Genomic DNA, 72,089 nt, shown 5'->3' on the forward strand with positions numbered 1-72,089 from the left:
CAACCAGTTCGTTCGCCAGCGTGGTGATGGTCACTCAAGCGCTTTGGTCACGGGCCCGTCCGGTGCTATATTGTTGGAGATGAAAGTACAGCACATATATCCAAACAGAACACAAACCCCGTCCCGCTCAGCCAAAAGCATATCTAAAGCTATTCTATTCTGCCATGTCATTAAGCTAGTTGCCGCTGTCTGCTCAGCTAATCCCTTTATTGCATCACGAGTGTGGTTAATAAATCTTTTGCTGGTTATATTAAATATAATTTATCCAATCTACATTTTTATTAATTGTTTGACCACCAGAAAATACTTGATTCAAACCCAGCTGCGATCTGATTGTGGATCCCATCAATATATATCCTTTCATCAAAGGATCCCGGGAGGAGGTCCTACTTTCTATGTGACAACTCACCAATCTCTGACACGTTTGATTGTTTGCGTATGTAGGTGAGTTCACAATCAGTTATCACCACACATCCATCAGATGTCAGCACGGGCCTGGTTTTGGCTCCTATAATCCTCTTGCTGCAACAAAGAGGAGAGATTTAGTCATGGTCTCTTTAGGTGTGACATTCTCTGTGTGGGAGCAGGAGCTAAGATGCCCTACCCTGTATCCTATCCTTACTAGTCCTAGAAAAACAATAATAAGAATCCCCTGTGACTTCAAACTGAGGCAACCCAGGTCGGGATGACTTTGTTATCGGGGGAAACAGATAGTGCAAGTTACCATAAGACTCTTTCACCACATTCCCAGGTGGCTTGCATGGAGGAAAAACCTGACAGAGAGTTAAAGCCTGTCAAGGGGAACGGAGTAGTTGTTATCCCTGGTTTGGCTGTCCTACAGGCAAAACAGTCCTCTTTAGACATAGTTTTTTTCCGTATACTGAATCCATTCCAACCACAGGTTAAGATTTCTATACCCCGTTTCCACCTGTACTACTTCCTCCAGGTCCATAGTTTTGCACTATCTTTATCACAGCCCCGGTCTCACTACCTCCCTCAGAGAGGTTTACTCTAGAATTTCCCCTTTCCCTACGTCTAGCTGTCTCCTATGCCTTTTCAACTTGTGTTAGGTTAACTACCACTTCTGGCTGAAACAGGAGGGTCCGTGTGTGTTAGGAATATGGCCCCCACAATCAGACAGCTACCTACCGTCGGGAGACCTGTGAATCCCCACCCTTGCCCTGAGAACATGTCAGATGCCAGAGGCCAACCCATTGCTTTACCTTCTATCGAACTCACACAGGGATGATCAGACAGGGTAAGGGAATCTTCGTTAAGGAGGCAACCCCCGAACCATAGTGGTGATCGGATCTTTCTCCTAACTCTGTGTTTGTTCGTCAGGTGTAGCTGGTTTTGTACAGTGTGTGACATGCACCCAGATGGATCTCTCAGCTATTCTGCTGGCAAAGGCAGTACTTGGTAGGGCCCTTCCCGCCAGGCCTGATTCAGTCTCCTGGTTAGATAGAGTGGGTCACCTTCTCCTTTAGTTCACCTGTGGGGCACAAAACCTCTGACATACAGGTGTGGTTAATAAACTATCATACATGTTTTTTTTTTTTAAGTATTTTGTCCTCTCCTTCGTATATATTTAATAAAGTATTTTGTCCTCTCCTTCGTATATATTTAATATTTAATCCAACCATCCCCCTCTTTGACACATGATTTGGCCATGTGTCAATATTACCACCTACCTAAACAATCACTTTAGTTAATATTGGTATTTCATTATCCAATTGCCATTCCTCCACTCTCTCTTCTGTTATTTATGGTTCAAATCAAATATATTATTACCAAATTATAATCTTCTTCACAATTTTCACAGTACTATAAATTACCCTCAACTTAGTAAAATAAACTATCTTAAAGTCTTCCTCTCATGCCTTTAGAATGTACTAGTGTGGATGATTAATTAACACCAGAATGTTAAAACAGAGTTCAGAAGCCATTGAAATCATTTAACGAACTGTTTAATCCCATAGTATACTAAACAATTACCATTATTCTAAATATTTCATAAATGTTAGTTATCCCAAGTGTTCATTAAGTCCTCATGACATTCATTCTCATAAGAAATCATATATACCCCAAACTCAGCCAAAACCTAAAAAATCCATAAAATTCACTGTGTGCACCTTTAAGACCTATAACCCTTGACCTGCTGAAAACCCCCCAAAATTGAAACAAGGCTTTATAAACATCATACTAGGTGTGTTGTTTTTTATTTGAAAAACCCAATTTGAAAAACAACCACAAATAGCCAGGCCTTAATTTGGTAGCTCACTTTCATGACCTAAATACGGCCCTAACTTCACTACTGCTCCCCTAGCCCTTGGCAACATTCCAACGAGATGAGCTAATCTCTTTCTCCTGGTTATCCCCAGTCTTAACCCATCAATAATTGTTTGTATCAATCTAATTCCTCATAACTAATCTATAAAACCACTCAAAATTCCTCGCGTATACAATTATTATTTAATTGATTACCCTAACTCTGCTACATGTACCAAACATTTATATTTTCCCGCTAAACCATTTCAGTTCGCTATTCAATTTATTTAACTGTTCTCTCTGATTATGCCCTAATTAATAAAACAAATACTTGCTATCGTTGATTAGCATACATTTAATAATGTTCCTACCATCTGAACTGTACTGTCTCTCACCCTCCCCTTGCTCCTTCGGGGAGAGCGCATGGTAACCTTATAACATATTTTCATAGACTTTTCTAGAATACTTCTATTTAAGCTATCTAATTCAACCTTTCACATCCACATAGTAATCTAGGTATATAGCCCCACTGCGAAAGCTTTGTCTACTGTCCCTACCTGTGTTCGAACCAGGGACATCGCCAGTCACTCCACACCATCTACGATTCTCACAAAGTAAATACTTTCACGTCGCACATCCAGCCACGTCATCACCCCCGTCTAGCCAGCCCTTCCGTCTCAAACACCCTAGTAGCCTAAATAAAACACACTCTAACAGCGTTCTGCATTTTCCTCTATCATCAATCAATTTTTTTATTTTTTTATTTTATATAGCCCTTCTTACATCAGCTAATATCTCGAAGTGCTGTACAGAAACCCAGCCTAAAACCCCAAACAGCTAGTAATGCAGGTGTAGAAGCACGGTGGCTAGGAAAAACTCCCTAGAAAGGCGAAAGCCTAGGAAGAAACCTAGAGAGGAACCAGGCTATGAGGGGTGGCCAGTCCTCTTCTGGCTGTGCCGGGTGGAGATTATAACAGAACCATGCCAAGATGTTCAAAAATGTTCATAAGTGACAAGCATGGTCAAATAATAATCAGGAATAAATCTCAGTTGGCTTTTCATAGCCGATCATTAAGAGTTGAAAACAGCAGGTCTGGGACAGGTAGGGGTTCCATAACCGCAGGCAGAACAGTTGAAACTGGAATAGCAGCAAGGCCAGGCGGACTGGGGACAGCAAGGAGTCACCACGGCCGGTAGTCCCGACGTATGGTCCTAGGGCTCAGGTCTCTCAGTTGGCTTTTCATAGCCGATCATTAAAGAGTTGAAAACAGCAGGTCTGGGACAGGTAGGGGGTTTCGTAGCCGCAGGCAGAACAGTTGAAACTGGAATAGCAGCAAGGCCAGGCGGACTGGGGACAGCAAGGTGTCATCATGCCCGGTAGTCCTGACGTATGGTCCTAGGGCTCAGGTTCTCAGAGAGAAAGAGAGAACGAGAGAATTAGAGAGAGCATACTTAAATTCACACAGGACACTGGATAAGACAGGAGAAGTACTCCAGGTATAACCAACTAACCCCAGCCCCCGACACATAAACTACTGCAGCATAAATACTGGAGGCTGAGACAGGAGCGGTCCGGAGACACTGTGGCCCCATCCGAAGAAACCCCCGGACAGGGCCAAACAGGAAGGATATAACCCCACCCACTCCGCCAAAGCACAGCCCCCGCACCACTAGAGGGATATCCCCAACCACCAACTTACAATCCTGAGACAAGGCCGAGTATAGCCCACAGAGGTCTCCACCACAGCACAAACCAAGGGGGGGCGCCAACCCAGACAGGAAGATCACGTCAGTAACTCAACCCACTCAAGTGACGCACCCCTCCCAGGGACGGCATGAAAGAGCACCAGCAAGTCAGTGACTCAGCCCCTGCAACAGGGTTAGAGGCAGAGAACCCCAGTGGAGAGGGGAACCGGCCCGGCAGAGACAGCAAGGGCTGTTCGTTGCTCCAGCCTTTCCGTTCACCTTCACACTCCTGGGCCAGACTACACTCAATCATATGACCTACTGAAGAGATAAGTCTTCAGTAAAGACTTAAAGGTTGAGACCGAGTCTGCGTCTCTCACATGGGTAGGCAAACTGTTCCATAAAAATGGAGATCTATAGGAGAAAGCCCTGCCTCCCGCTGTTTGCTTAGAAATTCTAGGGACAATTAGGAGGCCTGCGTCTTGTGACCGTAGCGTACGTATTGGTATGTACGGCAGGACCAACTCGGAAAGATAGGTAGGAGCAAGCCCATGTAACGCTTTATAGGTTAACAGTAAAACCTTGAAATCAGCCCTTGCCTTAACAGGAAGCCAGTGTAGGGAAGCTAGCACTGGAGTAATATGATCAAATTTCTTGGTTCTAGTCAGGATTCTAGCAGCCGTATTTAGCACTAACTGAAGTTTATTTAGTGCTTTATCCGGGTAGCCGGAAAATAGAGCATTGCAGTAGTCTAACCTAGAAGTAACAAATGCATGGATTAATTTTTCTGCATCATTTTTGGACAGAATAGTTAATGTTGAACTAACGTAACAACATTAACTATTCTCTATTGCTGTAGTAACGTCTTGTTTGGTTCAGTTTATTTATTACGGAGTGTCCATAATACTATAATAATACATAATCGAATTCCCCTCATGCATACAGATTTCACCTTATGCCATTGAAATGCCAAATAAACCATAATAGTTCAATGGAGCCCCCTATTGGCTCTCCCCTACCTTTACATTACTTCTACAACCACTTTAGTTATGGTCCGATTACAAATTAAACCTTATCACATGATCAAACAACGCCACAACCTTAAACTCATATGGGGCGGCAGGCAGCTTAGTGATCAGTAGCGCCGCGCCAAGAACCGAGAGGTCGCCGGTTCCAATCCCCGAGCCGACCAGGCGAAAAATCTGCCGATGTGCCCTCGAGCAAGGCACTCAACCCCAATCGCTCCCTGCAAGTCGCTCTGGACAAGAGCGTCTGCCAAATCACCAAAAATGCAAATGTAAATATTCTCTACTTTCTCACCCATCTCATCCCTCGTCAGAAACCCACAGGCACCTCTCAAATAATCACCCCGTGGTGTTCCCAGCCAACTCCAGTCTTTCCTCGCTCCAAAAGCCACACTTTCGCTCTCTCCAGCCCCTCCCCTCGCAACTCTCTCTTTCTCTCTCACTGCTCATTTCTCCTTTACACACCTTATGTATCTGTTTTAAGCATGGATTCGAGTTTATCTGCGTCCAGACGTCCCTCAAAACCATACCTCTCCCTCCACCTAATGTCTAGAACTCTGCCACAGTTAAACTTCTACCTCCTCGCAACCTATAGGGTAGGACCTCCCCCTAATAGGATTTATGCAAAAGGTCTCAGTTCAAACTGGGTCCCTTTAGGAATCTAGTTGTGGGTCAAATCTTATCCACCAATGCGTCAATCCGTAGTTCGACACATTCTGGATACGTTTATCTTTATTCCTTATTCCTTATTCCTTATTCCTTAATTCCTTAGTATAAAACACAGTACCAGATATCTCATGTATGCCTTAATTCATTAGGATGGAAAATTATTTAACAAGTATTCATACTCACGCTCAGTACTACTGATCATAATTTGGTATTGGTCTATAATACAATATGCAAGATTTCGTTTTAACAGGCTCTGCATACCTTTTTAGAAGAGCGCGCTCTGATCAGGTTTCCTGAGCCAAGACGAATAGTTGATTTCTCCAGGATTTTCAGGTCACTCTTCCGTCTGTTTTTAGATCGATGATTTGCCTTTTCCTCTCGCACCAACTTTTAGATCGAATTAAAAAACCATTCGGCACCACTCCCGCTCTATCCTGTATTTTTGATCTAGATATTCATTAAACTTGAGTTTTGGGACGGTAGTGGTTGCCATGGTTATACAGTTTTTTTAGACTATCTTGGTGCTCTTAGCCCGTCACTGGCCGAATCCAGCAATGTATTCTTGGCGCTGACTGAGATTTATCTCTGATGTCCCACCCTCGTACACAAAAAATGTTCAATACTTTATTATTAGGAATTATTTTGCAAAAGGTATTATTGTTTTTCAATTATTCGAATTATTATATATTTTCCCAAAAGGTATCAGAACCGCCCTTTTTGGAACAATATATTAACAAACTCAAGCGCTCCCAAAATAATTATCAATTTAATTTTAGGAATTATTTAGCAAAAGTTATTATTGTTTTTCAGTTATTCGAGTTATTATATATTTTCCCAAAAGGTATCAGAACCGCCCTTTGGAACAATATATTAACAAACTCAAGCGCTCCCAAAATAATTATCAATTTAATTTTAGGAATTATTTAGCAAAAGTTATTATTGTTTTTCAGTTATTCAAGTTATTATATATTTTCCCAAAAGGTATCAGAATCGCCCTTTTGGAACAATATATTAACAAACTCGAGCGCTTCCAAAATAATTATCAATCTAATTTTAGGAATTATGAAAATACCAACACCACAAGAGGGAAAAAGTTCAAGTCAGCTTTTAGCGCAGCGGCTACATAACAGGCAAAATAGGACTCGGTGGTCCTCTTAAAAGTTATCCACTAGTTAGTCTCATGAAACGGCCAATCTTACACAACATTCAGGTTATCATTTCAACAATTACATTTTCATTACATATCAGCATCAACACACGAATTCAGTTTAAGTTCCTCACAGTACATATAGTTGAGTGCCACGTCAACCAATTGCCCGACTATCTGAACTTGTATTTTTATTTTTATTTTTTTTGATTCTCCTCAAGGAGACTCCCAGTCGTTTAAACCATTCAACTGGCGTCTAGTCGGGAGAACCTTTTCTGGACTTGGATTCTCACGGAATTAACTCAACCCGACTATCTGAATCTTTTTATCAAGTCACCAGATCCTTCTCTTGTGGATCAAATAAAAGGGGTCCATCGCTTGTGGACCAAAACCTCTGTAATAGGCTCCTCACTAGAAAGCCGCATTTCAACAGAAAATAAAACCACTGTAACTAGACTTCTTCTCTTAGAGTCACATTTCAACAGTAAAAACCTAAGCAACACAGGAATTCAGTTTAAGTTCCTCACAGTACATATAGTTGAGTGCCACGTCAACCAATTGCCCGACTATCTGAACTTGTATTTTTATTTTTATTTTTTTGATTCTCCTCAAGGAGACTCCCAGTCGTTTAAACCATTCAACTGGCGTCTAGTCGGGAGAACCTTTTCTGGACTTGGATTCTCACGGAATTAACTCAACCCGACTATCTGAATCTTTTTATCAAGTCACCAGATCCTTCTCTTGTGGATCAAATAAAAGGGGTCCATCGCTTGTGGACCAAAACCTCTGTAATAGGCTCCTCACTAGAAAGCCGCATTTCAACAGAAAATAAAACCACTGTAACTAGACTTCTTCTCTTAGAGTCACATTTCAACAGTAAAAACCTAAGATTTCAGATATCAACAGTAAAAAATAAAAGGGTCCGTCTCTCGTGAACCACAACCTCTGTAACTAGACTCCTCCCCTAGAGAGTCACATTTCAACAGTAAAAACCTAAAGAATTCAGATATCTTTACATATGTGCCTTTTGAGTCATAATAGATATGTTATAAATTTTACAGTAATCCATACTCACGCCCAGTACTTACTGATCATAATTTAGTTTATCCTACAATACAATATGCAGATTTTGTTTTAACAGGTTCTGCTTACCTTTGTATTGACGGCCGTCTAGATCAGTTTCCTGAGGCGAGCTGGATTCCCGGCTGCTCCTGCGGACAGGTCACCCGTCCTTTCAGATCCGTCTCTTACTTGTCTCCTGTCTCTATCAACTTTTATGGACCGAATTCAGAGTTAGAAAACCATCCTCTGCTACCAAGTTTTGTTGATAAAACAAGTTTACTGGAGAACGGAGACCAAGTAGAGACTTTTGGACAAGGTGGATAATTGTATAATATAAGGCAGTTTATTCAGAGGTAAAGATATCTGAGAATAGCGTGCACGGACCCGTTCGTCAATCTCGTAGGGAGATATCTGAGAGAGAGCCCCTAAACATTGTGTGCTGACATTTTATACAATAAAATAAAGTAGGTTGATTCTAGTAGTTCTGATCTTCTGATTGGTCCTGATGAGTTGGTCGAGGTCACCTCCATTGCATTGGCTCTGAGTCGGGTTCTCTGTCTTCAGATGTTCAGCCTAAGAGAAGGGGGTTTTTTGTGTGTGTGTGCTTAACAATGATGATGTGTGTGTGTGTGCTTAACAATGATGATGTGTGTGTGTGTGTGTGTGCGTGTGTGTATGTGTGTGTGTGTGTGTGTGTATGTGTGTGTATGTTTAACAATGATGATGTGTGTGTGTGTGTGCGTGTGTGTATGTGTGTGTGTGTGTGTGTGTGTGTGTATGTGTGTGTATGTTTAACAATGATGATGTGTGTGTGTGTGTGTGTGTGTGTATATGTGTGTGTGTGTGGGGGTGTGTGTGTGTATGTCCTCAGAGCAAGAAGTCGTGAGTTGGGAGAACTGAGAGACCTATGGCGTGGGTGTTGTCCATAGCCACCTGCTGATAAGGCCGACAAGATAGAAGTCTCTTGTGTATTGTATTAAATACAAAGGCCCAACACAAGATGGGTCATGCACAAGATTTTAGTCAGACCAAGCTATAACATTATATATATTTACTACGACATTTGCTCAATTTCACATTTGCCAGCTCAACCAGGATTGTTAGAACCTGTGTATTTTATTAGTTAGTCCTGAGGACCCAGACCTAAAAGGAAACTAAAAGGTGATGTAGGTTGAGGGAGTCAACTAACTGAGTAACTGTCAAATAAATTATGCGCAAATATTGATATAATAACCGTCATATTGAAGTAAACTAGAAGTCACGCGATGCATCCACTACGAGTCGTCGGGAAAGAATGCAGTTTTGTAGGCTACAGATTAAATTGCAAGCAAGTACAAATAATCTCGCTCTTCTGTCCATAATAATCTCATCATGTAGGCTATACACGTACTGTATCTGCGAGCTGTTGGCTAGACTAGAGCGCACGTGCCAATACAAGAGTAGGCACAATCGCTATATAACGCCATTTTTTTGTGAGAAAACCATTAGTGGAGTTGAAAATGCGATGGACATTTAACTTGTCTTTTTTATTCGGTACATGGGAATTTAACTGCAAACGTTATTTTTATGTGCACTAGGTCATCACGCCAAGCCATTTATCAGCAGAAAGTCAGTTTGAAAATGCGCATATTGTTTTATGCAGATTTTACAATATTCGGATGGAAACCTAGCTAGTGTTAATTGCGTTTGATGTTGTGAGTTGGGTTTGCATCATTCTGTTGGTTTTGGCTAGGCGAGATACAGTTTATGTCAGAATTAACCAGAATTGTCTTTTCGTAGCAGGTTAGGAGAATTTATGCAGCAGGTTAGGCGAATTAACGTAGCATGCTAGTAGAATTAGGTTAAGGTTGGGAAAAGAGTTAGGGTTAGCTAAAATGCAAAAAAACTCAAACACTTTATGTCATTTTGACATAGGCTGTATACCATTTAGCCATGACCCATCATGTCTTGACTCACAGCGAAACTTCCTGTCACCTAAACTCTGGCCAATAATGTAATGTAATGTAATTTTTGTGAATTTTTATGAATTTCTTTGGTCTTACGTTTTACATTAGAAAGGACATGCTTTAACTCAGGTGCCCCAGAAAAACAGGAATAGGCTACACAAATCACAAATAACTTTCTATTTACTATCTTTAGTGTCAGAACTAGCTCTTCACCAAACATTGGCCAAGAATAGTGCCCTATAAACATGTTTTTCCTTAAATAAAAATAATGGCGGTGATATTTTAGCAAAGAATTGACTTGAAAATAATGCGGAATAGTCTTTAGTCCTATTCTTATAATGCAGCATTTCCAAGAGTGGACCTGCAAGTAAGCATTTCATTGTACTGTGTACCATGATGTGTATTCTCTGTGTAATGACGCTCCAGGAGAGTGAGGATCCATTTGCAGTTTTATTACAATCTGGGTCGTACAAACAGGGTCAATCGCCAGCAGACACAACAGTAGGGATAAGGCAACTCGTAATCCAGGTACAGGCATAAGGTCAGGGCAGGCAGCAAGCTTACCAAAATCAGTCCAGTAAAGAATATAGTCCAGGGCAGGCAGCAAAGAATCAAGGAGGGAAAAACAGTCCAGAGTAAATCCACGGGCAGACAGACACAGGCGAAAACGCACAGAAATGATCACCAGGGTAAACAAGACTTCGCAAGGGGAGAGAGTTTGAGAGCACCTAAATAGTCTACTGATGGGAGTCAGGTGCAACGGTAATCAGAGCCAGGTATGTGGGAAATGTAGTTCAGGGTTTAATACTCAGGAGAGGGTTCCCTCTGGTGGTGAGCAGGAGGAACAGCGGGAGTCTCGTTTGTGACAGAGCCCCCCCCCTGCGAGCGGCTCCTGACGCGAAGAGGCGAACGACGCCGGGGTCTTCCTCGAGGTCGGGGGCCCGGTTTCTCCGGGTGCGTCCTATGGAACTCAGTCATGAGTGCGGGGTCGAGTATGTCCTCTGTATTAACCCAGGATCGCTCCTCCGGTCCGTACCCCTCCCAATCCACCAGATATTGGAGGAGCCTGCCCCGGCGTCTGGAATCGAGTAGATCTCGAACCTGATATGCCTCCTCGCCGTCCACCAAGATGGGTGGGGGCCCTGATCACTGGTCTGCTCCTCCTCCTCCGCTCTCGGACCACCAGCGGGTTTGAGAAGTGATACATGAAAAGTGGGAGAGATACGATAATTAGAGGGTAATGCCAAACGGAAGGAAACTGGTGTAATCTGTTTAACAATTTGGAAGGGACCTACATACCTGGGACTGAGTTTCTTGCAAGGAAGTCTGAGGCGTAGGGTCTCGAGTGGATAGCCAGACCCATTGACCTGGAGTATATTCGGGATTGGGGCGACGGTGACGATTGGCCTGCAACTTCTGTCTCCTGACAGCACGTAGCAAGTGGGTGTGAGCCTGACTCCAGATGTCCTCGCTTCTCTGGAGCCAGTCGTTGACAGAGGGTACCTCGGTGGGTTCCCCTGACCATGGAAATAGGGGAGGTTGGAAGCCCATTACACATTGGAATGGAGTTAGACCGGTGGAGGGTTTCTGGAGTGAGTTCTGTGCATACTCCGCCCACATGAGGAATCGACTCCAGTCTGCTTGGTTCTGATGACAGTAGGCTCTGAGAAACCGGGTGATCTCCTGATTGAGGCGTTCTGTCTGACCATTAGATTGTGGGTGATATCCTGAAGTGAGGCTAATGTTGATGTTGAGTTGTTGGAAGAATGCTGACCATACTCTGGATGTGAATTGGGGCCCCGGTCCGACACGATGTCCTCAGGCAGGCCATAGAAGCGAAACACAAGGTTGCACATGAGTTCGGCTGTTTCCAATGCTGTGGGCAGTTTGGGAAGTGGAATCAACCGGCAGGCCTTGGAGAAGCGATCTATGACAGTGAGTATTGTGGTGTTCCCATTGGACTTGGGAAGATCGGTAATAAAGTCTATGGCAAGATGGGACCATGGTCGGTGGGGAACTGGCAGTGGTTGCAGTAGGCCCGATGGTAGTTGTCTGAGATGTTTGCTTGTGTTACAGGTGGTGCATTCGTTAATGAATTTTATTGTGTCTGCCCGCAAGGTTGGCCACCAAAAGCTGTTCTGAAGCAGGTGAACAGTGGCAGCGATTCCAGGATGACCGGAGCTGAGTACGGAGTGAACTTGCTGTAGCACTTTCTGACAGAGATCCTGAGGTACAAAAGTTTTGTTAGGGGGCATTCGGGAGGAGGGGTCTTTTGTGAATTGGCCTGGGTGAGCTCTGTCATGATGTCCCACTGAATAGGGGCCACAATTAATGACTCAGGAAGCAGGGTTTCCTTGGATTCAGTGGGAACTACACCGTCGTGTTGGCGTGATAATGCGTCTGCTTTGGTGTTCTTTGAACCGGGACGATAGGTAACGGTGAAGTCAAATCGTGTAAAGAAGAGAGCCCACCTCGCTTGTCTGGGATTCAGTCTCTTGGCAGATCGCAAGTATTCCAGATTCTTGTGGTCAGTTAGAATCACAAACGGGTGTTTAGCTCCCTCCAGCCAATGACGCCACTCCTCCATAGCTGCTTTCATGGCCAACAGTTCTCGGTTCCCGACGTCGTAGTTCTGTTCGGCTGGACTAAGTTTGCGGGAGTAATAGGCGCACGGATAGAGCTTGAGTGGGGATCCGTGCCGCTGTGAGAGGATGGCTCCAATGCCCGTATTAGAAGCGTCCACCTCAACTGTAAACGGGATTTCAGGATTAGGGTGGTGGAGGATGGGGGCAGATGTGAAACGTGACTTGAGCTCTGCGAAAGCCTCCTGTGCTGTAGTTGACCAGGTGAGGTGTGGTGCATTTCTCTTAGTCATAGAGGTTAAGGGAGAGGCTACCGAGCTGAAATTCCTGATGAAGCGTCGGTAGAAGTTCGCAAATCCCAAGAAGCGTTGTAACTCCTTTAAGGTTACTGGCAGTGGCCAGTCTAGAACGGCCTTGACCTTCTTCTCGTCCATGGCGACTCCCTCCTGGTTGATGATGTAGCCCAAGAAAGACGTGGAAGTCTGGTGAAATTCGCACTTCTCTGATTTGGCGTATAATTGGTGATCAATGAGTCGTTGTAATACTGTTCTCACGTGTTGCACGTGTTCCTCATAGGTGTTGGAATAGACGAGAATGTCATCGATGTAAACAATTACCCAACGATTAAGCATGTCCCGAAAGACGTCATTGATAAACGACTGAAATACGGACGGACTATTGGACAGCCCGAAAGGCATCACCAAATACTCATAGTGCCCAGTGCTGGTAGAGAAGGCTGTCTTCCATTCATCACCGTCCCGGATGCGAATGAGATTGTAGGCGCTGCGGAGGTCCAGTTTGGAGAAGTACTTGGCTTTGCGGAGTTGTTCTAGGGCAGCTGGTACCAGCGGTAAAGGATATCGAAACTTGACGGTGATGTCGTTGAGACCCCGGTAGTCGATACAAGGGCGTAGGCCACCGTCTTTTTTCTTAACAAAGAAGAAGCCAGAGGCTGCAGGTGATGTCGACGTTCTAATGAACCCCTTCGAAAGTTCCTCCTCGATGTAGTTGTTCATGGCTTCTGATTCGGGTTGTGATAGGGGGAAGATTCGGCACTTAGGTGGTGTTGTGCCTGGTAATAGTTCGATGGAACAGTCGCTTGATCGGTGGGGGGGGGAGTTCCATCGCCTTGGTCTTGCTAAAAGCTTCGATGAGGTCAGAGTATTCAATGGGAAGAGTGGGGAAAAGGACCGGCTCGTCCTTTAGCGTGACGGTCTGAATGGAGAGTGAAGGGCTGCCAGTTAAGCAGTTGGAGTGACATGACGGGTCCCATTTGATGATACGACCCTCCCTCCATGAGATGAGGGGATTATGTTGACGTAGCCAGGGGAGTCCAAGAATAACCGGGTTATGAGGTGATGAGATGACGTAGAAACGAATTACCTCAGTGTGAAGGGTACCGGTCTGTAGTTGAAGGTCCACGGTGGTGTGCAGGACCCTCCCATCGCCGAGAGGCCGTCCATCTAGCGCCTCCACTGCCAATTGAGAGTTACAGGAGATTAATGGGAGTTGTTGTTGTTGGGCAAACTCGTGAGACATAAAGTTCCCGGCTGCTCCTGAGTCTAATAGAGCTGATGTGGATATATGATTGCCCTCTAGAGATAATACTATAGGTACTTTGATGCAAGAACTGGAATGATGTGCTTGAACACAAGGACTCACCGAAGAGGGATTACGAGGAGGTGGTCTTGTGGGGCAAAACGCCCTCAGATGGCCCGGTTGACCACAATAGAGGCAGAGATGTTGACGTATGCGGCGTTCTCGTTCTTCCGGAGTCAGGTGAGTATATCCGAGCTGCATGGGTTCAGTTTGAGACAGAGTGACCGGGTATTGTGTGCTGGTGGGTACCGTTCTGAGTGGACGACGTGAACGAATCAGATTGTCAATCTGAATGGTTAGTTCGATGAATTGATTCAGCGATTTCCCTTCATCTCGGCAGGCCAGTTCGGATTGCAACTCCAAGCTGAGTCCCTTGCGAAAGAGCAGTTTAAGTGTGCTCTCCACCCAGTCGGTTTGAGCTGCTAGAGTGCGAAATGTCAAAGCATATTCTGCTGCGGTATTCCTGCCCTGGCTCAACGCAAGTAGTCGGTCATCAGCTCTCATACCTCCCTCCGGGTGTTCAAATATTTCCCGGAAGCGTTGAAGAAAGGTACCAAAGCGATGGAAAAGCAGTGCCATCCTCTCTCCAAACCGCCGTCACCCACTCTAACGCCTTGTCAGCGAGGGAGTGAGCATACCAAGGAAATCTTGCTGGCATCGGTGACATACATAGCTGGTTGTTGATCAATGAATAATGAACATTGCAGTAGAAATCCCTTACTTTTAGTTGGGTTGCCATCGAACTTATCAGGGAGAGCCAGACGTGGGTTAACTGTGAGTGACGGTGGTGGAGAAGCGCCCACACTCGCGTTCGGTGGAGGAGGGGCTGGGTTTGTTAGCGACACCGGCAACCTCTGTAGCGTCCTGACGAGTTCCTCTGTTACTGTAGTTAAATGGGTTAGCTGCTGTTGATGAATGGCGAGTTGGTGAGCTTGAGTGGAGATCTCCGTGGACATCTGAACCAGAGCTGCTGGATCGTGTGTTGGCGAAGTCTTCTGTAATGACGCTCCAGGAGAGTGAGGATCCATTTGCAGTTTTATTACAATCTGGGTCGTACAAACAGGGTCAATCGCCAGCAGACACAACAGTAGGGATAAGGCAACTCGTAATCCAGGTACAGGCATAAGGTCAGGGCAGGCAGCAAGCTTACCAAAATCAGTCCAGTAAAGAATATAGTCCAGGGCAGGCAGCAAAGAATCAAGGAGGGAAAAACAGTCCAGAGTAAATCCACGGGCAGACAGACACAGGCGAAAACGCACAGAAATGATCACCAGGGTAAACAAGACTTCGCAAGGGGAGAGAGTTTGAGAGCACCTAAATAGTCTACTGATGGGAGTCAGGTGCAACGGTAATCAGAGCCAGGTATGTGGGAAATGTAGTTCAGGGGTTTAATACTCAGGAGAGGGTTCCCTCTGGTGGTGAGCAGGAGGAACAGCGGGAGTCTCGTTTGTGACACTCTGCATATGACAAATAAACTTGACTTGACTTAAAGCCCCCATGCAGTCTTTATATTTTGTATTTTTAAATCATCACTAATATTCGTCTAATATTTTATGAAAATAACTCCTCCTTTGGCCCTTGAAATGCTCGGTTTGAACGTGTGGGTGTCTAAGGGTGCGTTCGTAAATTCACTCTGGCTATCTACTCCGATTTCAGAGCACTCTCGTCTGAGTGTGCCAGAGCGCAGAATAACTGATTAATTTACGAATGCACAACACCCGTTGAATATGACCAGTGTACATAAACGTAGGCAAATTTTTTTAAATTCAATTGTTTCCAGCAGCACAGTTACAGTCACCAATGCTCTAGATAACATGAAAACAGCCTAATCACCTCTGCTAGGGTGAGTAAAGTGGTCAGAGTGAGGTGTTCTCTCATTTGTGTCTGGAAGTAGCTAGCAAGCTAGCTTGAGTGCTTGACTGCAGTTCACAATGCTTGGTTCAACCCTACTCCTCCACCAGAGCGTCCAGTGTGCCTCTGAACGCTCCGAGAGTGAAACGCTCTGACTTTACGAAAGGACAATCTGACAACGACCTGAATTTACTAATAACCCAGAGCGCACTCTGACACACTGGATGCAATTTACGAACGCACCCTAGGATGAAGATGACAAAGGTTAACACAAGGGGATTATAATATCCCATCATTCTTTGCAACAATGGGACCAGCTATGCTAGTTAGCAATGGCGCTGGTAGTTAGCAACAGCGCTGGTCCCAAGACATTGTCTTAACCTGTATATTTTCGACCTAGGTGGGCATTAGGAAACAAATGTGAAGATATTTACATACACAGCCTTGATTGGCTGATAGGTTGGTCTAGAACCCACCCTCTTACCCAGATGAGCAGCCATTTGTCTATTAATAATCAGATCACATTGTGACATCATGATGTGGGCCAAAAGTTCCATCCCACCTGAACAGGCTGAAATCCCAGGCTTCTTTTTTCAAACAGTTCTTTCACAAAAGTGGCATTATCATCATTTTCACAATTTTAGAGTGTTACCTCATAGTATGGTTATATCATTAAAAAAAAAAAAAAAATCTTGTTTTTAACTGCACTGCCCATTTAAAGTAAACATTGGTATGAACTGATCATACACATCTTGTACTTAAATCTATGTATACAGTATCTCTGTTATGACAGCAACTATCTCCTCCTTAGCAGCTTTTGAAAGTAAGTGAATAACGGTAGAGGCAATCTAATTTGTCTATCCAACTAGCTAAACTGAACTGTCACATGACAATGTAACATCCCTGTCAAGTAAGGTTGTGTTGAGTCATTTCATAAACTGCCGTCAGCTTATGAGAAACTAATCAAATTAAATTAAATTGTATTTGTCACATGCACCGAATACAACAGGTGTAGACCTTACCGTGAAATGCTTACTTACAAGCCCTTAACCAACAATTCAGTTCAAGAAATAGAGTTAAGAAAATATTTACTAAATAAACTAAAGTAAAAAGTAAAATGGGGCCCCTCAGCAGGGTGACTAGCAGGGTGACTAGCGGGAAGGGTGGGTGACTAGCAGGGTGACTAGCGGGCAGGGTGACTATCAGGGTGACTAGCAGGTTAGTTACAAGACCCTTTTACCTTTAAAATATAACTCTCTAGTCTTTACAAACTAACAGATGTACCACTGTGCAGATATAAGCCATTGCATTTGAGTTTCATCACCTCTTCCACTGAATGGTCTAAGGCCCTCAAACTCAACTCCGGACCTCGAAGCCAGATCCACTGTGTTTTTTCATTGTAGCCTTCTCATCAGAGACTGGTTTAGACCTGAGACACCAGGTGGGTGCAATTAATTATCAGGTAGAACAGAAAACCAGCAGGCTCCGGACCTCGTAGGGTAAGAGTTGAATAGCCCTGGTCTAAGGGCTCAGGCCTATAGGGATGGAAGAGGGCAACCTACTGAAGTTTCTCTGAATGCATTAAAACTATGAATGGTTTGGGAGTGGATCCATTTCCCCTGCTTATCAGGATGTAATGCTAATGAATAAAATCAATCAGCACATAATACATATTACAGGTAGTCCCTAGGACTAGTTGAGCCTGCTTTATGTCTAGATACATATCACAGCCAGTGGCATATTGGAATGGGAACAGTGCCATCTGCAGCCCAAAACTGTAGGTTCGTCGTCTCTCACTAGTCTCTCACTAGATGGCATGTTTGCCAGTCTGCTCCAATCTTTTGTCTACTCCTTGAAGTGAGGCTTCTCAGTAAAGACAATCTAAGTTGACCCTTTATCTATCTCCACCTAATCAGTTATGTTCTAACATAACCATGATCAATACATTGATAGCTCATTTTTTTATTTTGCTGCAATTGTACAGACACTACAGAATATATTTCAGAGAACCATCAGATCAATTTACTGTCAATATAATGTCATAAATCAACTAACAACATTGCCCATGATATTCAGGCACACATTTCAGGGTTCATTATAACATGGGAAGCCTAGTAGGCCTATTTCAAAGATATGGTCACATAAAAATGGGGATGATAATTCTATATATTATTATTTTTCTGTGAACATCACCTCAGAATTAAATGTGTCATGTGCTCAGTCATATATATAAAGCCTATATGTGTTCTAAATGTATGTGCTCAGCTCAGTCATGTGAGAATAAATCAACAATAACCTTTTTTCACTAACTTCCAGAACTTCAAGACCTTTTTTGTTGTAGAAAGAAAATGGACAAAACAATATACAAATCATGCGAGAATACATATTACAAAACCCACGATACACATAAATAAACTAAATAATAGAAAAGGGGAAAAAAAAGAGATGACAGATCACATTTTATCATCAACATTTGCATTATAATATTCTACTATACAGATACTTTTACTGTTACTGTGTAATTTGAGGGAATTTAATAAAGCTAAACATTCACGCACACTATAATTAATTATTTTTATTACATTAAGGCTTGAAATCTGGGGGTCTTCTTTGAAAATGTACATTTATGAAATTACTCATTAGTATTAAGACATTAACAATGAAATCTGACTTCTTAATCTTAGCATTTGGATATTACATTACATTCATAAAAAAGGTAACACAATGACTCAGATTCACTACCACAAAAAGAGCCATTCTCATCCACATCTGTGAACTTCGAAATAAAGGCATTTGTTGGAGATATATATATTAATATGAAATCCCTTCAGAATGATGCCTTTGCCCTTGTTTGGTATACAAAACCTTTAATGTCTTAACCATGCTTTTTTCCAATCTACTGTATGTCCTCAATTAGTGAATCCCAATAAAACGTCCATCTTGGGGCGACTCTCTTATCAATGAAACACCTCTCTTATGTATATATTTCATTTATTTATATTTATTATTACATTTATCGTTTTTATTTCACTTTGACCTGTATTGTTGGAGCTGAGAGCTTACGATTTTCACTGTACCCTGTAATTACACCTGCAACCCTGTACATGTGACTACTAAACTTCTAATCTAAATCTTATTTGTTAGTTACCGCATTTTGGATCATTAATATCCATCCCACCAACGAAACATTTATGATAATCTCAGAATCACACTAAATCCTATATGGTTTCTCATTAATGGGATCAGACACACCAATAGCGTTTGCTGGCGTTTATCCCAAAACCCTATTCTTTCCTCGTTCATGTTCCCCATAGGGATGGCTGAACGAACTATTAGTACATAAAAACACTGTGCCAATTTCTACATATAGTACATCATTAATGAGAGACTGGGTTGAGCGGTAACTCAATTTCAGGTTTTAGGACTACAAGCAGTATTTGCCTATTTTCATACTGTACTGTCTTTGAAGACACTGTTGCAGAGACGGAAGAGGAAGCGAGACACCACACTCGCAGTTTTTTCTGGTTCAATGAAAGTAGACCAGACCCAGCTGCTATTGCATTGGTGTCTATTGGAGACCCACCCCGTTAAGTAAACCGGAATTGAACATTTTTTCAATGGTAAACGACCTGAGTGAACTATCTTTGGTTATCCACCATCTTTGACTGGAATGGTGGGTGTTTGCTTCCGGTGTGAATGAGCGAAACATTGTAGCAGCCGCGCTAACGACGAGGAGCTGTTTAAAGCTAACTAACCAGCGAACACATGATAAGGGCAATGATGCAAATCTGTACAAACTGCCAGTTTCTCTTAACCAACAAATATATATTCACTGTGTCTTTCAAAAGAAGAAAGACCATCATCATCTGAAAACAATATTGATAGCCAACTGTTGTAAGCTAGCTTGCTAGCAACCCGCGGTGGTAAGGAAAAAGCATAGATTCTTTAGCGAACGTATACACTACTGCTCAACACGGAAGAGAAGAGGCAAATCTGGGCAGCGTTGATTTAGCTAAGGGAATCGTTTACAAACAATGTAATATAGCTATCACGATAGGTTACCAACTTATTTTAACTCGCTATCTAGCCAAACACGCAGTCTCAATTCTGATAGATGGCGTTGGCTGTTTTATTTTTATGTGGCCTAGCTAGCATGCTAATCGAGCGTTCCTGTTTGCAAACTGAAATACTAGTAGCTCGTTTCTGTTCGTAGTGGGGATCTTTCATGATGTGATTGCTGCCAAAACTCGTATGTCAGCGATTTGGTTTAATCCAACACATTATAATGCATTGTTTATAAATATTATCTCGAAATTACAAGTTGATGTCTTGTTTTGGAAGCATGACGTTAGTAACTAGCTAGCTAGTTAACGTTAGTTAAGTAGCAATGGTTCGTGCAGATAGCCAACTAGCTATAGCTAACTAGTTGATTATAAGATACAAACGGGCAAGTTTTTTCTGTTGACAAATCAGCTAGCTAAGTAGTTTGCTAATTTATGTCTGCTGGTGAAGTGCATTGGTTGGCAAATTACGTCTGAATGAAATTGTGATGGCCAGCTAGAATAACATGTAGGCAACTGCTAGCTAGCATTACCTAGCCAGCCAGCTAACTATATGGACAACAGTAACGTTACGTTAGATTGTCTATCAATCACTAACTAGGTGACATGATAGTGGGAGTAGTGTTGACCTTGAAACTATACAGAGGGATTCATGAAAAATAGGATTCCTAGGTAGCTGGCTTATAAACAAGTTAATAGACCTAACTAATAGGTAGCTAGCTGTCTGCATTGGCGGATTCAGATGGATTATGTTAGTAGCTAGCATACATATCTATGGAGTGTCTTTGCAGATGTTTATTCTGATAGTCTCTCAGGATTCACAAAGATTCAGATCTCATGAGGTTGAGCACCCCAAATACATGTATGAAGAATTTACACTTGGTCACTGAAGTTGAAACAGTCCAACCCAGTTACAGCTCCATCTGAGTAGAAGATGAGCATTATTAAGATTCTCTGTGACATTAGACAGGTGTACTACAGTGTCTCGCTCTGAATGATGTTATCAGAAACGACTTTAAAGTTACTGAAGTGTGACTCGAAATGTGTGAAGAAACCAACCAAAGCAGTTGTGATTTTTCTTCCAAATGAATGTTATTTAGGCAGTGGGTCATCACCAGTGTGCCAAAAAGTCAATCTCCAGATAACAAAGCAAGGATTACTTTTTTGCAAGAACTACACCGCAAAGCAGCCCAGTCCTGAAAAAGAGCATGCACGGACTCCCTTGAGATACACTAAGGATTATAAACCAGAAAGTGAAGAGAACTGTCTCGTTAACTTGTCATCCTCAATGGAAGTGCCATTGTAGACACGTGACAGCGTGGCTACAACTGTGCCATTAGGAGGTCCAGCCTTAGAGGAAGCCTTGCAACCCTGGGTTGGCTGCTCTTAGGGGGACGATGGGTTCCCAAGCTCTTCAGATACTGCGGCAGGGGGTGTGGGCTTCACTCACAGGAGGCTGGTATGTGGACCCCCACCAGAGCACGTTCTCCAACTGCTTCCACCTGTACCTCTGGATCTTTCTCCTGGCCGTCCCTTTCCTGCTTTACATGGTGAGGATTCATGGAGGGGACCATTTTGTTATTTCTGTAGATAAAGGGTGGAAGAATTCCTTTTCTCTAGGAATTCTCTTTTAACTGGATCTAAAGTTAGTCAGGCACTTTTTACATGCTGCACTAATAAACATATATCAGACGGCCACTATTCATATAAAATGAGAACTGGTTTTATCATAGAACAGAGGAGCAGAACCATGTTGGGAACAGAGTAGGAGATTACCATTTTCCCTTGGTATTAATTCAATACAGTATTTTCTTCCACACTTGACGTCCTATTGCTTCTCTTTACCTTAATGTTTGAGCTTTTGTTTACACATGTTAGTATTTGCTCTAGTGAAGAGTGCTGCCTGTAAACCAGGCTTGTTATCTCCTCTCAAGCTGTAATGTCTGTCATCTTTGTGGTCCTTCCTTGTCTGTAATATGATGTCCAATATTTCCATGTGCCTGCCTATCTAGGTGAAGCGTTTGTGTTCTGGTTCTTTTACTGGCATTGAGTTAAGGGTGTTGTTTCAGTACCCTTATCATGGGCTAGCCTACTTTTATTCCTAGCTCTGCTCACTATTTATTCTCCCCTCTGGTCATCCCGTCCAGTCTCTCCCCCCCAGCCTGGTTGTGGCAGCTGTGTACTGTGCTGTGGTGGTGGCCTTCTTCACAGCCATAAAGGCAGTGAACTTCCACCTCCATGCCATGTTCGACCTGGGGGAGATAGTGGAGAAGAGGCAGGCGTCGCTCATAACCGACGTCCCACGGCTACAAGAGGGGGATGATGGGTCAGGAGGCCACGACGGGAACCAGCATTGGTACTGAAGGAGATTTCCATATCCTAATGGATAATTTCTTGTCAATCTTTGTAAAAAAAAACAAGATGTTATTCTATGTACATCCGAGTGAAGAGGCTCTTTTGTGTTGATACTTTGAGGGCTGTTATTTCACATGATTGGGGACAGATTTTAGTATTATGTTTTTTCATGCTGGTATGTGTGCTCCCATCTCAGGGACAGTAATGTTGGTGTGGAGATGACTGTGTTCAGAAAGGTCAACTCAACACCTCCAGTTCGCTGCAGCTCCCAGCACACTCTGTTTGGACTCAACCAGGTGTCGGTGAGGACTGCCTTGCATTTACACAGCACACAGACATATTCTCTTAAGCCTTAGCCTACCATTTCCGTGCCCCTGCGGAAATCTAATTAACATAATAATAAAAAAATCCCCATCAAAATCGGTCTGTTAAAGCTAGAGATATGTTTTTTTGCATGGGCTGTCTCAATCCACCGATATCGCCCTTCAGCATCTGCGGTGAAAGGTGGCAGAGCTAGAGCGGGGTTTGTCAGACCATGAGACATCCCGAAAATCTGTCTTTGAACAGTTTGGCCACTCTATTGAAAGATGAGACTCTCATGAACATGATGGTGTTCTCCGTTTTGCTCTAGAATGCTCACAAGACTGGTCTGAAGTCGGTACAACCTCTTCTGCCAACTTCTGTCTGTAGCGTCCCAACTGTTTGGGCTACACGCGATTTTGCTCTAGGACACTCACAAGACTCGTCTGAAGGTCCCTGGTACCAGTAAAATAAATAAATAATGGAAGTGTATATGGAGATAATTTAGTGCCTAAATTAACTTATTTCCATGCAGTAAACTGCACACTTCATGCAGGAACATTACATTATTGGGTTGTTTAATCGATTGTATTCCCATGCAAATTATTTATATTCCTATGATATTCATTCTTAATCTAACAAATGTTTTGTTTTTTTCCTCAGGAGTTTTTGCCCCAGCTTGATGACAGTGGAGTCTCCAAGGGTATAGTATATATAATCTAACCCCACTCTAACCTCAGTGTTGTGGTTGGTAAAGCTGTTCTGACTGAGGGATGAGTAGATTTTTGTCCAACATGGTTAGCAGTCTAATTTAGGGACTACTTCTTCTGTTCTCAGATATCAAGGATCTGATGCGAGAGGAAGGCAGCAATAACTTGATTGTCACGTCAGCTCGCAGGGAGATCTTCTGCCACAGCTCCCAGGACCCCATCCGTAAGCATAGCATTACACTGCAAATAGGCATCTCATCTTTTGTCCATGTTGGTCTTTGCTTTGGTATGTGTGTACTAAGTTTGGTCTTTCACTTACAGATGTTGCCAACATGGACCCGTCCTGCTTGGCTGCTGCTGTTGGGGGAGAGTTCCCTGGTCTAAGGGGAGTGGGAACAGGGATAGCAGGGGTATTTGGTAGCTTACAACCTGGGATGTGCATCTCCATCCCCCCCTCCCCCTCCAGTCAGGAAGACGGAGGAGAGAAAGGCCAGTTGGAGGAGATTGAGGGGATGCTGGAGCAGCTTTCCCAGCATAGTCCTGACGAGACCTACTCCCCCCTGGGCCCCTCTGCTGAGTCAGGGAGCCTGGGGGACGCTCCCATCAGCCCCCTCATAAAGAGCAGTCTGAGTGAGGAGCTGAGTGAGAACCTGCTTGGGCTGGGCCTTGACCCCGTGGCCTTCGCCCCAGGAACAGAGCACCCAGGCAGCCGCAGTGGGGTGGCCATGACTGGCGGCTCCACAGACAGCTGCTTCAGCGGGGGCGGAGCGACCACGGACCGCGAGACCCGCAGCACAGTCAGCAGCTACCGCAGTGAGAAGACTGACTCCACCCAGCTGGAGAGCCCTTCACTCAGCCTGCCACGGAACATAGACTCAGGGACCCCAACCTCTGCCCAAGCCCTGGGCACCAGTACCCTAGAGCCAGCAGAGGAGTCAGTACTGCAGGGGGGCAGTGATACTGACGACCTGTCGGACAGCGAACTACTGCGCTCCCCTGCCAAAGAGCTCTCTCTGGGCCAGGGGCTTGATAAGACACTAGTGGAAGGGGAGGATTTGCCACCTGTCCCCTCAGATATTCAACATCCCCACTCCCTCCAGGACTTGTCTCCCTCCAGTAGTGGGCACTCAGAGGCATGTGATCTGAACAGGACAGTCCCCGTTCCCCCCCTCCCCCCTCCGCGGCAGGCTAGCTCGGTGCCGTCAGGGCTGGCCCTGGGTCTAGTGTCTTCTGAACCTGCTCTTCCTGTTTCCTCTATCCCCTTCCTGCACTCTGAGCAGCCCTCTCTGCAGGTCCAGCAGGTGGTGCGCCCCAAAGACTTGAAGCTGCTGCGGACCGGTGGCAGTAGTGTGGGCCACCGGCCTGGCCGCAGGAAAGCCCCTCGCAAGCGAGGTGGAGCGGGAAGCAGCAGCTTTGACTGTGGCTCCTACAGGAGGCACCACAACCACGGACAGCACAGAGACTACATCCCAGTGCGCAGCCGGCTGGGGGCTAAGACCTACAGCGAGAGCCTGTTTGAGGACTCCAGTGACGAGGACGACGGCAGTGACATGAGCGCCGGGTCCAGTCTGGGCTCCCAGAGACACTACAGCTCTGACGATGATGATTCAAGCTCCTCTACCTCCTGCTACTCCCCCGACCTAGCTAACGCTGGTGTTACGAACACGCCCCCCTCCTCCACCCAGCTGCCCATCCCCAGGGAAGGAGAGTTGTCTGAGACGTCTGGCCCCACCCTCTCCCAGAGGCCACAGAGGTCAGCCAGCACGGCTAGTGCTAAGACTCATGCCAGGGTTCTCAGTATGGATGGTGCTGGTGGGGGCCACACTAACACTGTGGTCCTGCCCTCCACCATGCTGACCTCCTCCACCCCCGCCCCACGACCCCTCACCATTTCCAAGTCAGACCTGGAGGCCCAGACCAGCCACACAGACGGCTTCCCTGGAACTCACCACCACCACCTGGACTCTCTGGGAGGCTCCTGGGCTGGCAACCAGACGGGCTGGAGGGCTGGGGAACTGGTGGAGGAGGGAGCTGTGGGGGGAGGTGAGACATATTATTCACTCGAACTCTGGCCCTGTATTCATAAAGTGTGCTGATCTAGGGTCAGGTCCCCCCTGTCCATTCATTATAATCTAAAAGGCAAAACTGATTCTAGATTAGCACTCCTACTCTGATAGTCCCATTCAAGATGGAAAGCTCTGAAATGTGAAACTGTAAAATAATTACACTCAAACTTTTATTTTCCTACTAGTACTGGCTTTGCTGATAACTACCTTATTGAGGAAAAATGTACTTACTACGACTGTTACAGTGAGGGAAAAAAGTATTTGATCCCCTGCTGATTTTGAACGTTTGCCCACTGACAAAGAAATTATCAGTCTATAATTTTAATGGCAGGTTTATTTGAACAGTGAGAGACAGAATAACAACAGAAGAATCCAGAAAAACGCATGTCAAAAATGTTATAAATTGATTTGCATTTTAATGAGGGAAATAAGTATTTGACCCCTCTGCAAAACATGACTTAGTACTTGGTGGCAAAACCCTTGTTGGCAATCACAGAGGTCAGACGTTTCTTGTAGTTGGCCACCAGGTTTGCACATATCTCAGGAGGGATTTTGTCCCACTCCTCTTTGCAGATCTTCTCCCATCTTCTCTTCAGACCCATTTTCAATGCCCTGGCTGAGGGAAGGAGGTTCTCACCCAAGATTTGACGGTACATGGCCCCGTCCATCGTCCCTTTGATGCGGTGAAGTTGTCCTGTCCCCTTAGCAGAAAAACACCCCCAAAGCATTATGTCAAACATGGAGGTGGAAACGGTGGGAATGGTGTCTTGGGGTCATAGGCAGCATTGCTCCTCCTCCAAACACGGCGAGTTGAGTTGATGCCAGAGCTCCATTTTGGTCTCATCAGACCACAACACTTTCACCCAGTTCTCCTCTGAATCATTCAGATGTTCATTGGCAAACTTCAGACGGCCCTGTATATGTGCTTTCTTGAGCAGGGGGACCTTGCGGGCGCTGCAGGACTTCAGTCCTTCATGGCGTAGTGTGTTACCAATTGTTTTCTTGGTGACTATGGTCCCAGCTGCCTTGAGATCATTGACAAGATCCTCCCGTGTAGTTCTGGGCTGATTCCTCACCGTTCTCATGATCATTGCAACTCCACGAGGTGAGATCTTGCATGGAGCCCCAGGCCGAGGGAGATTGACAGTTATTTTGTGTTTCTTCCATTTGGAAATAATCGCGCCTGGGAAAAAGACTTGCTGGCACAAAAATAGGCATGAATGATCAGTTCCCGAGGGAGATTGTAGAAAGGCGCAAAGTTCTGTATCCAATCTTCAAGGAAAACAGATTAAAAGGGAAACGTGTTGCATTAGTGGTGGATAAATTATATATTGACAACCAAATGTTCAGAGACACAAAGACTACTCCATGGCTATTCTAAGTGGTAATAGAGGAGTCAAATATTGGAGCACCTGATAGGGATTGTAATATTAAATGACATTTATAGTAAGTATAGTATTGTATAAAACGATATAACAAGCAGAATAATACATATTTAAATACAAATAATTAGAACATGGCTTTTTTTTTTGTTGTTTTGGCGGATGGTTGTTGTGGTTGGTCCTGTGTTCTCTCTGGCGTCCTTTCCCCCTTGCGGCAGATGTGGATGCGGAGTGCGTTTGCACGCTCGGCCCATTTCTTCCCCAGTCAACCATGTGGTATGCATTTTTGTGTTTGAAAAGGTGCGGCGTTAAATGAGTGAGAGGGGAAATGGTTGCATATCCCGGAGCCGACCGGGGGTCTGGGAGCAGGGGTACAGAGAGAGAGCTGTCAATTTTGTGTGGATGAGGGATATACATTTTTAAATATAGTATACATCTAATCTAATTTTCCATTGTCCTATCATGATGGAAAGATCCCTAACCCTATAACCTTGACACCCACCTGAGCGACCTATACACCAAAGAGAAGTTCCCATCTGTTTTATGGACCTGCTGTGAATTGCCTATATGCAGCCTAAACAGAGAAATAAATACGGTCAGAGACCTACTTGAGCAGCACCGCCCCCTCAAGATTCTGAGCCTGCCTGGCAGGGTTGGTCATACAAAGCCAGAGCCCCCTGATGGGAGAGCATAATAAACAAGGAAATTCTCAAAGCTGCTAATGAGAACCTTGACGACCTTTTACCTAGCCGGTGGGGATTCCGGTGGGGTACGCCCACCCAGGTAGTGGCAGTGCTGGCAACACTGGCTGCAGTAACCCATGGGGAGGGGGTCACACTCGGACAATCAGAGAGGGGGTTTATCATTGTAGCCCAGGTGGCACAAAATAATCAAAGGTCTGATCGCATGGAGATGCTTGGGAAAATGGTTAAAACAGGGGATCAGAGTGTTTGTGTCTCAGGTGAAGAGGGTGATCTGATCTCCATCACCTAGGACTGGACATAGATTAAGTAGATTAATCAAATCTCACATTGTTATCAATTTCTACTCAATCTGCATGCTTTCTCAGTCAGCTTTAACTGTATCTGCACTCGTAGATCAAGTTATTTCTCGAGTTGGGCTCTGGGATATAACAGCTGTTGAGTATCTGTTTTTATGGTGGACTGTGGAGGGGAGGGGTTGAGTGTGTTGGAGTATGTGAGTATGTGCGTGTGTGCTTGTCTGACGTCTGTTGTGGGGGGTGGGGATGTTGGGGGGAGGGTATGGGATGGACCGCGGGAATTATTTGCTGGGATAATAATTACTTGTCAATGAATTAAATGTAATACAATGGCAATCCGGGTTATATGTTAGAATCCTACGCGTGAACTGCCGACATTATTACGCATATTAATTGATAATGATGAAAAATAGGATATGCATAATTAAAAAATAAATAAATAGATATATATATATATAGAGGTGAAAGCATTGGAAATGCTTTTGGCGGTTGACCTGCTTTTGTTTTGTGGGTGGCACTATGTGCTGTTTTCGATGGATGGGTCCTGGCCTCTCGGGGCCTTAGGGATACGGAGGGACGTGGGTGGGATGCTGATCACGGCGATGACGGCTCAACTTGGGATGGGAAGGGGCTTTAGCGGGGGAATTAGTGGAGAACAATTGAAGGGCTACTCCGTAGCAATGCAAATATCACGGTACAGCTATATGGACACTCAATCATTACGCTATTTTTTTATTGGTAAATTTACAAACATATATAATGATAAATAGACTTGAAACTTGTATCTCATTATGGTGTATGGTGAAATAAGTATAGCCAGTTATAATTGTAATGGCTTAGCTGATAATAACAAAAGAAGAACAATATTTACATGGCTCAAAGAGAAGGAATATAATATCTATTGTATACAGGAAACTCATTCAACAATTCGAGATGAAGTAGCGTGGAAAAAAGAATGGGGGAAATATACTTCTCCCATGGGCAAAGAAATTCAAAAGGGGTGATGATATTAATTAATAGTAATTTCGATCCAAATGTGCAAATTGTACAAATAGATACACAAGGTAGATGGATTATTTTAAATATGTTATTGGACCATAAACAGATATGGCTCATTAACCTTTACGGACCAAATAATGATGATCCACAATTCTTTGACAATATATATAATAAATTATCAAGCCTGCAAGCAACTCAAGACAATATTATTATGGTGGGGGATTATAATACTGTTTTAAATAGCTCAATGGACCGTAAAGGAAATCACACCACAAACAATCACCCACATGCTCTTAAGGAAATTGTGAATGTCATGGATACATTAGAACTAGTAGATATATGGAGGCTTAAATATACTGATCTAGTGAGATATACATGGCGGAGACTGAATCAAGCTAGTCGTCTTGACTTCTTTCTTATCTCATTCTCGTTGGCACCAAAAGTAAAAAAGTGTTGATAGGGGACAGAATGCGGTCAGACCATCATGTAATAGGCATATATATTACTCTTACTGAATTTCCACGTGGGCGAGGATATTGGAAATTTAATCAAAGCCTATTGGATGATAATTTATTTATAATTAGAACAAAGGAATTTATAACTGATTTTTTCCAACATAACATAGGTACAGCGAATCCCCTTATTGTATGGGACACCTTTAAATGTGCCTTTAGAGGCCATGCAATTCAGTACTCATCTCGAAAACAAAAGCAATTTAGGTCAAAAGAGTTTATACTAAGAAAGGAAATAGAAAGTCTAACAGAACAGATAGATGGCAATAAAAACTGTAACATAGAGGCTCAGAATAAATTAGAGGAAAAACAAAAAGAAATGGAGAAACTTATTCAAGAAAGATCAAGTGTAACATATTATAAAAATAAAGCAAACTGGATGGAATATGGGGAAAAATGCACAAAATTCTTTTTTAATCTTCAACATAGGAATGCTACCAAAAAGAACTTAATGAAACTGGTTACAATTGACGGAGTCACCCATGATTCACCAAATGACATTTTGAAGGAAGAAACAAAGTACTTTAAGCATATGTTTTCTTTTCAGTCGCCTCCATCTCCTCTAACTGAAGCTAATTGTAGAGATTTTTTTCTATTGATAATGTCAAATTAACAGCCACACAGAAAGACTCATGTGAAGGTGAAATTACAGAGGAGGAACTTCTGGATGCAATTAAAGACTTTAAGTCTGGGAAAACTCCAGGGTTGGATGGCATACCAGTCGAGGTATACCAAACCTTTTTTGATATACTAAGAGGACCGTTATTAGCATGTTTTAACCACTCCTATGTAAATGGTAGATTATCTGACACTCAAGAAGAAGGACTGATCTCATTATTACTGAAACAGGATACAAGTGGAAAATATAAAGATCCAGTCCATTTACAAAATTGGAGGCCCCTTACACTTCAGTGTTGTGATGCAAAAATCCTAGCAAAATGTATAGCGCATAGAATTAAAAAGGTATTGCCGGATATTATTCATTCTAATCAGACAGGTTTTTTACATGGAAGATACATTGGAGATAATATAAGGCAAGTATTGGAAACATTAGAACACTATGGAAAATATGGGGAAACCAGGCCTGCTATTCATAGCAGACTTTGAAAAAGGCATTTGATAAAGTTCGACTGGGGTTTATATATAAATGCCTGGAGCATTTCAATTTTGGAGAATCTCTTATAAAATGGGTCAAAATCATGTATAGTAACCCTAGGTGTAAAATAGTAAATAATGGCTATTTCTCTGAAAGTTTTAAACTGTCAAGAGGAGTGAAACAAGGTTGTCCACTATCGGCATATCTATTTATTGTGGCCATCGAGATGTTAGCGATTAAAATCAGATCTAATAATAATATCAGAGGATTAGAAATAAAGACCTTAAAAACAAAGGTGTCATTGTACGCTGATGATTCATGTTTTTTTTAAAATCCACAACTAGAATCCCTCCACAGCCTCATAGAGGATCTAGATACATTTTCTAACCTCTCTGGATTACAACCAAATTATGACAAATGTACTATATTACGTATTGGATCACTAAAAAATACAATTTTTACATTACCATGTAGTTTACCAATAAAATGGTCTGATGGTGATGTGGATATACTCGGAATACATATCCCAAAGGAAATAAATGATCTCACTTCAATAAATTTTAATAGAAAATTAGCAAAAATAGATAAGATCTTACTACCATGGAAAGGAAAATACCTGTCAATTTGTGGAAAAATCACCCTGATTAACTCATTAGTATTATCACAGTTTACCTATTTGCTTATGGTCTTGCCTACGCCTAGCGAACAGTTTTTTAAATTATATGAGAAAAAAATATTCAATTTTATTTGGAACGGCAAGCCAGACAAAATTAAAAGAGCATATTTATATAATGAATATGAATTCGGAGGACAGAAATTATTAAATATTAAAGCATTAGACCTATCACTAAAAGCTTCAGTCTTACAAAAGTTATACTTAAATCCGAACTGGTTCTCAAGCAAATTAGTAAGATTGTCTCACCCAATGTTCAAGAAAGGCCTTTTTCCCTTTATTCAGATTACAACCTCACACTTTCAGTTATTTGAAAAGGAAATAATCTCCCAAATGTCACTATTTCTAAAACAAGCCATAGAAAGTTGGTTGCAATTTCAATTTAATCCTCCAGAAACGACAGAACAAATAATGCAACAAATATTGTGGTTAAATTCAAATATACTAATTGACAAAAAACCTTTATTTTTTGACAGAATGTTTAAAAAAGGTATAATCTTTGTAAATGATATCATCGGTAGGACTGGTGGAGTTATGACGCACATGCAGCTAACAAAAACATATGGAAATGTCTGCTCTACCCAAAATTACAACCAAATAATGGCAGCTTTACCGCAAAAATGGAAGAGGAAAGTGGAAGGGGGAGAAAGTAAGGAACTTGTCTGTCGGCCTTGCATTAAAGAACATAATTGGTTAAGGAAAACTGTGATAAATAAAAAAATATATCAGTTTCACTTAAGGACCAAAGGATTGACAGCCGTCCCATATAGATTGCAAAATAGTTGGGAAGAGATCTTTGATGTACCGATCCCATGGCATAGTGTTTATGAACTGACACGCAAAAGCGACACCGGATTCAAAAAATTAGAATCTTTCAATTTAAATTATTATATAAAATCCTTGCTACCAATAGAATGTTATTTATATGGGGGATACAATCCTCCCAGCTCTGCAGATTTTGCTGTGAAGAGACGGAATCATTGGACCATTTGTTTTGGTTCTGTCCATTTGTAGCTTGTTTTTGGACACTGGTCCAGGAATGGCTAAAGGATTGCAATATTTACCTGGAACTAACCTTGCAGATAGCATTACTGGGTGATCTGAAAAGCCATAGTCAATCAATCAATAATATAATAATACTTTTAGCAAAGCTGTTTATTTTTAACTCTCAATCTGTAGAAGCAATGAGAATAGAAAGGTTCAGAACTTTTGTAAAACATCACAGTACGGTTGAAATATATATGGCAAATAGAAATCCGATATGGATGGTGTTAAGAGATAGATGGGAGGTATTGAATAGAGTTGAAGGATGGGACTAATAACAAATAACAACAAATAATAACAAAGATAGCTAATAATGTAAAGCATACTGTGTCCATAATAAGTATATAGGCTGTATGTTGGGAGCTTTTGGGAAAGAGCACAGTTAGAAAGATATGGCATATAGAAGCAAACCGGATGGACATCATGAAACGATCGGAGAGGTTGAGAGTAGAAGTAGTTCAGGAGCAAAAAATAAATAAATAATAATAATAATAATAATAATGATATGTATGTATGTATGTATGTATGTATGTATATGTATATATATATGTATATATATAATAGAATTATTGTAAAATTAACTGTGTCCATAAGGTGTAGATAGTAAGTATAGACCGGAAGTAGAGGCCTGGGAATTGTTGTTCACTAATTTACTCCAAGTAGGGAAAGGATGGTGGGGTTGAAAAGTAATAAAGGGGAGTATATATATAAAAAAAATATATATATATAAAAAAAAAAAAAAAAAAAAAAAAAAACATGGGGGATTGGAAGTGATGCAGACAATTACATTGATAGAAGATACAATCTATCTGCAATATTAAGCTGATCCATTCCCCCAAAAAAAAAAAAAAAAAATAATAATAATAATAATAATCGCGCCAACTGTTGTCACCTTCTCACCAAGCTGCTTGGCGATGGTCTTGTAGCCCATTCCAGCCTTGTGTAGGTCTACAATCTTGTCCCTGACATCCTTGGAGAGCTCTTTGGCCTTGGCCATGGTGGAGAGTTTGGAATCTGATTGATTGATTGCTTCTGTGGACAGGTGTCTTTTATGCAGGTAACAAACTGAGATTAGGAGCACTCCCTTTAAGAGTGTGCTCCTAATCTCAGCTCGTTACCTGTATAAAAGACACCTGGGAGCCAGAAATCTTTCTGATTGAGAGGGGGTCAAATACTTATTTCCCTCATTAAAATGCAAATCAATTTATAACATTTTTGACATGCGATTTTCTTGTTTTTGTTGTTGTTATTCTGTCTCTCACTGTTCAAATAAACCTACCATTAAAATTATAGACTGATCATTTCTTTGTCAGTGGGCAAACTTACAAAATCAGCAGGGGATCAAATACCTTTTTCCCTCACTGTATATATGGTTGTCTCACCTAGCTATCTTAAGATGAATGCACTAACTGTATGTCGCTCTGGATAAGAACGCCTGCTAAATGACTAATGTAATTTAAAGATAGATTGTTTGCTGTATTTACTAGATTAATCAGGGCCATGTTGGTATTTCTAGAACTCAACATCTGAAATGTACATCCTGGTACTAATGTGAATATATGCTGCCCTCAGCTCTGGCCCCAGAGGAGGGGGGCAAGCGGGACTCAGTGAGCAGTGTGAAGAGGACCCAGGCCATCCGCAGGAGACACAACGCGGGGAGCAACCCCACACCACCCCCCTCTACCATGGGCTCCCCACCCAGGTTGGTCCAGTGTAACACTTCCACACCATTCGTTCTAGCCATGTCCCTTATGCCAATCACCTCCGTATGTCCATGCTACATAAAGCCCATCTCCTGTGTCTTCCTGTAGTCTCCAGGACCTCCAGCGTGCCCGTACCTCCTCACATTCGCGGACCCGGACCCTGCCCTCTGCCTTACAGTTTGCCACCTCACTGCTGCTGCCCCGCGGGGGGGTCCACGAGGCCTCTACCTTCGACGACACCACAGAGGGGGCTGTGCACTACTTCTATGACGAGGGTGGTGAGTGTGTGGTGATGTTAGACTGGGGCTAGCTTTAGGGAAGGGACGAGTTGGGGGGTGATTCTGTCCCAGTTTACACTGTAGTGGATGCTCTCCATTCATTGCTGATGTTTTTTCAGGAGTGAAGAGATCGTACACGTTTGGACCTGCTGGAGGCGGTTTTGAGGACCCAGTGGTGTAAGTGTCTCTCTCTGATGAGCCTTAGGCTCGTTGTTTGAAACTGATATTGATATAATGTCTGAGCCCCACCCTCTTCTTCATGTCTGAGCCCCTCCCTCTTCTTCTCCTCTCAGGGAGCGGGAAAGACAGTCCCAATCCTCCAGCTTCACCTCCACTGATGTCCAGGAGGGGGCCCCGGTGCTCACCGTGCTCCAGCCCAGGCCTGTGGTTTTGCAGGGCATGCAGGTGCGCAGGGTGCCCCTGGAGATGTCAGAGATGCCAGAGGTGAGACACCATTAGAATTCGTTTCAGCAGCGTATCATGTATTTTAGACAAATCAACCCTCTGGACATTTCTTGTATATCCCTGTAAATATGGCTTTTGTTTTTGTAGAATATGCATGATATTTGACTCAAAGTCCCGCCTCTGTCTCTAGTTTGACCTGGACCATGAGTCTCTGCATGAGTCCCAGGAGAACACGCTGATGATCGAAGAGAAGTCCAAGCCAAAACAGTACTACCGTTTCTGGGTGCTGCCAGGCAAGTGGCTGAGGGTGCGCTATGACCGTCTGGCCCTGCTGGCACTGCTGGACAGGTGAGATACAGCAGCTAGCTAGCTAGTTTATCACAGTGGTAATATCACCCAATGAGGCACAGCAGCTAGCTAGTTTATCACAGTGGTAATATCACCCAATGAGGCACAGCAGCTAGCTAGTTTATCACAGTGGTAATATCACCCAATGAGGCACAGCAGCTAGCTAGTTTATCTCAGTGGTAATATCACCCAATGAAGCACAGCAGCTAGCTAGTTTATCACAGTGGTAATATCACCCAATGAGGCACAGCAGCTAGCTAGTTTATCACAGTGGTAATATCACCCAATGTTTGTCATCCGTATTGAGGAGAAAGCCATAGTTCCGTTAGAGGTCTATACTGTGGAGGGACAGTGTTAGGGTTTCAAAACTTGGGAATGTTGGTAAAGTTAATGGAGTTTTGCAACCCTGGACAGTATAAATTACCTCCTACTGTATCTTCCATTGTGTGTCTCCTGTAGGAACCGTGGTGTAGGGGAGAATGTGTTTGCGGTGGCGCTGGCCAGCATGGTGGCTTTCCTGGGGTTCCTGCTGCTCTTGCAGGGTTTCTTCAGGGACATCTGGGTCTTCCAGTTCTGCCTGGTCATCGCCAGCTGTCAGTACTCACTACTAAAGGTACACGATTCAAGTCTTATTCAATTCCTATACCCTTTAAAATATTAATTCAGGTGTCTGGTTGAATTGTTCATCAACTGCCGATGCATTTTAGTTGTTAAAACTGTTATAGACTAAAGTAATGTGTTAAAATGTCTGAACTGACACTCTGGTTTCTCCTTCCTCAGAGTGTTCAACCAGATGCAGCCTCCCCAATGCATGTAGGTAGATGTCATCCAAACATCTGTCTTGGTCATTATCAAGTTTGTAACCGTTCCATTGTTGATTCTTGTTTTGCTGACACAACCTGATGACTGTCTGGTCTAACCCATCAGGGCCATAACTGGATCATTGTGTACAGTCGGCCCGTCTACTTCTGCCTGTGCTGTGCTCTCGTCTGGGTGTTTGACCTGGCTGGGCGCTCGGGCAACCTGCAGCCCTTCTCCCTCTACGGTGTCACCTTCTTCTCCACTCACTTCCTGCTCTGTGCCAGGGACGTGCTCATAGGTCAGTCAGAGTTAGACACTTCTAGCTGTGTGCTTTTGCAGATGTCTTTTGTCTTGTATTGTGACCAACAGACCCACTCACACACTTTCTCCCTCTCTATCTCTTTCTTCCCCCCAGTGTTCGCCTTGTGTTTCCCCATCATTTTCCTGTTTGGGCTTTTACCTCAGGTCAACACCTTCCTCATGTGTCTTCTGGAGCAGGTCGACATGCACATTTTTGGGGGAACGGGTAAGACGGTTCCATAACATTCACAGTTACGCACAACATACTGTTATTTGTTGAGTGATGCCTGTTGACCTTGTTGTGTGTGGGTCCCTCTCCACAGCCACCACCAGCCCCCTGTCTTCCCTGTACAGCCTCTTACGCAGTGTGTTGGTGACCGTGCTGCTCTATGGATTCTGCCTCGGTGCTATCATTGCTCCCTGGGAACATCCCCATGTGCCAGTACTGTTCTCTGTGTTCTGTGGTCTACTCCTAGCCTGCTCCTACCACCTGAGCCGCCAAAGCAGTGACCCCATCATCCTGTGGTCAGTGTACCTCTGGTTAATGGTCTGTCTGGTTAATGAGAACACACCTCTGCAAAGATGAACATTAACATGATGATAACCAAGAAATATATACCTAGTGGTACCTTTTAGTACATCTACAGCGCCTTCGGAAAGTATTCAGACCCCTTGACTTTTTCCACATTTTGTTACGTTACAGCCTTGTTCTAAAATTGACTAAATTGTTTTTTTCCCCTCATCAATCTACGCACAATACCCCATAATGACAAAGCGAAACAGGTTTTTAGAAATGTTTGCGAATGCACTGTAGCTAACATTCCCAGATCCTAGCTATCATTTGAACAACTACTCCATCCCCTTTCTCTCAAGTTGAACTTCTCCCTGCATGTGTTTTGCTCTAGGTCTCTGGTCCGCTCCAAGTTCTTTCCTGAGCTGGAGGGTCGGACCCCTGAGGAGCCTCCTCTGGAGATCAAAGACCCCCTGCCTGAGAAACTACGCAACTCTGTGGTAAGATCAAGGATGCATCCCAAATGGCTCCATATTCACTATGTAGTGCACTACTATTGACAAAGGCCCATTTGGGATGCATACCAAGGCCCTGCTCTTGGTTTTCAGAGTTTTAAAAACCCTTTCCGTCTCTGTGTGTTTTACAGAAAGAGATTTTCCACTCTGACCTGGTCATGTGTCCTCTCATGGCTGTCATCACGTTTGCCATCAGTGCCAGCACTGTCTTCATCGCTCTGCAGGTCAGTCAACACCTGTTCGACCAGAGATGGAAGAAGAGATAGGATGTTTCAATGTATAGAGGGAGTCCTTTTGATTGGTTATGGCACTCTCCAGTGTGAGTGTGTGATCTCTGAGACCACCTGTTCTTCCTCTCCCCTGCAGCCTGCTCTAAGTTACGTCCTGTACATAGTGGCCGGGGTGGTGGGCTTCATCACACACTACCTGCTGCCTCAGCTCCGCAAGCAGCTGCCCTGGTTCTGCCTGGCCCACCCAGTGCTTCGCTCCCGAGAGTACAGCCAGTTTGAGGTCCGCGGTGAGTAGCAACCCACCTCCCTCTAAACTCACTCACTCACATTCACACATCCGTAAGAATTGTGTCAAAGCCTCAGGTTTGTCATTGATTGTTTGCTGTGCCCTGTTCCTCCCAGATGCCGCCCAGTTGATGTGGTTTGAGAAGCTGTATGCGTGGCTGCAGTGTGTGGAGAAGTATTTCATCTACCCGGCGGTGGTGCTCAACTCCCTCACTACAGAGGCCCAGCTTGTCAGCCAGAACCCAATGAAGCTGGACATCTAGTAAGCAACCCAGCTATCCCCTACCAACCTCCCCACCATACATACACCCTCCTCTTCTGAATCTCATCCCATTCCTCTGTCCGTCCAATCAGAGTTCAGTGAGAATATGCTTTGTATTTGCATCATATGTATTTTAATGTCCCCTCCTCTCTCTCCCTTCCCCTCTCTCTCTCCCCCTTCCCCTCTCTCTCTCCCTTCCTCTCTCTCTCCCTCTCCCTTCCCTTCTCTCTCTCTCTCTCCTTCCCCTCTCTCTCTTCCTTCCCCTCTCTCTCTCTCTCTCTCTCTCTCTCTCTCTCTCTCTTCCTCTCTCTCTCTCTCTCTCTCTCTCTTCCTCTCTCTCTCTCTCTCTCTCTCTCTCTTCCTCTCTCTCTCTCTCTCTGTCCCCTCCTCTCCCTTCCCCCCTCTCTCTCCGTCCCCTCTCTCTCTCCGTCCCCCCCTCCTCCAGTGGCCGTGCTCTGTTCATCTCTCTGGCGGGGATGAAGCTGCTGCGCTCGTCATTCTGCTCCCCGTCTCTGCAGTACGTCACGCTGTGCTTCACCGCCCTCTTCTTCCTCTTCGACTACCCACACTTCTCAGAGACCTTCCTGCTCGACTACTACCTCATGTCGATCCTCTTCAGCAAGGTACCCCCCTAGACCTTAAGTCCTTTCTGGCTATGCAAAAAAGGACTCCATGAGGTGTTTGATTGCTGACATTGGATTGTATGGTTTCTCTTTACAGCTCTGGGACCTGCTCTACAAGCTGCGTTTTGTCCTCACCTACATCGCTCCCTGGCAGATCACCTGGGGCTCCGCCTTCCACGCCTTTGCCCAGCCCTTCGCTGTGCCCCGTATCCCTCTACACTGGCACTGTGATCTGTAGAAAACTCTTTGTTAGAACTTAACAAGGGTGTAGTCTTTCTGCACTCCCACTTGCTAATTTGCCAGTGAAACAAAGTGTGTAAGAACACTAAATGCTGTGTCCATTGGCTGCACTGTGTGTTAGTGGTGTCTGTCAGAGCTCCTTAACCCCCTCTGTTCCTCAGACTCAGCCATGCTGTTTGTCCAGGCTGTGTTCTCTGCTCTCTTCTCCACCCCCCTCAACCCTGTCCTGGGCAGTGCTGTGTTCGTCACCTCCTACACCAGGCCTGTCAAGTTCTGGGAGAGAGACTACAAGTGAGCTTCCCTTTTCCAAGAGTCAGGGAGATGTAGAGATGTAACCTCAAGCAGACCTGGGCATTGTCCCGGACACCAGCAGTTGATGTGCTTTTATTGCAGTTAAGAGGTCAATGTTAACCAGATTAAGGAGATTAACGCTACGTCTAAATCGATCTGTTGCAGTGAAAGCTAGCTGACTGCATTATCCTTTTACACAGCCACCACCTGTCTCATCAGTAGTACACTGTATAGGAGTTGCTAGAGCCTCTGTCAACCAGTTATCATACATGTCTTTCCAGCACCAAGCGGGTTGATCACTCCAACACTCGACTGGCCACCCAGTTGGACCGCAACCCAGGTCAGCTAATACCGCCACAGCCTTCCCTCATCTAACACAAGTCATCATTCTTTAAAAGTACTCTGTTCTCATGCCTGTGGTCTCCTCTCTTCCAGGTGCTGACGACAACAACCTGAACTCTATCTTCTATGAGCACCTGACACGCTCACTGCAGCACAGCCTGTGTGGTGATCTGTTGTTGGGCCGCTGGGGAAACTACACCACGGGAGACTGCTTCATCCTGGCCTCCGACTACCTCAACGCCCTGGTGCACATCATCGAGATCGGCAACGGCCTGGTCACCTTCCAGCTGAGGGGGCTGGAGTTCAGGGGTGAGCATGGAGGGAGGTGGTGAGATGGTTGGAGAGAGGGTGCGGGAGGTGGTGGCAGGGGGAGAGGTTGTGAGAGGGAGGGAGGGAAGGGGTTTGGGATAGAAGGAATTTTTATGGAACTGAGTTCAGTGTGGTAATCTTGAATGGTTTGAACATGAGATAGTGTTCTGGACTTGTCTGTATCCTATTCTCTTTCATTCTGTTGTTCTCTCTCCCTCATCCCCCCTGCCCCCCTGTCTCTCTCCCTCATCCCCCTGTCTCTCTCCCTCATCCTCCTGTCTCTCTCCCTCATCCCCCTGTCTCTCTCCCTCATCCCCCCTGTCTCTCTCCCTCATCCCCCCTGTCTCTCTCCCTCATCCCCCTGTCTCTCTCCCTCATCCCCCTGTCTCTCTCCCTCATCCCCCTGTCTCTCTCCCTCATCCCCCCTGTCTCTCTCCCTCATCCCCCCCTGTCTCTCTCCCTCATCCCCCCTGTCTCTCTCCCTCATCCCCCTGTCTCTCTCCCTCATCCCCCCTGTCTCTCTCCCTCATCCCCCTGTCTCTCTCCCTCATCCCCCCTGTCTCTCTCCCTCATCCCCCCTGTCTCTCTCCCTCATCCCCCCTGTCTCTCTCCCTCATCCCCCCCGTCTCTCTCCCTCATCCCCCCCGTCTCTCTCCCAGGTACGTACTGCCAGCAGCGAGAGGTGGAGGCCATCACCGAGGGGGTGGAGGAGGACGAGGGCTGCTGTTGCTGTGAGCCAGGTCACCTGCCCCACATGCTGTCCTTCAACGCAGCGTTCGGCCAGCGCTGGCTGGCCTGGGAGGTGGCCTCCACTAAGTACGTCCTGGAGGGCTACAGCATCAGCGACAACAACGCCGCCTCCATGCTGCAAGTGTTCGACCTGCGCAAGATCCTCATTACCTACTACGTCAAGGTATGATCCACACTGATCTTACAGTTAACTGTAAAATGAGATCCAGTAGCATGTTATTTGAACAGTAGGTGGCCTGGTCTGTAACATGTGTTTCCTCTGCCACAGAGCATCCTCTACTACGTCACTCATTCTCCTAAACTGGAGGAGTGGCTGGCCAATGAGATGGTGCAGGAGGCGCTGCGGCCCTGCCTAGGCCCTGCCTACGTGGACAGTGACCCGACCTTCAACCTGAACATAGACGAAGACTACGACCACAGGGCCTCTGGTGTCACCCCCAGCGCCTTCTGTATGGTCTACCTGGACTGGATCCAGTACTGCAACAGCAGACGGCAGACGGTCAGTGTCCCTTGTCATGTTACTGTTGAATAGGTGACACGTTGTTGATTTGACCATTACTTCCCATATGTCATTAGTGTCATCAGCAGACTGACTTCATGACGTGCTTCATGTGTGTTTTGTGTTGTAGCCGGTGGAGGAGAGCGAGAGGGACTCTCCTCTGGTCACCCTGTGTTTTGGCCTGTGTGTCCTGGGGAGAAGGGCTCTGGGCACAGCCTCCCACAGCATGTCTGCCAGGTAAGACCCAGGGCTAAACCCTCTGTCTGGCTGCTCTCTAACTGAAGGGAGCATTTCTTCCTCTGTGATACTGTATACCAAAGGTGACTGTGTGTTTGTGCCCTGACTGTCAGCTTGGAGCCTTTCCTGTACGGCCTCCACGCCCTCTTCAAGGGGGACTTCCGCATCACCTCTCCCAGGGATGAGTGGGTGTTTGCAGACATGGACCTGCTCAACAGGGTGGTGGCCCCCGGGGTGCGCATGTCCCTCAAACTGCACCAGGTAAGACATACTGGCATGACTCATTACAAACAGGATAGTATACAGCTTAATGACCTCAATGGTCCTCTGTAGCTCAATTGGTAGAGGATGGCGCTTGTAACGCCAGGGTAGTGGGTTCGATCCCCGGGACCACCCATACGTAAAAATGTATGCGCACATGACTAAGTCGCTTTGGATAAAAGCGTCTGCTAAATGGCATATTATTATTATAATGTAATGACATCACCCACTGTAAGAATTGACTGTATTCAGACAGTATGGTGGACAGATCTGAGACTAAGAAGCTTAATGATGACATCACCCACACTAAGCCCATCGCTCTGCCCCCTCCCTAAAAGGATCACTTCACGTCTCCAGACGAGTACGAGGACCCGGTGGTTCTGTACGACGCCATCACGGCCAACGAAGAGAAGATGGTGATCAGCCACGAGGGCGACCCGGTGTGGCGCAGCGCCATCCTGGCCAACATGCCCTCGCTGCTGGCCCTGCGCCACGTCATGGACGACGGCAGCGACGAGTACAAGATCATCATGCTCAACAAGAGGTTCCTCAGCTTCAGGGTCATCAAGGTCAACCGCAGCTTCTGTAGAGACTCACACAGTCATAACTTGTTAGTGATGTGCACTGAAATGAACAGGGGGACAATGGAGGCATTGCTGTAGCATGATCATAGATCACATTGAGACTGAATGTCATAACATCAGTAGATATTTGTCAGGAATGTTCAAGCGCTCTCTTGTTAACCCTGCTTCTATCTCTAGTTGTGTGTCACCAGTTCTGGGTCAAATCAAATCACATTTTATTTGTCACGTACCGTGAAATGCTTACTTACAAGCCCTTAACCAACAATGCAGTATTAAGAAAATAGAGTTAAGAAAATATTTACAAAATAAGCTAAAGTAATAAAAAAAGTAACACAATAAAATAACAATACCGAGGCTATATACAGGGGGTACCGGTACCGAGTCAATGTGCGTGGGTACAGGTTAGTCAAGGTAATTCGTCCATGTGAAGTGACTATGCATAGATAATAAACAGCGAGTAACAGCATTGTAAAAAAATGCAAATAGTCCAGATGGTCGTCAATGCAAATAGTCCGGATGGATTATGACTATGTCATAATATGGATGGATTGATAGTCATTTGATGAATTGTTCAGGTTTTTGGGGTAGAAGCAGTTAAGGAGCCTTTTATACCTAGACTTGGCGCTCCGGTACCGCTTGCCGTGTGGTAGCAGAGGTCACTGGCATATTTGTGACTTATTGTGCTCCTCCACCTGCTGACCCCCACTGTCCTGCCCCCTGCAGGTGAACAGGGAGTGTGTGCGCGGCCTGTGGGCAGGCCAGCAGCAGGAGCTGGTGTTCCTGCGGAACCGGAACCCTGAGCGTGGCAGCATCCAGAACGCCAAGCAGGCCCTGAGAAACATGATCAACTCGTCATGTGACCAGCCCATCGGCTACCCCATCTACGTGTCCCCCCTCACCACCTCCTTCGCAGGGGGGCACACCCAGCTCCGCTCCGTCTGGGGGGGGCCTGTCAGCCCCCATAACATCTACACCTGGCTCATCAGCAGCTGGGATGGGTACACTTACACTACACAGCCTTCAGTAGTCATGCTAGGGCTGACAAACACACACACATATAGACACACACACACACACACACACATACACACACACACACACACACACACATATACACACACACACACACACATATACACACACACATACAGTGGGGGGAAAAAAGTATTTAGTCAGCCACCAATTGTGCAAGTTCTCCCACTTAAAAAGATGAGAGGCCTGTAATTTTCTTCATAGGTACACGTCAACTATGACAGACAAAATGAGATTTTATTTTCTCCAGAAAATCACATTGTAGGATTTTTAATGAATTTATTTGCAATTTATGGTGGAAAATAAGTATTTGGTCAATAACAAAAGTTTCTCAATACTTTGTTATATACCCTTTGTTGGCAATGACACAGGTCAAACGTTTTCTGTAAGTCTTCACAAGGTTTTCACACACTGTTGCTGGTATTTTGGCCCATTCCTCCATGCAGATCTCCTCTAGAGCAGTGATGTTTTGGGGCTGCCGCTGGGCAACACGGACTTTCATCTCCCTCCAAAGATTTTCTATGGGGTTGAGATCTGGAGACTGGCTAGGCCACTCCAGGACCTTGAAATGCTTCTTACGAAGCCACTCCTTCGTTGCCCGGGCGGTGTGTTTGGGATCACTGTCATGCTGAAAGACCCAGCCACGTTTCATCTTCAATGCCCTTGCTGATGGAAGGAGGTTTTCACTCAAAATCTCATGATGCATGGCCCCATTCATTCTTTCCTTTACACGGATCAGTCGTCCTGGTCCCTTTGCAGAAAAACAGCCCCAAAGCATGATGTTTCCACCCCCATGCTTCACAGTAGGTATGGTGTTCTTTGGATGCAACTCAGCATTCTTTGTCCTCCAAATACGACGAGTTGAGTTTTTACCAAAAAGTTCTATTTTGGTTTCATCTGACAATATGACATTCTCCCAATCCTCTTCTGGATCATCCAAATGCACTCTAGCAAACTTCAGACGGGCCTGGACATGTACTGGCTTAAGCAGGGGGACACGTCTGGCACTGCAGGATTTGAGTCCCTGGCGGCGTAGTGTGTTACTGATGGTAGGCTTTGTTACTTTGGTCCCAGCTCTCTGCAGGTCATTCACTAGGTCCCCCGTGTGGTTCTGGGATTTTTGCTCACCGTTCTTGTGATCATTTTGACCCCACGGGGTGAGATCTTGCGTGGAGCCCCAGATCGAGGGAGATTATCAGTGGTCTTGTATGTCTTCCATTTCCTAATAATTGCTTCCACAGTTGATTTCTTCAAACCAAGCTGCTTACCTATTGCAGATTCAGTCTTCCCAGCCTGGTGCAGGTCTACAATTTTGTTTCTGGTGTCCTTTGACAGCTCTTTGGTCTTGGCCATAGTGGAGTTTGGAGTGTGATTGTTTGAGGTTGTGGACAGGTGTCTTTTATACTGATAACAAGTTCAAACAGGTGCCATTAATACAGGTAACGAGTGGAGGACAGAGGAGCCTCTTAAAGAAGAAGTTACAGGTCTGTGAGAGCCAGAAATCTTGCTTGTTTGTAGGTGACCAAATACTTATTTTCCACCATAATTTGCAAATAAATTCATTAAAAATCCTACAATGTGATTTTCTGGATTTTATTTTCTCAATTTGTCTGTCATAGTTGACGTGTACCTACGATGAAAATTACAGGCCTCTCTCATCTTTTTAAGTGGGAGAACTTTCACAATTGGTGGCTGACTAAATACTTTTTTCCCCCACTGTATACACACACACACATATACACATACACACACACACACACACACACACACACACACACACACACACACACACACACACACACACACACACACATATACACACACACAGTCAGGTATTCCTGCAAACTGCACATACGCCATGCACTGCTCTCTCTCTCACTCACTCACTCACACACATACAGTGCATTAGGAAAGTATTCAGACCCCTTGACTTTTTCCAAATTTTGTTACGTTACAGCCTTATTCTAAAATGGATTAAATACATTTCCCCCTCATCAATCTACACACAATACCCCATAATGACAAAACGAAAACAGGTTTTTAGAAATGTCTGCAAATGTATTACAAATAAAAAACTAAAATACATGATTTACATAAGTATTCAGACCCTTTGCTATGAGTCTAGAAATTGAGCTCAGGTGCATCCTGTTTCCATTTATCATCCTTGAGATGTTTCTACAACTTGATTGGAGTCCACCTGTGGTAAATTCAATTGATTGGGCATGATTTGGAAAGGCATACACCTGTCTATATAAGGTCCCACAGTTGACAGTGCATCTCAGAGTAAAAATCAAGCCATGAGGTCGAAGGAATTGTCCGTAAAGCTCCGAGACAGGATTGTGACGAGGCACAGATCTGGGGAAGGGTACCAAAACATTTCTGCAGCATTGAAGGTCCCCAAGAACACAGTGGGTCGCCATCATTCTTAAATGGAAGAAGTTTGGAACCATCAAGACTCTTCCTAGAGCTGGCCGACTGGCCAAACTTAGCAATCGAGGGAGAAGGGCCTTGGTCAATGAGGTGACCAAGAACCCGATGGTCACTCTGACAGAGCATGGTGGTGGCAGCATCATGCTGTGGGTATGTTTTTCAGCGGCAGGGACTGGGAGGCTAGTCAGGATTGAGAGAAAGATGAACGGAGCAAAGTACAGAGAGATCCTTGATGAAAACCTGCTCAGGGCCTCAGACTGGGGTGAAGGTTCACCTTCCAACAGGACAAAGACCCTAAGCACACAGCCAAGATGACACAGGAGTGGCTTCGGGACAAGTCTCTGAATGTCCTTGAGTGGCCCAGCCAGAGCCCGGACTTGAACCTAATCGAACATCTCTGGAGAGACCTGAAAATAGCTGTGCAGTGACACTCCCCATCCAACCTGACAGAGTTTGAGAGTATCTGCAGAGAAGAATGGGAGAATGTCTCCAAATACAGGTGTGCCAAGCTTGTAGCGTCATACCCAAGAAGACTCAAGGATGTAATCGCTGCCAAAGGGGTTCAACAAAGTACTGAGTAAAGGGTCTGAAAACGTATGTAAATGTAATATTTAAGTTGTGTATGTGTATATATATATATATTTGCAACATTTAAAAAACCTGTTTTTGCTTTGTCATTATGGGGTATTGTGTGTAGATTGATGAGGAAAAAAACAACTATTTAATCCATTTTAGAATAAGGCTGTAACGTAACAAAATGTGGAAAAAGTCAAGGGATCTGAATACATTCTGAATGCACCGTACATGCGCAGCCACACACTCACCGTGTGTGATAAGACTGTTCAAATACCTGTGTCTCTCCTGCAGGTTACAGAAGGGTTGTGGAGCTGGGTGTAACAGTGGGGGTAACATCGAGGACTCTGACTGCGGCGGCGGTTCCACCTCCATCTCCAACAACCCATCCGCTCACACCACCCAGAGCACCCCGGCCTCCAGCCTGCCCCTTCCACAGCCCCACTTCACCTCCATCCACCCCCCCATGGGTGAGCCCAGGACCCTACCGCTCAACTACAACCTCTAATGATGTCTGCTGTTCAGCTGCAGCTAGCTATTATAACATCAATACTGTCAGTATGCTGATAACACAGCAATGTTTGTATAATGATTATATTTTGTAATGAAGTGAATTAAATAACTCTCCTTGTCTCCGTAGGAACTGACAACCCTGTGGGCCCGACCCCCACATGGCCCCACCACCCTCAGCCCCTCCCCTTGGCTCTGCTCAGCCAGTCAGAGGGCAGGATGGACGCTGGGCTAGTCACCTCCCTCCACCGGACCTCGTCCATCCAGGGTCTCCTGGGACAGCACCTGTCCAGCTCCCAGCTGTCCTTCAGCAGCTCTGTGGTCATGCCTCCCCTGCCCAGCCCAGGCAGCTTCCTGGACGGAGGGCACAGAGGGTCCGGGCGGGCAGGACTGGGACATGGCCTGGGGCAGGGCAGCGGGCTGCCCTACGAGGGCCTCTACGGGAAGTGGAGCCTGTCAGGCAGGAAGGGCTTCAACGGGCCAACCGCAACTGAGAGCGACGGTGGAGCTTCTCAGTTCATACGGACACAGGTGAGGATGGTGAAACAACGTAACATGTTGTGTGAAGGTAGAACAGACACTGAGTGTACAAAACATGACCAGTTGAATCCAGGTGAAAGCTATGACCCTAATTGATGTCACTTGTTAAATCCACTTCAATCAGTGTAGATGAAGGGGAGGAGACAGGATAAAGAAGGATTTCTAAGCCTTGAGACAATTTAAGACATGGATTACAAAATATTTAAGTGCCTTTGAAAGGGGTATGGTAGTAGGTGCCAAGCGCACCGGTTTGTGTCAAGAACTGCAACGCTGCTGGGTTTTTCACGCTCAACACTTTCCCATGTGTATCAAGAATGGTCCACCACCCAAAGGACATCCAGCCAACTTGACACAACTGTGGGAAGCATTGGAGTCAACATTGGCCAGCATCCCTGGGAAATGTTTTCAACACCTTAGGAAGGTGTCCTTAATGTTTTGTACACTCAGTATATAGTGTGTGTTGGAAGGTAGAACATATAGTCTGTGTTGGAAGGTGCAGCATGCTGTCAACAGCGTGACAACAGTCTTTTTGAACACCAGGAGAATAATGTAGCTACAATACATGCCCTCTTACACCAGGATGTTATGGCTTTGAGATTAACTTAATGATGGTCCTATGTTGCGATGGAAACTCAAGAGGTTTCATTAGTTGAGGATATTTACATCTGTGTTTCAGTCTACTCCTCCTGCACTGCCACCTAGGGCCAGCCCAACACAGGACCCCCTGGGGGTCACCCAGTCCACTGAGACCACGCCCCCCAGCCCTGCCCCCAGGGAGGAGTCCACCGAGCTGCCTTTACTTGAGCACCTGGGCTGAGTCTACCCTGGAGAACCCATGAGAACCCCTGAAGCCAAAGCACAGCTCCACCGTGGCCAGTTCTAGAGTGGGCCTGACCGGCTCAGACCGGACCGATTCCAGCTTCCCAGAGTCATTCGAATGCTCTTCTCTCTCTCTCTCTCTCAATGAGACTGGACTCTGAGGTCTGTTACATCTCTGATGGCAAATCACAACATCTCAACATGTTTTTTGTTTAGTGACATTTTTTCAAGCCTTTGCAATGCTGGATGGATCTTGAGGTCTAAATACGTTCCTCTTCTCCTCAGTGAACCACCACAAGGATGTATGTCAAAACAAAGTGTACGCACCCAGCCCGCATCCCTAACCCATCCCACCATCTCCCCTCCTAGGACTTGAAACAGGAGCTCTAATTGATAGGCCCTCATGAGTTTCTGTAACAATGGTAACCCTAGCAGGCCAAAAAGCCAGTGCAATTGTAAGGGAGGTTTTTCCTTATGTAATGTTTAGTTGTTTTTTATTAGTTAGTTTAGTTCATTTGTCCTCTCCTTCACCTGAGACCCACCAGCAACAGCATAATGACTCAGAAAAGGGAACTCCAATATCCTTGTTGCTGTATGTACAGGTGAAGCCAGATTTACTAACATAACATGCCTTGTTCTTTACACCCACTGCCCATCCCTGCTGCTCCAACCTGCTGCTCCAACCTGCTGCTCCAACCTGCTGCTCCAACCTGCTGCTCCAACCTGCTGCACGTTCACTGTGGGGATATCCACTCTGAAACTGCAAGGGTCACATCAAATGACTTGAACATCTATACCATATGACAGGGGTCGGATACAGGCGGAATGATAAAAAAAAAAATATATATATATATATATCGTTTTTGGTCAAAAGACTGTAAAATCACCAGGAATTCAGCAAAAAATAATAATAATCTCTTCCCAAGAGACGTTATCGTGTCTGAATGTAATTTTGAATGAAAGTTATGAAATTATTATTTTCAAATACAATCTCTTTTTGGGCTTAGTTTTGGTCAATTTGCAGTGTACAGATTATTATAATTATTTTCCGCCACCCCTGAACCATTCTCTCCGACAATCAGCCCATGGCTGAATCTAGTTGCCTACCCCTGCCATATGCCAGTCAATATCAACTACCCACCTCCCTAGCATACCACACACATTCCAAAACTAATCCACACCCCTCCACGTAAAAACATCCTCATGCTCATTTGGATATTTATTAGAGGCTCTTGACCGCATCAACAATCTCAAGTGTTCTGTCAAAGAGCTTGTTTCAGGGATAAGACTCCCGCCTACCCCCACCTTTCCCAACATTTGGTGCTTTTTCCCAGTCAGGCCTGGATGCAAGTTCTGAATTTGGGGAGGTCTAGGGAGATGTGGTGACTCTGGACAGAGCTGATGGACCAGGACAGAGAGAAGGAAAGAGGAGAGGAGATGCTCACTAGGCAGGGACATTGTTCAGACCACAGAATTCTAAACTGGGAATGTTCTTTCTAAAGCCTTTATGGTTTTTGTGTCCTATTGTTGGGGTGAGTGGAATGTCTTTTTACTTTACTTGAAGAGTCACAACCTCCTCAGTGGCTAACCACTCCCTCCCTGACCTGATCCAATCAGCTGTGGACTCTATGCAGTGGGAGGGGCTCAGACAGCTCTGTGTGTGGAATAGCCACCAGCAAGAGGCCCTTCTGCTTTCCTTGGCTCCAGGCAGCTCCTGTACAGCTCCTCTTACTACTCAACTGCAGCACCTCCTGCTACTACTACTATACCTACAGTTGCTGTTTGTGCTACACTTACCTCCAGCGTTTTAGTTGGAAACCAAGTTAAATAAATACTGAAAACAAATATGGCATATTTATTTAGATTTCTTGATAACGTCTGGAAGACTGTTAAAAGGGTTTGTCTATTTGACATGCTGATGTGATATAGAAATGTGGAGATTGGACTCTATCCAGAGCACATATCAGACAAGCTGGCTGTCCAACTCTGTTCTGTCCCGAGAGCTATAGGGTCTTACAGCACTACAGTAATCAACGTGTCTGTCCCCTGGCCAGTTGTGACAAGTCTTCTATATCAATGGTAGAACTATCTGGAATAACCTTGTGCAATGGTGTAAATCTGGTCCTAGATGACTGCCATGTATGCTCACTTTCGCCCCTAACCATCTTACTTCTCACCTTTTAGTTAAAAGACTGAACTGTCCTACTAAACTTTCCCTAGAAATCTGTCCTTACAGGGTGAATGACAGGTGTTCTCAGGGTCTCCCATTGGGAAATAATGGAAATTCTCTGCCATTTGCTAATCTTACTGTGTCTATAAGGGGACAGACACAAAAGGGGAGCGTTCTCAAGCGCTAGGTTAGATGGTATCTAGAAAAATTAGACTATGGGTAATTATGCAGTAGCAAAGTTACTTTAGTCTGGATATTGGAAGTCTGAGCCTCATGGTTGAACTCATGGGTCACTACTCAAAGTACCAGTCAAGCAGTGGAGGCTGGTGGGAGGAGCTATAGGAGGACTGGCTCGTTGTAATTGCTGGAATGATGGACGGAGTCAAACGTGGATTCCATGGGTTTGATACCGTTCCATTTATTCCATTCCAGCCATTACAATGAGCCTGTCCTCCTATAGCTCCTCCCACCAGCCTCCTCTGCAGTTAAGGTGATTCCCCCACCACAGAAACAGCAGTGGGTTTGAAGTGGCTTACTGTAGGTGCAATCTTCTTTAATTCTGCTTGAGCTAAAGCGCTCTTAATTTTCCTAAAACCATTCAGGCTTAGGATGGTTTGGTTACATCTTGAAACATCTTGAGGACTTGGAACAAGCACTGTGCTAATGGAGATCTAGTCTCTTTGTTTGTCAGATCATTGGATCTAACTCCATGGTTGTCATGGATATTGTTGAGGAGGAGCTGGCACCTTCCAGATGTTAACATGTGTCCTCCCTAGCAGCGCCATTCTGATCAGGGCCCTTTTCTGTTTCTCTTTTCTCAGTGTAATATCCAAAGCAACAGGGAGTACTTTTCTTACTGGGAGAAAGGAAAGCACAAGTTACTGGACAGACCTGGGTGTCAATACTAAAAGGGATTTCTTAATCTCTGCCATTTATGTACAGCATGTTTTGTATATAAATATATATTTAAAAAAATATATAAATATATTTTATTATTAGTGGATTTCTGGTTATTTTTCATGGAAGGCACTATGTTGAGTCTTAGGGGAGGTTCTCTCTTATGTTTACCCCTCAGAAGAGAGATCTGGCTCCTGAGGGGAAGGGTACTCTTCACATTGAATCATGCAGTTTGGGAAGAATCCATTAATACTTATTTTGCACAAATGTTGTATACTAATACACCATCCCACATGTTTTTTTACTGTTATTATTTTAGTCATTTGGAGGGATGTTTTATTTAAACTATCAGTCGGCATTCAAAGTTCTGTACAGTTTTTTTAAAATGTGATTTTCCCCCCCTATTTAAATTAAAGCTTTTTGTGTAATCGTTTGCAAATTAAATGCTGTGAGTGCTTTCATTTACCTTTCTGAGCCTTTGTCAGGCAATGTTATCATAGTTTGAATATTCATTCCGAACTTAGCATAGAACCGGTCTTGAACGGAAACCCAAACACATTTGATTCCAGTCAGACATTGAACATTTATTTCAAAAGGATGTATTAAACAAATTGTACAGTTATCAGGTATTCTATGCGGGAACTATTTCAATAGCTTCTATGATATTGCCTGCCGCAAAAAAATGGAGTGAAGTGGGAGCCAATGTCTACCTGCAGGTAACCAATGGAATGCTTGTTCATTCTTAATACTTTATAAAACAAATGTTCAGTTCAATTAGTTTTTGTACAATGTCAATGTTTATCTTCCTTAGATTGAGGGATCAAACAAAGGAGCGTTTGATAAGAGTACCTTATCTCGTTATAACACTCTTCTTTCCCCTCGCGCCACTTCCTCTCCTGGCCAGAGCGGTGGAGCCCCAGCAGCAGGTCCAGCAGGGCCAGCAGCACCAGGACCATGGACAGGGTCAACAACACCCCCCGGAGAATCCCGGGGGAACTGTCTGGAGCTGCAGCGAGAGCACAGTGAGTGAGCGGTACTCAGACTCCAAACACACAGCACACCCAACGCAGTAGTTAGAGTAGCTCTGACGGGTTTAATGAACATAGCAATACCCTTATGAATGTGTATGATTCGATAAGTAGTTGGTAGATAAGAGTGAAGGAGAACTGAAGAGCATGTGGTCCATGCAGGGACTCAGCTGTATATGGACAGGTTGACTTAACAGTTCTAGGTGCCCAGGAGGTTGGTGACAGAGCAGCGGTACAGACCAGAGTTCCAGGAAGAGATGTTGACTATCTGGACAGAGCCTCATAGGTCCCCTGTCATAGAGAACAACAGAGGTTACAGGATACAAACATCGGTTTGCATTTACGACCGTACAATACTGTTTTGATTCCTAAAATAGAATTAAACACGTGACATCACAATAGTGTGAGTGACACAAACTGTATGTTTCTGATTGCTGTGCTGTAGCTAAAATTACACTTGGACTAACTTGTCCACCAGCCGTCTCTCTCTATGCAGTAGCAGTTGAGCCTGGGAATGAGGTTCCCATTAGACAGGCTGTACTGCACCTGCAGCATGTTGTTGATGTCTCTGGGGCTCTACAAGAACAGGAAGGCCCACACACTGAATATGCTCCCAATTTCCACCTTTTATTGACAACGATTCGATCCAGACCTGAAGAAGATCCTTGTGGTTTCGAAACCTTGTCAATAAAGGTGGTAATTAGGAGCATATCCAGTGTGCTGGCCTTTCTGTTCTTATCAAGGATATTTCATTAGCCCAGCACTTACGTTTTTTAAGGAAGTGCGTATAACCACATTTAACCATTGCAGCTCTTACCGTCCATGTTGATGGGTAGTGAGATTTCCTCTGGTTCCAATTTATCCCACCGCATCTCGGGGGTGGGGACCCCCTCTGCCACCATGCAGTAGAGGGCTACACTCCCCCCAATATCAGTGACCCCATCCCACAGGCACAGGGGCAGCGAGGGGGGTGCTGAAAGAACCAAGCATAATAACTTACTTTCACCAACTGCATATAGTGTAACTCAGAACTTTGAGGCATTGAACACAGGCTGACTTAACGACTGTTAAACATATCAGATAGAGAATGAGATATTGTTATAGTTGAGAAGTACATTCAGGGAGCAATACGACACAGGTATAGTTATTAGTATGTGAACCACCTATCCAGGATGTTGAGGGCCAGTTCCCCTATACCAGGGTCTCCAGTCTCTGGTGGGTTGCTCACCATGCAGCGATAGGTGCCAGCGTCTGATATGCGTGTGTTGTTGAGGATGATGTCAGCACTCCAGGGGATGCCTGGGAAACCCACCCTGCCTCTCAGGGAGGGGTTCTCAATCACCTGGCCGTGGTCAAACACTATCACCTGAGAGGTAGGACAGACATAGCAGCACCTTTCTGACACGTCAAGCAGCATATTATAACTTTATCAGCATACAGTGCATTTGGAAAGTATTCAGACCCCTTGACTTTTTCCACATTTTGTTACATTACAGCCTTATTCTAAAATTGATTAAATTGTTGTTGCAAATTTATAAAAAAAAAAAAAAAACTGAAACGTAACATTTACATAAGTATTCAGATCCTTTAGCATAGCTACTGATGGGGATTCAAACTGACCTGTGTGGGGGAGTCTGGGTCAGAGAAGGGTGCGAAGGTCCAGATGATGTTGAGTCTGGACAGGGGACTCATGGTGAAGAAGGAGCAGGGCAGGGTCACCGAGTCTCCGTGAACCACCTCCAGACTGGTGTCTCTCAGGGTCACTGAGTCTCCGTGAATCACCTCCAGACTGGTGTCTCTCAGGGTCACCGAGTCTCCGTGAACCACCTCCAGACTGGTGTCTCTCAGGGTCACCGAGTCTCCGTGAATCACCTCCAGACTGGTGTCTCTCAGGGTCACCGAGTCTCCGTGAATCACCTCCAGACTGGTGTCTCTCAGGGTCACCGAGTCTCCGTGAACCACCTCCAGACTGGTGTCTCTCAGGGTCACCGAGTCTCCGTGAACCACCTCCAGACTGGTGTCTCTCAGGGTCACCGAGTCTCCGTGAATCACCTCCAGACTGGTGTCTCTCAGGGTCACCGAGTCTCCGTGAATCACCTCCAGACTGGTGTCTCTCAGGGTCACCGAGTCTCCGTGAACCACCTCCAGACTGGTGTCTCTCAGGGTCACCGAGTCTCCGTGAACCACCTCCAGACTGGTGTCTCTCAGGGTCACCGAGTCTCCGTGAATCACCTCCAGACTGGTGTCTCTCAGGGTCACCGAGTCTCCGTGAACCACCTCCAGACTGGTGTCTCTCAGGGTCACCGAGTCTCCGTGAATCACCTCCAGACTGGTGTCTCTCAGGGTCACCGAGTCTCCGTGAATCACCTCCAGACTGGTGTCTCTCAGGGTCACCGAGTCTCCGTGAACCACCTCCAGACTGGTGTCTCTCAGGGTCACCGAGTCTCCGTGAATCACCTCCAGACTGGTGTCTCTCAGGGTCACCGAGTCTCCGTGAACCACCTCCAGACTGGTGTCTCTCAGGGTCACCGAGTCTCCGTGAATCACCTCCAGACTGGTGTCTCTCAGGGTCACCGAGTCTCCGTGAATCACCTCCAGACTGGTGTCTCTCAGGGTCACCGAGTCTCCGTGAACCACCTCCAGACTGGTGTCTCTCAGGGTCACCGAGTCTCCGTGATTCACCTCCAGACTGGTGTCTCTCAGGGTCACCCTCACTGCACCTGCACAGTGGATGAGCATAAAGCAACAACTCCTATCAGTGGGCCAATCAGGCACATTCCTTTACTCAAATTCCTGTCACATGTGAGATATCCTATGGTTAATACAAGGTAACACATTGGCATGAATGAGACACTGCAGCACTGGGTTTTGTTGTGTAGCAATTCAATAAAAACAAAAAAAACGATGACACAACAAATAACATTTCTCGTGTTTCTTTCAAAAATGCTTAAATGGTACAATTGTATGGTACCCTGACCTCGGGTCTAGCAGGCTGTCCCAGCCCGGACCTCCCTCCCCTTCTCTCACTACTGTAATCATGCACCCTCCCCTCACTGAGGCATCCCCAGGCCCTTTGTATGTGTGGGAAACTAGCGTGGATACTGGGTGCTAATTACTGTTGATAGCTTAAACCAAGCAGCCAAACACAGCTCATCACTGAGAGATGTGGGTAAAACAATAGAGCCATATTCACCATGCAGTGAAAACCCACAAATAATCCAATTTAAATATTTGGATTTGTCTTTAAAACAAACTCTGCCATATCGAATGCCTGCCATCCTCAGAATCAGGCTATAACTTATATTTCAGTTATGATTATTATATTATTATTTCATATTTATTTTCATTTTATTTTTATAACAAGGGGTTAGTGCTTGTCATTTAGATACTATTTAGTTAAACTTTTTTTTTTAAATTTATGAGCACTGTAATTTATTTTTGGGGGGCTATGTCTTTACATAATGAGAGCAGCAGAAGTCAGAAGCCAGGTGTAGGCCTCACAGCACAGCACTGCCAGGGCACAGCGGCAAAAACACAACTACAGGTGTAACTGTATCATAAGACCATGGGGGGAGCTCAGCTCACAGAAGAATACTGTGCTGAACAATACTCGGCCCTCCTTTTGTGTGACTTAGGATGGAGATGAGCGTGCATAGTGCTGAGTATCAATCTGAGCTGGCAGACATGATGGAGGAAGTAAACCGCAGACCACTGCTGCTCCCGCGCCACTGGCAAGTCTGAGTTCCGCAGTGAGTAGCAACTCTGCTGATATCCCTCCTTACCAGTATACACTATTCAGCCAGAGTGAAAGCCATCTAAAGTCAGGTGCCTACAACTGCACATTGTCAGTGCCCAGTCTCAGGAAGTGGAGATAACATCAAAGGGTAATTGTGTTGTGTGTCCTGTCTCAGGCCCGGAGGGAGGCAGAGCAGCGTTTCTCCCTAATCCTGGAGCAGGCTGGGCTGGACGAGGTTCTGCTGTGGAGCAAGGCTATGCTCCAGGAACAGGGCCAGGACTTACAGCTAGAGGAGGAGACACAGGAGGCCTGGGAGGATACTGATCACTATGAGGAACCTGACATAGCCTAGACATATAGGCATAACTCTATGGGAGGAACCCTGACTAAGACAACATGGTTTGACTACTGTATCAAATGATACAAGTGTTTGATCACGTTCAAATGCTATGTTGCATCTCTCTACCATCCTATATCAGTGCATGCTTTGAGAAGTTACGCTGTCGATACTCATTTAACTGTCCTCTCGTCAGGACAAGCATGAAACGGCTCCTTGGACAAGAGCTCATGGAGTTTGACATTAGGTACCATATTTACTGCCCTGCTGCCTGCATTAGCTAACAGACGGAAGAGAGACAAAGGAAAAACATTCTTTGTCTTTATTCAAAAGTTGTTCCTTTTTATTTTTCTAACCATCGGAATGAATGAAATACATGATGTCTGTCATAGACCCCAGACAAAGGCTGAATTATTGTGTATAAAAGGCATTTTAATGATCATGAAATGCAAAAACAATACAGTAAAAAGGAATATAATAAATAAGTATAAAAATATATATATACCTTATATATAGATATACTGTATATACACTGAACAAAAATATAAACGCAACATGTAAAGTGTTGGTCCCATGTTTCATGAGCTGAAATAAAAGATCCCAGAAATGTTCCATACATACAAAAAGCATATTTCTCTCTAAATTTGTGCACATATATTTGTTTACATCACTGTTATGGATAATTTCTCCTTTACCAAGATCACCCATCCACCTGATAGGTGTGGCATATCAAGAAGCTGATTAAACAGCGTGATCATTACACAGGTGCACCTTGTGCTGGGGACAATAAAAGGTCACAATACAATGACACAGATGTCTCAAGTTTTGAGGGGAGCCTGCAATTGTCATGCTGGCTGCAGGAATGTCCACCAGAGCTGTTGCCAACGAATTGAATGTTCATTTCTCTCCAACGTCGTTTGAGAATTTGGCAGTACGTCCATCGGCCTCACAACCACAGACCATGTGTAACCACACCAGCCCAGGACCTCCACATCCGGCTTCTTCACCTAAGGGATTGTCCAAGACCAGCCACCCGAACAGCTGATGAAACTGTCGGTTTGCACGACCGAAGAATTTCTGCACAAACTGTCAGAAACTGTCTCAGTGAAACTCATCTGGTGCTCGTCGTCCTGACTGCAGTTCGGCGTCATAACCGACGTCAGTAGGCAAATGATCACCTTCGATGGCTACTGGCAGGCTGGAGAAGTGTGCTATTCACGTATGAATCCCAGTTTCAACTGTACCGGGCAGATGGCAGACAGCGTAGCGTGTACGACGTCGTGTGGGCGAGCGGTTTGCTGATATCAACGTTGTGAACAGAGTGCCCCATGGTGGCGGTGGGGTTATGGTATAGACAGGCATAAGCTACGGACAACAAACAATTGCATTTTATTGATGGCCATTTGAATGCACAGAGATACCGTGATGAGATCCTGAGGTCCATTGTTGTGCCATTCATCTGCCGGCATCACCTCATGTTTCAGCATGATAATGCACAGCCCCATGTCAAAAGGATCTGTACACAGTTCCTGCAAGCTGAAAATGTTCCAGTTCTTCCATGGCCTGCATACTCACCAGACATGTCCCCCTAAGAGCATGCTTGGGATGCTCTGGGTCGATGTGTACATCAGTGTGTTCCAGTTCCCGCCAATATCCAGCAACTTCTCACATTGAAGAGGAGTGGGACAACATTCCACAGGCCACAATCAACAGCCTGATAAACTCTATGCAAAGGAGATGTGTCGAGCTGCACGAAGCAAATGTGGTCACACCAGATACTGACTGGTTTTCTGATCCACGCCCCTACTTTTTTTTGTAAGGAATCTGTGACCAACAGATGCATATATGTATTCCCAGTCATATGAAATCCATAGATTAGAGCCTAATGATTTTATTTCAGTTGACTGAACTGTAACTCAGTACAATCTTAGAAATTGTTGCACGTTGTGTTGATATTTCTGTTCAGTGTAGATCAGTGTACAATAACCTTTCTTCATTTTAAATATCCATATACTTTGCATTGGCATTAAGGAAGATGTGTCTAATCTAGTTCCCTTCAGTGAGTAAATCATAAATATTCATAATACATTTTTGAGTATTGTGACAGTCAGACTTGGTTTGGTTGGAGGTTTTGAAGGTGTGAGGAGCCTCTAGAGCAGGTTCCGCAGGAGGAAAGAAAGAGCTGCCCCCTAGAGACAGACCCAGAGCCAAGAAGAAGGTCATCAAGACCCCTGCTGTCTCACAGTCTTTAGCCCTCACCAACCTGCGGAAGAGAACAGGTCAGATACATTTTAACATTTACATTTGAGTCATTTAGCAGACGCTCTTATCCAGAGCGACATACAGTTAGTGAGTGCATACATTATTTTTTTTTCATACTGGCCCCCCGTGGGAATCCCTCCACTACCCTGGACGACGCTGGGCCAATTGTGTGCCGCCTCATGGGTCTCCCGGTCGCGGCCGGCTACGACAGAGCCTGGATACGAACCAGGATCTCTAGTGGCACAGCTAGCACTGTGATGCAGTGCCTTAGACCACTGCGCCACTCAGGAGTATGATACTGTGGAACAAACTGCCCAAATTGTCACTACAACGTAATAACAAGTTACATTGAATTAAACAAAAACAGTTAAGGGAAAAATTTGACAAAACTGTTGAATAAATTCAGGTAGATTTGGTGACTCACTGAGGTGACATGCAGAGACAGACGAAGTATCCATTGGACAGGGCGAATAATGTCATGATGACAACAAAGGCAACGTCATGGGAGAACAGGACAGGCAGGTACTGGCGGTTGTCAGTTTTGCACAGCATGATGAGAGGGATGAAGATCACACGGGACACCACGAGCACAGGGAACAGACCGCTTCTCTTTGAGGGCTGTGGACGGATAAAGACAAACAGAGACAGACACCGTTAGGCAGAGAAACATGTTTGAGGTATTGGAGCAGCTATTTATTGCAGTAACTGGTAGTAAAGGAGGGGGACAAAGGGCAGACGTCACTCACCCACTGAACCATAGAGGTGACACTGCGGCCAATCAGGTCCATGACGTTAAAGACGATGAAGCAGCAGACACAGAGAAAGTATCGGTCTGAAAGACAGATATACAGGTGTAATGCACTTTGTTCGGCTGCCAATCGGCTCCGCCTCGTATTTACAACTGCAGCACAGCCGTGCTAAAAAAGTTAAATCCCACGCCCTATCTGCTTTATTCAACCACAACTGTCTTAACTGGACATAACTAGGCTATTATGTATTATTATCCCAAATGTTTGCTCACCCCACTCCTTGTTTACATACACACTCTTCACTTTTACTGTGACAGCAGGGAAAACTGACAGTGTGACAGCCAGCACACACGTCACACAGAGGGCCATCTGCCAAATCTGTACAACAGTATCAAACAAAGTGTTAGAAAATAATAGTATTTGAATTGAGATTTGAATGACAGTTGGATACAGGACAAGGTACCTTTTTGAAGACTGCCAAGACAGATGCGCCATCATGAACAGGGCTTCTTTGGTCCCACTGGCATCAAGATCACCATTGGTTATTATGGGTTTATTGTTGAAGCCATTCAGGTCGCCATTGACCAACGCTATTTTTTCTTTGTCTTTCAGAGGAAGTGAGAAAATAGTCAGTACTTATAGTTTTAGGCCTTTTAGTTTAGAAAACATACTGTAACTATACTTAGTATTAAATCACTTCACATAACACTTCATGTCCCCTGTAGCTCAGTTGGTAGAGCATGGCGCTTGCAACGCCAGGGTTGTGGGTTCGTTTCCCATGGGGGGGCAGTATGAAAATGTATGCATTCACTAACTGTAAGTCGCTCTGGATAAGAGCGTCTGCTAAATAACTAAAATGTAAATGTAAATGAATTAACTATGAATAGCTCCTCTATATGGTATTTGTTAATTGTTTTTTTGTGGGGGATTTTTACCCCTTTTCGTGATATCCAATTGGTAGTTACAGTCTTGTCCAATCGCTGCAACTCCTGTACGGACTCGGGAGAGGCGAAGGTCGAGAGCCATGCGTCCTACGAAACAAGACGCACTGCCCGCTTAACCCGGAAGCCAGCCGCACCAATGTGTCGGAGGAAACACTGTACAGCTCCATAAGGAGTCGCTAGAGTGCGATGGGACAAGGACATCCCAACCGGCCAAACCCTCCCCTAACCCGGACGAGATCGAACCCGGATCTCTAGTGACGCCTCTAGCACTGCGATGCAGTGCCTTAGACCGCTGCTCCACTCAGGAGGCCCCGTTAATAGTTTTAAATGTTGACATTTTAGTCCATGTGTCAAACTTATTCCACGAAGGGCCGAGTGTCTGCAGGTTTTCGCTGCACCTTTGTACTTGATTGATTAATTAAGGTCACTGATTAGTAACGAACTCCCCTCACCTGGTTGTCTAGGGCTTAATTGAAAGGAAAAACCGAAAACCCGCAGACACGTGGAATGAGTTTGACACCCCTATTTTAGCCATTTAGCAGACGCTCTTATCCAGAGTGACTTACAGTTAGTGCATTCATCTTAAGATCGCTAGGTGAGACAACCATATATCACAGTTGTAGTAAGTACATTTTTCCTCTAAGGTAGTTATCAGCAAAGCCGGTGCTTTTTTTCGTGAGGCGGGGATAAGACTGATATGTATTATGTCTTATCTTGTACAGTGAGGGGGAAAAAGTATTTGATCCCCTGCTGATTTTGTACGTTTGCCCACTGACAAAGACATGATCAGTCTATAATTTTAATGGTAGGTTTATTTGAACAGTGAGAGACAGAATAACAACAAAAATATCCAGAAAAACGCATGTCAAAAATGTTATAAATTGATTTGCATTTTAATGAGGGAAATAAGTATTTGACCCCTCTGCAAAACATGACTTAGTACTTGGTGGCAAAACTCTTGTTGGCAATCACAGAGGTCAGACGTTTCTTGTAGTTGGCCACCAGGTTTGCACACATCTCAGGAGGGATTTTGTTCCACTCCTCTTTGCAGATCTTCTCCAAGTCATTAAGGTTTCGAGGCTGACGTTTGGCAACTCGAACCTTCAGCTCCCTCCACAGATTTTCTATGGGATTAAGGTCTGGAGACTGGCTAGGCCACTCCAGGACCTTAATGTGCTTCTTCTTGAGCCACTCCTTTGTTGCCTTTGCAGTGTGTTTTGGGTCATTGTCATGCTGGAATACCCATCCACGACCCATTTTCAATGCCCTGGCTGAGGGAAGGAGGTTCTCACCCAAGATTTGACGGTACATGGCCCCGTCCATCGTCCCTTTGATGCGGTGAAGTTGTCCTGTCCCCTTAGCAGAAAAACACCCCCAAAGCATAATGTTTCCACCTCCATGTTTGACGGTGGGGATGATGTTCTTGGGGTCATAGGCAGCATTCCTCCTCCAAACACGGCGAGTTGAGTTGATGCCAAAGAGCTCGATTTTGGTCTCATCTGACCACAACACTTTCACCCAGTTCTCCTCTGAATGATTCAGATGTTAATTGGCAAACTTCAGACGGGCCTGTATATGTGCTTTCTTGAGCAGGGGGACCTTGCGGGCGCTGCAGAATTTCAGTCCTTCACGGCGTAGTGTGTTACCAATTGTTTTCTTGGTGACTATGGTCCCAGCTGCCTTGAGATCATTGACAAGATCGTCCCGTGTAGTTCTGGGCTGATTCCTCACCGTTCTCATGATCATTGCAACTCCATGAGGTGAGACTTGCATGGAGCCCCAGGGTGAGGGAGATTGACAGGTCTTTTGTGTTTCTTCCATTTGCGAATAATCGCACCAACTGTTGTCACCTTCTCACCAAGCTGCTTGGCGATGGTCTTGTAGCCCATTCCAGCCTTGTGTAGGTCTACAATCTTGTCCCTGACATCCTTGGAGAGCTCTTTGGTCTTGGCCATGGTGGAGAGTTTGGAATCTGATTGATTGATTGCTTCTGTGGACAGGTGTCTTTTATACAAGCTGATATTAGGAGCACTCCCTTTAAGACTGTGCACCTGTATAAAATACACCTGGGAGCCAGAAATCTTTTTGATTGAGAGGGGGTCAAATACTTATTTCCCTCATTAAAATGCAAATCAATTTCTAACATTTTTGACATGCGTTTTTCTGGATTTTGTTGTTATTCTGTCTCTCACTGTTTAAAAATTCTGTCTCTCACCTACCATTAAAATTATAGACTGATCATTTCTTTGTCAGTGGGCAAACTTACAAAATCAGCAGGGGATCAAATACTTTTTTCCCTCACTGTAGATCCTCTTAGTTGACGGATGGAAGAGAGTGTTCCAAACCTACCGGCTCCCTTGAGAAGCTCGTCTGTGGTCTCAGGTTGGTCATGTTGAAACTTACTTTTCTCAAAGTAAAACCGGGCAAACCCCCAGAACAAAACATAACATCTTATGAGTACATTCCTCTGTAATATCCTAAGCAATAGTAGATGAACTGGCTGTTGTCCTCCTGTCATGCCACTGCTGTAGCCACTCACCAGGTGTGGCAGTAGTAAGTAGCTAAGCAGGGTGAGCAGTGTTGCCACACAGGGGGTTATGAAGTACCCAAGAGCAGCACTGGCCTTGTCTGCTTTACCTACACAGAGTGGAAGAGAGAAACTCAGTATTAATCAGGATGAAAACACAATTTACGTAATAACAGGGTAAAATCTATCCTGGCAGGCACAGCTGAGATATTTCTTGCCAAACAGGATGTGGTGAGCAGTTTATTAGGTTGAGTGAAGATGAAGCACAACACATGTTTACTACAGTTTGAAACTGCCCTTCCTGTTATGATGAAAAGTAAGGCATTTTTGAATAACATTATGAGCAAATACCATAAAATACCTGTTTTAGGGAGACTATTACTGTATAAAGGAGGGCATGTTGATTGAATGTGCGTGTGTGTATCATTGTGTTCACTGCTACTGTGCATAGTGAGGTGGTAGTACTCACTGAGGATAGAGAACAGACTAGCCAGGGCAGCAAAGATCCCTGCCAATCCCTGACCACTCATAAACAATGTGCTGTACCTCGGGGGGAGCAGACCCACCAGCCCAAACAGACTGCCCTGGAGCACTGCCCCAAAAGCTAGAGAGAGAGGGGATGTGTGAGAAATGGGTGTATTTACACATGAAATCTCCTCAGAACACATTTTCATCAGGCAAACAGTCAAAACAATGATGCTACTACTTATATGATTACTAATTACATTATATGCAACCGGACCCACAGACATGAAGACGGTCGGGAACCAACTCACAGTTGATGAACCAGATAGTTACCATGGTGATAGAGAAGCAGCTGTGGGGCTGCATGGGCACCTTGACCATGATGGCAGTGAGGAGGAAGAGGAAGAGGATGGAGACCATATTGACAGCAATCCAGACCTTCTCTTTGATACTACCGCCACACAGGAAAAATACGGTTGAGATAGACCACTATACTATACTATACCTCCCATTCAAACCCTGTAGTACGTTGCTCACCGTTGATACAGGAAGGAGTTGGCCAGGGTGAACAGGGGCAGCTGGGCTAGAAGAGTCATCCAGCTGGCAAAATTGTAGTCTTTAGTAAGTGGGGTCGTTCCATTACTTGACGTGGTCCCTTTGAGTCGGTCGTCAAAATACTTCAGCAGAAAACAATGGGAGAACAGAGGTGACATTAGCTCAAGCCCTCTACTCTCATCACAGAGCAAACTAATATTAGACCGTATTGCCTGAATGTGTTATATTCATCAATTTTTGTTGTGAGTCTGTGTGACAGGTTGTGATGAGGTAGAGAAGCTGTGGTACCTCCGTGTCAGTGATGCTGTGTGGGTGGGTGGGTGTGACAGAGAAGTTGTGGTACCTCTGTGGCGATGATGAAGCTCCATGGCAGCAGTGTCCCCAGTCCCAGGATGAAGATGATGACGGCCACAGCACAGCCTATGTTGGGGGATAGAGGACATCACTCACATGCCACATCACAACCCCTCCTACAACACACTCACTCCCTAGTGGTGCTTAATGTAATGAATCCCAAAGAAACAAGTCATTCCTAGGTTATTATTACTGAGTAATTACCAATATACCATGTAATGTATTCTCTGATCCCCATCCAGTGCTCAGATGAGAGGGAAACTGAGTGAGGAAGTTTGTGAAAGCTGCTTCATACAGGTTTATGTCTCAGATGATCCAACCAATGAAAAGTGAGTAACTCACCGGTCCACTGGGGCACTCTTCTGGGTAGTCATCCTGATACTCTTGGGTCTGTATATAAACAAGGGACAGAGGATAGCTTCAGATAGTGTCACTCCTTGAAATACTGTTGTGTTGAAAATATCCGCAATCATGCTTGCCAGGCTGCTGGGGATTCAAGATGTTTTACTTCATCCATGTTGATCATTGACATAAACTAAAAATCCCCTCTACTAAACATGGTGACAATTATGATCTGATTTTCCACCTGATTTTATTATAATCCTATTTTAATTTCACGAAGGTTAGATATCAGCCATCTTGTCACATCTGAAATCAAGTCATATTTTTGCGCTTGGTGATTTCAGCCTGTCACATGTTCCAAGTCTACAACTTAAAAGGAGCTGAGCATCGCCAGACCCTCACACCATCATTTGTAGGCTACAACGTAATTAATGATCTTGTCTTCTGCCATGTTCAGAAGCCAGTACCTCAGTATAGACAAGGCTATGTCTCGAATGAGCCAGATGGTGAAAGTCGGTTACCACATGGCTTCTAAAACTGACACTATGTATTCAGTGACGAACTTAGAGAGTGTATGGGTATTTTTGTACTGGATGTTAGACTTATACAACATTTCAACATGCCTATAAGACTTTTATTAACCAGACATAAAGCATAACATTTTCCATTACTTCGGCCAATATACTATTGGCATTAACATCGGGTTACAGTCTGTAGCATCAATTATAACGCGCTACATCTAAACAGAAATTAGATCATTCCCGATGTACTAAACCATGGGGTACTCATACCTGTCGACTCACACTCACCTGCCTTATGTTTCAAATATAAATTCTAGTTGATCTTCTTCAGCCTATATACATTGAGGGAAAAAAGTATTTGATCCCCTGCTGATTTTGTACGTTTGCCCACTGACAAAGAAATGATCAGTCTATAATTTTAATGGTAGGTTTATTTGAACAGTGAGAGACTGTGGTTATTTGAACAGTGAGAGACAGAATAACAACAAAAAAATCCAGAAAAACGCATGTCAAAAATGTTATAAATTGATTTGCAATTTAATGAGGTAAATAAGTATTTGACCCCTCTGCAAAACATGACTTAGTACTTGGTGGCAAAACCCTTGTTGGCAATCACAGAGGTCAGACGTTTCTTGTAGTTGGCCACCAGGTTTGCACACATCTCAGGAGGGATTTTGTCCCACTCCTCTTTGCAGATCTTCTCCAAGTCATTAAGGTTTCGAGGCTGACATTTGGCAACTTGAACCTTCAGCTCCCTCCACAGATTTTCTATGGGATTAAGGTCTGGAGACTGGCTAGGCCACTCCATGACCTTAATGTGCTTCTTCAAGAGCCACTCCTTTGTTGCCTTGGCCGTGTGTTTTGGGTCATTGTCATGCTGGAATACCCACATACGACCCATTTTCAATGCCCTGGCTGAGGGAAGGAGGTTCTCACCCAAGATTTGACGGTACATGGCCCCGTCCATCGTCCCTTTGATGCAGTGAAGTTGTCCTGTCTCTTTAGCAGAAAAACACCCCCAAAGCATAATGTTTCCACCTCCATGTTTGACGGTGGGGATGGTGTTCTTGGGGTCATAGGCAGCATTCCTCCTCCTCCAAACACGGCGAGTTGAGTTGATGCCAAAGAGCTCGATTTTGGTTCTCATCTGAACACAACACTTTCACCCAGTTCTCCTCTGAATCATTCAGATGTTCATTGGCAAACTTCAGACGGGCATGTATATGTGCTTTCTTGAGCAGGGGGACCTTGCGGGCGCTGCAGGATTTCAGTCCTTCACGGCGTAGTGTGTTACTAATTGTTTTCTTGGTGACTATGGTCCCAGCTGCCTTGAGATCATTGAAAAGATCCTCCCGTGTAGTTCTGGGCTGATTCCTCACCGTTCTCATGATCATTGCAACTCCACGAGGTGAGATCTTGCATGGAGACCCAGGCCGAGGGAGATTGACAGGTCTTTTGTGTTTCTTCCATTTGCGAATAATCGCACCAACTGTTGTCACCTTCTCACCAACCTGCTTGGCGATGGTCTTGTAGCCCATTCCAGCCTTGTGTAGGTCTACAATCTTGTCCCTGACATCCTTGGAGAGCTCTTTGGTCTTGGCCATGGTGGAGCGTTTGGAATCTGATTGATTGATTGCTTCTGTGGACAGGTGTCTTTTATACAGGTAACAAACTGAGATTAGGAGCACTCCCTTTAAAAGTGTGCTCCTAATCTCAGCTCGTTACCTGTATAAAAGACACCTGGGAGCCAGAAATCTGTCTGATTGAGAGGGGGTCAAATACTAATTTCCCTCATTAAAATGTAAATCAAGTGATAACATTTTTGACATGCGTTTTTCTGGATTTTTTTGTTATTCTGTCTCACTGTTCAAATAAACCTACCATTAAAATTATAGACTGATCATTTCTTTGTCAGTGGGCAAACATACAAAATCAGCAGGGGATCAAATACTTTTTTCCCTCACTGTGTGTGTATATATATATATATATATATATATATACACACACACACACACACATTTGTGTATTTCTAAATCCTTGGTATTCGGACCAGTGTCTCTGATCTTAGAACAAACACCACGTTGAGGTTCTGAGGCTTTGAACACACCGACTCTGCTTTGCGTTTTGGTACACCAGAAGGTCATTAATTTCCAATGGAACGCTGCGTTTGCCTTGCAGCATTAGGTTGCAGAGGAGAGGCAGTTGCAGTGCGGTCTGTGTGGTGCATATGTTGGATTTATCGAACATATGCGTCAAACTTAATGCGTAAACGGGTTGACATAAATGGTAGCAGAAGGTGAATGTTGAACTTTTGTTGCACATATATCTAGATGATGCTGCATACTATTTTGCGCAATGACGCAGTCAGTGTGTTCAAATCGTGACATATTAACACGTGCAAGAAAGTAGCCAGTTGCTACACTTGAGCGATGGCGCTCTTTGCACAGACCCATTGAACGATGTTTGGTTTGGTTGCATTGTATGGCGGCAAATTCATGTAGCCTATTCATTTGGATTATTCTATCAGTTTAAACATGTAACAAATTCGACAATACAGCTAGGCAATTGAAATATAGCCTATATTTTTTTTATTCAAGCAACAGGGCAACAGCTGAAGAGACGGTCATAGAATAAGTGCCCTGAAGCGAGATGATTAAATTAGCCTAATAAACTAATTCTTATTCATTTCTGACTCACAAGAAGCTATTTGAAATTGTGGTGTCGAGAAAACGATGCTAATTATGCTGTGAGAACAAGGAAATCCGCTGACACTGTACTTTGATTATAAAGGTTTATTATATCAAAGGATTCCAGCGTAAGTTTACAGATATCTGCAGACATCTGGAGAATAACCTGACCCAAACTCCAAATATGTTATTCTCCCCGTCCTTTGTTTTAACCCATAGTATATATCCTATGTAACCTGATATGGGTGTTTTCCCCTACAGACCAATCCCAGGACTCCACCTAACAGACTTCCTCTGCTTTAGGGTGCCCCTTATAGAACTACTCTCCAGATGCTCCCAGTCAACATCCTCTAAAACCATTTGCAACCATTAGCAAAGTCATAAATTCCTTAGACACCACATATTTCCCCCCTTCGAGACTAACTAAGTCTCGAAAACAAAAATAATAGGTTTATGACAAATAAAAAAATATATATTATTGAGTAACTTTAACAATAAACCAAATTTTATGGAGAGTAAACACCTTTTTCTATGAAATATGAACACATCTTTATGGAGTGTGAGAGCGAAAAACCTGTCTGGCAGCTTTCTTTCCAAATATCCCTCAATCAATCAAGACAGTAAAATTCTCTCACGGCCCCTCTGCCCCAGGCAACCACCTAAGTACTCCAGATAAATTCATAAATCTTTATCAATGCATTTTAAACTATGATGCAATTTGAATACACATGAAAGCCTCAGCAAACAAAATACAATCAAATTTGTCCACATTCAGGCTGGTCAACCCATCGGACCCTCCTGTGGATTCTCTCTATCCCTGCCTAGACCCAATATCCCTAAGCATCCACGAAATAAACAAAAACATCTGAGATCCCCACATGTACCCAATAACAGCAAATATCATTCTTCAAAAATGAATACAGAAAGAATGACACAAATTATGTATTACACATGCAAATATGTCTATATATCATTGCAGACACTGGAATGTAGTCCACTACACTTCATCTCCTCAGCAGTGTCGACTTCCAATGCAACGTCGATGATGGAATCTGAACATTTCCACACCTTCCTTGTTCCACTTCCTCCATTCCACTCATATTGTCCCTTCATATTGTCCCCGTTTGAGTATTTGAATCCCCTCTACACATTCCCACATATGCTTCTGGATGAAAAGAAAAGACCAAACAGTATCTTTTGCAAAACAACACATTCAAATTAAAACATCAATATCAACTAAAAATTATATATAAAATTATATATAAAATGAATCACATTCCATTTCCCCCCTTTGATTCATCACAAAATACTAAAATCACCATAATATTTAAAAATGTGAAAAATTCAAAATTGATATCTATCCATCAATACTCCTTTGAGTCTTATCGTTTCATTTGCAAAACCCTTCAAATGATAGGTAATATTATCTATTTGATCTTCCAAAAATGTTACACCATACCATGGAAAAAGTCCCCACTTCTCTCCTAGACTTATCCTCCAATGGTAGCCTTCCCAGACTATGAAACTTCTCTCTTTCAGAATCAGATTTATCTCTTTCCCTTGCTTCCCATCTTTTAATTTTAAAAACCTCATATGGAAGCTTCAACTTCAACATGTAACAACATCCTTTCCATCCATAGGGTAAGAATATATTATTTCTCACCACAAACCCCAGATGTTTCTAAAATTCCCAATAGTCACATTACCATGCAAAAACTTCTCTCACCATCAAAGTCATTCTCTTCTTACTAAATTAAACATCAAAAGTTACATTATATTTCTCATTACTAACCTTATGTTCATGCTTACCCCAAAGTCATCAAATCATCACCATCTGATATTCCCCTAAACATCCCCTTTCCATCATATGTTTTATTTTAACAAAAACAGCTTTGAGCCCTCACTGGTTTCCCCTCCAATGCTTCATGAAGCGCTGTTAACTGATTTTCCTTCCATTTAACAAATTCACACAGGTTAATTCATTTAACCAATAACACTTAAACCTAGGCCTAAACAAATGCTTCCACAACGACATTATTTTATCTCTTAACGATTGTTGCTGATACAACAGCCATAATAAAGCATAAGATTGACACATACTTGATAGAGGTTGAGCTACCTTCTCTAAGATTCAACCCCATGTTCCTGGTGCTGGAATTCTCAACACACATGGACCCTCAAGATTCCTCACTGATCTTACAGAATGAGGTAACTGCTTGAACCAAAGATTCCTACCTGCCCATCCATCTTTAATTTCCAAACAGAAGAATCAAATCCATATGCCTTCCATTTAGTTTCTCTCTTCCCTAACGAGCAGTATTGATCAGATATATCTTATTATCTTCCATTAAAATCAAAGAACTCATCCTGTACCTCCATGATAGTATTCTCCCTAATTTTTCCCTCTAACATTACTCAAAATAAGTTAGCAATCACTCATAACCCTCTTCCACTTCATATCGTTGTACAAAATATACTTCCTTTCACTGGGTGAAACAGCTTCTACTTCTTGTCCTCATAACAACACTTCTTCTCAATAATTATCTCTCCACTTAACTCTAAATTTCCCTTCACCACTGTTCTCTCTCTCTTACTAACATTGAAGCTGAGCTGACTGTCCTAGAGTTCCTTCAACCCTAGTTTCCATAACTTTTTAGTCTGACTTTTTCCCTAATTTTTCCAAAAACCATTTCACTGATTTATCCACAAATTCCTTTCCCTTTAATTTTTTCAAATACATTTCACTGATTTATCCACAAATTCCTTTCCCACTAATTTTAGGATATGTGATCCGGAAGTCCCCACCTGCTTATGACTTCTTTACACAAAAACTTGGCAAACGATTGAGCATCTTTTAGCTTAGTTTGACATCTTATGCACCTCTTGGTGTAGGAATGTAACCAAGAATAACAGTCACCCCCTGTAAACCTTATTTTTCAGACAGATTGTCCACCTTCCTATGACATAGTCAATCTTTTCAAGCAAATATGGTTCCCAAAAACCCTACTCCTTTGTGATCTTTCTCCTAATCTCCCCCCTTGCAACATTAGCTAATCCCTAGCTTCCTAAATCATCAGACCTAATAGGTCCAGAGGCGCTACTATCAACCCCTAATGGTTTCTCCCAAAACAACAATTGATTCCTACTCTAAGGATTTTTTCTATTGTCTTCAAAACACCTGCTTTTGAAAGTCCTTCAATTCCTGGTTCAATCCCTTGGATTGCTTCATCTTTCAATGGATACTGATTCTTCCAAGGAGGTCTGCCTCCTCGTCCAAAGTTCAACTTTCACCTCAATTGGGCTGATTTCACAAATCCAATATCAGTACTACTTTGATATCACAAACATTCTTGAACTTTTTGCAACATCTCCTCTTTAATAGATTCTCAATCCATCTTCACACTGCAAATAGATTAATGTGTCATCCTTACAGCTTATGACTCTCCTTGTCCTTGAGCCAAAATCATCATTTTCAGAAATCACTGATATTCACTCCTCCAAATCCCCCAATTCTCTTCCATCAGTACAAAAACAGCTTTCTCTGCTTCTGTCATGAAACCAACTAGGTTACATGTTGCACACTCTTCTCAATCTCCAATTCTTTATCCAGATAATCATCTGTGTTTATCTTCATAGCTGCTCCTTGTGGTCCTAAAATAATTCAACATAAGCTGAGTTGAACTTTCTTTAGTTGATGACTCAACCATTCCTCTGAGTTCAATTCGGCAGCATTCTTGAAATACTTGAGCTGAATTGAAATGGATATTCCAGAAGCCTCGCATCTGGCATTTTTCCCCCTTAAATTTCTTCCATATCTTAGCCTGCTTCAAAAATCTTCACTGAGATTTCCAATCCAGAATAATATAGACTAATCCATCTCTGTCATCAACAATTGGTAAACCTTTTCCTTTGGCACTTCTACCAGACAGCCGTCTGGTGGACATCTTATTGTACAATTCAACTTATACAATGCATCTCTCCCCAACAATGCAATAGGTATACGTTCTGATACCAGTATGGGTATTGTAATTTTCTAATTTTCATAGCAGAGCTCAATTGGTTCCTTAAGAGTAATCAACTGTTTCACTCCCTCAAATCCCTGTCCTAATTAGTTAATTTGACATAGTGAGATGTGTAACCTCTTCAGGCTGAACACATATAAAAGCCGTTCTGCTATCCATCATCACTTCCAATGGTCCGTTTATTTTCACCTCAATTGTTGAATTTTTTCCCCTAACTGGTGCTACCAGCTGACACCCCCCTTTCGGATCTTCTAGGCACCCCTAGAATCCTTGCTCCTTTCCCCTATAAGGGTTCACCTGTCCTCCAGATGATCTTCACTTGCTCCTGTATCTTCCTCTGAAATTCCCTCTTGTGTTTCCTTCTGGCCCATTACACTCACAGCAAAGTCACCAACCTGTCCACAATCATAACACACTTCTCAATATTGCTGGAAGTATGGCTTAAATCTTCCTCCTCTTCCTCTTTCTAAGCCTTCTCGTCCTCTTCCTCTCCAATTCTGTGTCTTTCCAGAAACTGTCTATGGATATGAAACAACTTGTACCACTATTGGTGGCTGGTACAATTGCATTTGACCTGGTTCAGTTGAAGCTGTGGCAGTGATTGTTGATTTGGTGCACACTGATTCTTCATAACCAAAGCTTTTCTTTCTCCTTCTTATTCTCCCCCAGTTGTATTTCATTAAGTTTTCTGAGAGTTTCTTGGTCCTGTTCTTTCTTGTTGTGTTCATTTTTCCTGTACAGATCCACTTGATGGGCTATATGATCTCTATAGACACCTTTTG

The 72,089-nt window shown here is 44.2% G+C and overlaps 3 protein-coding genes across 3 annotated transcripts; 1 reads left to right on the forward strand and 2 right to left on the reverse strand.

The window, feature by feature from the left end:
• Window positions 1-19,541: 19,541 nt before the first annotated feature.
• LOC121542095 (pecanex-like protein 3) lies at window positions 19,542-49,563 on the forward strand. The gene is made up of 34 exons (XM_041851551.2): window positions 19,542-21,446; window positions 22,044-22,252; window positions 22,448-22,553; window positions 23,215-23,254; window positions 23,389-23,484; window positions 23,583-25,304; window positions 33,606-33,735; window positions 33,845-34,014; window positions 34,134-34,191; window positions 34,308-34,458; window positions 34,610-34,767; window positions 35,227-35,380; window positions 35,548-35,580; window positions 35,695-35,866; window positions 35,984-36,094; window positions 36,192-36,393; window positions 36,774-36,879; window positions 37,026-37,118; window positions 37,261-37,411; window positions 37,527-37,671; window positions 38,117-38,294; window positions 38,392-38,500; window positions 38,696-38,825; window positions 39,107-39,165; window positions 39,261-39,476; window positions 40,136-40,389; window positions 40,495-40,725; window positions 40,856-40,962; window positions 41,076-41,223; window positions 41,562-41,792; window positions 42,531-42,805; window positions 46,137-46,312; window positions 46,483-46,883; window positions 47,569-49,563. The coding sequence occupies exons 1-34, from the start codon at window positions 21,294-21,296 to the stop codon at window positions 47,707-47,709; spliced, it is 6,816 nt and encodes a 2,271-aa protein (XP_041707485.2). The 5' UTR covers window positions 19,542-21,293; the 3' UTR covers window positions 47,710-49,563.
• A 2,035-nt stretch (window positions 49,564-51,598) lies between these two features.
• Window positions 51,599-54,545, reverse strand: zgc:165604 (uncharacterized protein LOC792578 homolog). The gene is given in 6 exon segments (XM_045207944.1): window positions 51,599-51,623; window positions 51,625-51,784; window positions 51,978-52,097; window positions 52,624-52,781; window positions 52,976-53,172; window positions 53,427-54,545. Coding segments are annotated over 6 exon segments (1,779 nt in total).
• A 3,582-nt stretch (window positions 54,546-58,127) lies between these two features.
• On the reverse strand, window positions 58,128-69,088 carry LOC121541381 (equilibrative nucleoside transporter 2-like). Its single transcript, XM_041850360.1, has 12 exons — window positions 69,078-69,088; window positions 64,078-64,097; window positions 63,725-63,801; window positions 63,364-63,503; window positions 63,138-63,277; window positions 62,831-62,965; window positions 62,374-62,471; window positions 59,163-59,268; window positions 58,888-58,973; window positions 58,566-58,759; window positions 58,415-58,451; window positions 58,128-58,142 (listed from the first exon to the last, which is right to left on the reverse strand). Exons 1-12 carry the CDS (start codon window positions 69,086-69,088, stop codon window positions 58,128-58,130), a joined length of 1,059 nt encoding a protein of 352 aa, XP_041706294.1.
• Between the last annotated feature and the right edge of the window lie 3,001 nt (window positions 69,089-72,089).

This window comes from Coregonus clupeaformis, chromosome 27 (assembly GCF_020615455.1).
Source record: "Coregonus clupeaformis isolate EN_2021a chromosome 27, ASM2061545v1, whole genome shotgun sequence".
NCBI lineage: Eukaryota > Metazoa > Chordata > Actinopteri > Salmoniformes > Salmonidae > Coregonus > Coregonus clupeaformis.

Coding starts and splice junctions, on each gene's coding strand:
- LOC121542095 (XM_041851551.2), top strand. CDS start 21,294: ATGGGTTCCCAAGCTCTTCAGATACTGCGGCAGGGGGTGTGGGCTTCA. Junction 36,095..36,191: donor GCACATTTTTGGGGGAACGG/GTAAGACGGTTC, acceptor CCCTCTCCACAG/CCACCACCAGCCCCCTGTCT. Junction 40,390..40,494: donor TCATTACCTACTACGTCAAG/GTATGATCCACA, acceptor CCTCTGCCACAG/AGCATCCTCTACTACGTCAC.
- LOC121541381 (XM_041850360.1), bottom strand. Junction 63,802..64,077: donor AAGAGTGCCCCAGTGGACCG/GTGAGTTACTCA, acceptor CCCCCAACATAG/GCTGTGCTGTGGCCGTCATC. Junction 63,504..63,724: donor GCTTCATCATCGCCACAGAG/GTACCACAACTT, acceptor TTTCTGCTGAAG/TATTTTGACGACCGACTCAA.